General features: G+C 53.3%; 4 protein-coding genes across 7 annotated transcripts; 2 read left to right on the forward strand and 2 right to left on the reverse strand.

The window, feature by feature from the left end:
* Nucleotides 1-3,427: 3,427 nt before the first annotated feature.
* Nucleotides 3,428-13,948, reverse strand: PRPF19 (pre-mRNA processing factor 19). Its single transcript, XM_032879138.1, has 16 exons — nucleotides 13,719-13,948; nucleotides 11,900-12,049; nucleotides 11,642-11,718; nucleotides 10,501-10,642; nucleotides 10,344-10,417; nucleotides 10,163-10,225; nucleotides 9,045-9,086; nucleotides 8,846-8,920; nucleotides 8,466-8,541; nucleotides 8,199-8,308; nucleotides 6,461-6,616; nucleotides 6,168-6,237; nucleotides 5,855-5,940; nucleotides 5,343-5,513; nucleotides 5,115-5,220; nucleotides 3,428-3,955 (listed from the first exon to the last, which is right to left on the reverse strand). The coding sequence occupies exons 1-16, from the start codon at nucleotides 13,735-13,737 to the stop codon at nucleotides 3,858-3,860; spliced, it is 1,515 nt and encodes a 504-aa protein (XP_032735029.1). The 5' UTR covers nucleotides 13,738-13,948; the 3' UTR covers nucleotides 3,428-3,857.
* A 4,140-nt stretch (nucleotides 13,949-18,088) lies between these two features.
* On the forward strand, nucleotides 18,089-25,301 carry TMEM109 (transmembrane protein 109). Its single transcript, XM_032879139.1, has 4 exons — nucleotides 18,089-18,205; nucleotides 22,716-22,960; nucleotides 23,844-23,946; nucleotides 24,384-25,301. The coding sequence occupies exons 2-4, from the start codon at nucleotides 22,724-22,726 to the stop codon at nucleotides 24,773-24,775; spliced, it is 732 nt and encodes a 243-aa protein (XP_032735030.1). The 5' UTR covers nucleotides 18,089-18,205; nucleotides 22,716-22,723; the 3' UTR covers nucleotides 24,776-25,301.
* Nucleotides 25,302-26,812: 1,511 nt separating this feature from the next.
* TMEM132A (transmembrane protein 132A) lies at nucleotides 26,813-39,482 on the forward strand. Of its 3 annotated transcripts, none has more exons than XM_032879143.1 (11): nucleotides 26,813-26,854; nucleotides 29,786-30,000; nucleotides 30,242-30,460; nucleotides 31,209-31,540; nucleotides 32,820-32,969; nucleotides 34,047-34,245; nucleotides 34,343-34,486; nucleotides 36,272-36,474; nucleotides 37,172-37,451; nucleotides 37,821-38,012; nucleotides 38,425-39,482. In XM_032879143.1, exons 1-11 carry the CDS (start codon nucleotides 26,836-26,838, stop codon nucleotides 39,457-39,459), a joined length of 2,988 nt encoding a protein of 995 aa, XP_032735034.1. In that variant the 5' UTR covers nucleotides 26,813-26,835; the 3' UTR covers nucleotides 39,460-39,482. The 3 variants fall into 3 exon arrangements, with proteins under 3 accessions (XP_032735034.1, XP_032735031.1, XP_032735033.1); XM_032879140.1 differs by lacking the exon at nucleotides 26,813-26,854 and adding an exon at nucleotides 27,155-27,364; XM_032879142.1 differs by lacking the exon at nucleotides 26,813-26,854 and adding an exon at nucleotides 27,155-27,364 and having other exon boundaries at nucleotides 34,050-34,245.
* Nucleotides 39,483-39,619: 137 nt separating this feature from the next.
* Nucleotides 39,620-52,636, reverse strand: SLC15A3 (solute carrier family 15 member 3). 2 transcript variants are annotated; one of them, XM_032879145.1, is made up of 8 exons: nucleotides 51,642-52,636; nucleotides 48,411-48,700; nucleotides 46,021-46,168; nucleotides 44,532-44,618; nucleotides 43,658-43,826; nucleotides 41,850-42,008; nucleotides 40,340-40,495; nucleotides 39,620-39,904 (listed from the first exon to the last, which is right to left on the reverse strand). In XM_032879145.1, exons 1-8 carry the CDS (start codon nucleotides 52,179-52,181, stop codon nucleotides 39,750-39,752), a joined length of 1,704 nt encoding a protein of 567 aa, XP_032735036.1. In that variant the 5' UTR covers nucleotides 52,182-52,636; the 3' UTR covers nucleotides 39,620-39,749. The 2 variants fall into 2 exon arrangements, with proteins under 2 accessions (XP_032735036.1, XP_032735035.1); XM_032879144.1 differs by having other exon boundaries at nucleotides 44,532-44,642; nucleotides 51,642-52,635.
* Between the last annotated feature and the right edge of the window lie 11,066 nt (nucleotides 52,637-63,702).

Raw genomic sequence — 63,702 nt, forward strand, 5'->3', positions numbered from 1 at the left:
AGAGTGGAAGGGAAAAGAAGTTTGGACCGTTGGCCCCAGACACAAGCCCATGTGTAGACAATCAAAGAGCTCAAGTTCATGCAGCATGCAAGAAGCCCTGGTGACACCGCCGAATGATCTCCCTTCAGATAGTACCTAGAACTATCTGCTTCTGGACCCTAACTACGAGCTCACAAGCCTGACAACACAGGTCCCGAAAAGGTGAGACCCCGGGGAATCCACCAGCTGAGACCGACTGCCCAGAGGGTCCCCTGCAGGGGGGGTCTGAGAGATGTGGCAGGGGTGGCGGCTCTCCATTCCATTTTGGCCAAAACAACCAGGTCTGTCATCCCCCGGCTTTTGTGTTCCGAAGAGAGTCAGAGACCAGGCTCCGTTCTGAGGCCCAGGGTTGACTCTCTTGGTCTGCCACTTAGCAGCCACGTGACATAAGGTAAAAGGGGGAGCGACAGCACTGCGTACAGGGCCCCGCCCTCGAAATGAAAATCTAGCTGAGACACGAATGCCTAAACCCCTCCAAGATCACAGAGCTGTGCCAGAGCTGGGAAGTAGCTCACCTGCGGGGCCAAGGGTGGGCAGCAGAGGCTTCCTGGAGGGAGCCTGACCATGGGGAGGGGGACTGTGGGGGACAGCAGATGGTGGATAGAAGTAGCCGTCAGGGAAAAGGCAACAGCAGAGCAGAAGCAGACATGCTGGCAGACACAGTCACAGTGCTGACGGCGGTGCTGGCAGGAGGTGTGGACGCTAGCCTCAGACAACGCAGAGGAGAGGGTACCAACCCCCAGCAAATCTGCAAATCTGTACTTCTGACATCCCCCCAACTTAACTACTATGAGCCCGGAAGCCTCACCAATAACATCAACAGGTGCCCGAGATCTACACGCAGATGTCCTGTCTCCAACACTCTGACAACCAAGCCAGCTCTGGAAAAGAAAGCGTTGTTCGGAAAATCAGAGCAGAAAATACACTCCCAGTACGTACCATGTTTACTGAAAAAAGCCTGTGTAAGTGGATGTGCACAATTCCCACTTGAGTTGTTCAAGGGTCAGTGGCAGTGGTAATAAAAGTCACAGTAGCAGCAGTGGGAGGAGGAGGAGTAGCAGGAGAGAGGAGTGCTAGCAGACATGGTAGCAGCATCAGTGGTGGTAGTAGGAGGCCGTCAGAGTAAGAGTGCTAGGACTAGTAAAAGTGGTAGCAATAGGGGGAAGGGTGGCAGTAGGGGGGAGGAGGCTGTAGGGGGAGAAGCAGCGGTAGTGGGGGTAGCAGCTGGAGCAGCAGCAGCAGGCACAATACATACAGCATGTACCACGTGCACCCACCATTCTACAAACTTCTCTATGCTCTAATTCACTTTAGTTTTACAATATCCCCAACTTCTGAAGAAACTGGAACAGAAAGAAGTCAACACAGACCTGTACCCCTGAAGCAAGTAATACACTATATGTTAATAACAGAAAGAAAGAAAGAAAGAAAGAAAGAAAGAAAGAAAGAAAGAGAGAAAGAGAAGAAAAGAAAGGAAGGAAAGAAAAGGAAGGAAGGAAGGAAGGAAAGAAAGTCAAATAATCTGGCCAAGGGCCCCAGCCTCCTAAGTGCCACAGCTGGGATTCTGCGCTCCTGTCTCTATCCTGGACTGCAAAGGAGCAGCCGGAGGTTCCCAGGTGGTGCAGGGAAGCTGCTTGCCTGCACAGCCAAAAGCCAGGCTGTTTCAAGAATAAAATGAGAGAATGTACGCATCGTGTCCAGCACACAGCTGGTATGAGGGCACGGATGGCAGGACGGCGTGGAAAGCGTTTCAGGGGTTCTAACCAAACATGCGGCTCCCAAGGCCAGAAGAGCAGGGCCAGGCTCCAGTTCCAGGACGGTGGTTTGGAGCAGGGTGAGGGTGGGACTACAGTCCCTTTGAAATCCTCTGAGATGATTTCCAAGCCCCTCCGCCGCCAAAAAATGCACCTAAGTGAGGACACGACATATGCTCCACACCACAGCGCCCTCCTAACCCCGCAGTCCCCAAGAACCTCCCTTTATCTCTTCAGTGGTTTTCCAGGCAACAAAGCTGACCTAACAGCGCCCGTTCACGTCTAGCCAGGAACCAACCAGGGGCTCAGTGCCGGGCTAGGGGAGGTCCAGCTCCGCCCTTCCCCACCTTGACCGCGAGGCCCTACCACCTGCAAACCGCGGCTCCAACCCATCCTCCTTTTGTAGGGTGTCCGGCCTCAGAACTGCATGACCGCTCTTTTCTCAAAAAGGGACAACCCCTCATTTTTCAAACCAGAATACCCAAAATTGACCTTTGGTTGGCAAATACTGGAAAAGCTCTAGGTGTTCAAACGCCGCCTCGTCACTGCCTGTTGGGCATCTCCTGTGAGAACTGACCCGAACTACCAGGAGGCCAGCGCTCAGAGCTGCCCACAGCCGCGCCGTCTGCCAACAGCTACAACTCTGCCGTGGGTCCCAAAGGCGAGTTCCAGGGACAACCACAGATACACACACACAAAGGCTGTGCTAGTCAAATACCTGTGAAAACTGGGTCAATAAGTTCAAAGATTTCTTTCTTGTAGTTTTCAAAGGCCTTACTAGCCTAGCAAGCACTGTGGGCCTCCAAGGCAGAGAACAGCATGCCTGAACTTTCTGGACCATGGAACGCTGACCCAGCAGAACACATGCGGAGCTCTTCTGTGTCACTAACAGGATCCCCTGTGCTTTACGCCACTGCCCCCGGCCCCAGCGCAGTACCTCACCAAATCGTGCCCCCACGCACACTCCCACACAAGCCCCCATCAAGCTTCCAGTCCAAGAGGCTCCTGGACTGTTGTTGTCCAGGGTCCTGAAGACCTCCCTGGCCCACCACCCCTGCCCCTCCACAAACACTGGGCCTCTCCTTCCTTCCCCTCTGCACACCTCCATCATTCCCCCTTAGACACCTCCCCTGCCAACAACACCCCTCCTCCCTTTTGCCAATAAGCACTAAGGTTTCAGCTTCGTTATCGCGTGAAAGAGGCCACCCCGCCTTCAGCAGCCAAGGAGCTCTGCTTTCTCTCCCAGGAGAGGCATCAGCGACCTGATCTGTGTTTACTTACTGTTCTGGCCATCTTCCCTGGAACTGGCTCTACTTCCAATGTTCAAAAGCCAGAGTTTGGAAAATCCTTCAGATTTAAGCCGGCCTGGGACGGGCTGTGCAGCACCCACAGTAATGACACCTTTGTGATTTGTTCACACTTGCTCACTAGTAAGAAAAGACTGTTTTGCCCTCACGTCCCCTTCCCCTCTTGGCTGCTGTGGATGGAAACCCCACAAGGAAGTGGCTGCATGAGAGTGACAGGAGACCCTGTGAAACACAAGGTCAAGGCCTGCAGGGCCGTGAAAGTGTCCTTCTGGCAGATGTGCTCCCTCCCCGCCCTTCCCAGCGTGGTTTTCCTCTTACAGACACACACAGGGCGGTGCTATGTTTATTGTTTTCTTTTTTTAATGAAACTAAATCACTGCTTACAAAAACCTGCAAGAGCCCTCACGCCCATCCCCTTCACACTTCCCTTGGCTCAGCCTCTCCCCATCTCCCAGGAACTGAAGCTCATGAACGCCACGAGGGGAGAGGCCCTGAGCTCCGACCCAAGCCTTCCCAGGGTGACAGTTCTACCGCCCATGATCCTTCCTGTCAGGCTGAAGGTGGCATGGAAGAGGGTGGTCCCCGCTGCCGTGGCTCTCAGGCCACCACCCGGACCAGAGTGAAATGATGTGACTGCCCCGCCCCAGAGACCCCCCCCTTCCCTCAGTAGTCTCTCCCCTCCCTCCCCCCACCCCCCTCCCTAATTCTACCCCTCTACTGAGATGAGGCCCGGCTCCCAGATCCGAAGGGCCAGGGCCTACAGACTGTAGAACTTGAGGCTCCTGTCCATGCCTGTTGAAGCGATGAACTTGGCGTGGTGCCCAAAGGCCACCCCTGTGGTCAGGCCGCTATGCTCTGAGGAGAGACAAGAGGCAGTGGTGAGGCTTCTCCCGCTTGCTTGGGGCCGAGCACTGACCCTGAGGACACGCTCCTAAATCCATCCAGCGCTCCCGGGTCAGTGCTCATGTACTCTTTCCCCAGTCAGCTCTACACCCCTGAGGGCAGGGTGCTAGTCTGACCTGCACACCACAGGTCCTTACTCCACCTCTGGCACACAGCAGGCACCTGGGTGCTGAGTGCAGAGAGGAACGTCAGCGCCCCCACCTGAGCTCTCAGAGCAACTGCAATTCTGCTCAGTTCAAGGGCTAGAAGTCACCGAGAGCTGGCAGAGGGCAGTCTCGTTCTCTGCCTTCTCACAACCTGTTTTACAGATTTAGCTAAGTTTTCACTTCGGTTTAAAACCTCACTGCTCATCCAGCTGGTGTATGTTTATACTTTGTAGTTAGTTCTAACTTCTTGCTTATCACTGGGACAGTCCGTTAGCCTGTTCTAGCTCGGGGTTCCCACTTAGGGAACCTGAGCCCCCAACATAGCGCAGCGCTGGGCCGAGGGCAGAAGAGGCTGGGTGACACGCAGCCCTGGATTCAGGTAGTTCGTGAGCAACAAAGCAAATTCCTTCTAGATTTAGGGGTAACACCCGGAGCCCCGACTACAGAGCCCAGGCTGTGCTTCCGGCCTCCGTCCCGCCTCCCTCCCAAAGCAGAGATGCAGTGCTAAGCAACGGCAAATCCTTACTCCAACCCAGACACTGTTCTATGTTCTACATCCATACGTGTGTTTACACGTGGATGCATGTCATATACACAGCTACTTCCTGTCATATATGGATAGGTGCACGCCTAAACAGATAACTTCGTATGTGTACGAACTCACCTAAGCCTCATGGCCACCCGGTGGAGTACACACTGTGAGCATTCCCCAGAGAGGCTAGGCAACTTGTTCAATACCACACAGCCTGAAGTGCACTTGAAGTGGTAGAGCCGGCACTTAAGGCCCAGCAGCCTGACACTGGAGCTCACTTTCTTAGCCACTCAACTCTACTGTCTCGGGTGATGGAAAGCCGCCTAGGCAACCTCACGCCCGCCCCTAGAAATTCCTAGCCCGGTGGGATTTGCCCTCTTCGTCCTGGGCCAGGGCACCCGGGGGCCTTGGGGGCCCAGAGGTCAGACCCTACCTGTGAAATGAAGAATCTCTGTCCACTGTTTGCAGATGTAGATCTGGACATCCGTGCCCCCGAGTGCCAGGTAGGTGCCACTCTGGTCAAAGATCAACGACTTCACCTGCCAGAAACAGGACAGAGGTCACACAGGAACAGTCAGGGAAACACAGAAGCTGGATCACCTCGGCAAATAACCAACAACCGAGGAGCCGCAGCGACAGAGCAGGGGCGGGAGGGGCCCACCTCGAAGTTGTTATCCAGCTGCAGCGTCTTGAAGTTTTTAAGCTTGCGCAGATCCCAGAGCTTGACAGAGGAATCATCGGCCGCTGTGGCTAGGTAGTAGCCATTCTCCGAGAAGGCAATGCTGGTGATGGGGCCCGAGTGGCCGGGGAAGTTGGCCACGTTGGTGCGCTCCTACGGTTGGAGGATGGGTAGCACAACGTCACCCACTGGTCACGAGAGGGAGAAGATGGAGTTCGCCAAATGCCCGCCTCCGAGCCATCCTCCTCCATGCTTCAGGGAAGGACCACGAGCAGGAGTGGCGGAAGCAGACGGCCCAGCCCAGGAACCCCAGACAACACCTATCACATCATATCACATCTCTCTCTCTCTGTCACACACACACACACTCCACCCTTGGGAGCCCCAACCACCCCCCCCACCGCCGGCCAGGGCCAGGTGCCATCAGCACCTAATCACACTGTGTAGTCAAGGGCTCAGAACCTGGGCCTTAGATGGAGGCTGCCATGTCCTACCTTCAAGTCCCAGATCTTGATCTGCGAGTCCATGGTGCCTGTCCCAAAAATGAGTCCATCGGGGTGGAACTGTGCACAGGTGAGAGCTGTGGGAGAGGGAGACGGAGCTGTGGTCAGAGCCCACAGGACAGGCAAGCACAGAGAAAAGTCCCTCGCTCTTCACGCTGCACACTGTGCCCAGCACAATGCCTGGCACCTGGCACGTGCTGGCGCTTAATGTATTTTAAGAGAAAATGAACAAATGACAAAATAAAACATAAAACTAAATGAGAAGCAGCAAAAGACAGAGGCCAGCGCCTCTGAAGCAACTTACAGCAGCCAGAGGTCTCATCTGTCACCTTGGTGAGCACACGCCCTGTCTGGATGTCAGAGAAAGCCCAGTACTGAAAAAACAGAGACAATGGAGCCAGTAAGAAAGTGGGTGCCCTTCAGGAAGGCAGGGACCCTTGTTCGGCAAACCCTGGCCAAGCTAGACCCTCCGAGCAGAGGAATGTCCTCCTCTGGGGTTCTGGGGAACCAGCTGGTGTTGGCAAGATGCTCCCTCCTCCCAGGATGTTCAAGCTCGGAGACCAGCAGGCCTCTGCAGTGTCCAGGCTGACGCCACACCTGGTCATCAGAGGAGCTCAGGAGATAGTCCCCAGTGGCATGAAGGCTGAGGCCTGTCACAGCGCTCTCATGCGCCCGAACAACCTGAACACAAGAGGCATTTGGGACCGACCAAATCCTGATAGTGGCATCTGGAGAGGCAGAAAACACCAGCTCCTGAAAGGAAAGCAGAAGAGATGGACCATACAATTTCACAAAACCGGGAACAGCCACAACCCCAACAACTGCTACTCTTTCAGTCCTGTCCTGCCTAGCATCATCCATCCACCCAGTGATGCCTAACAGAGCCAACAGTAAATGCTATTTAAAATGGTAACTCAAACAGCAGCAGCCTTGATGGGGAAGCCTATCTAGTGCTAAGAAGGACAGTTGCACAAGAGAGCAGTTTCCCACACCCTGTTTCTAAGACCAGAGCGAGCAATGTTTCTAATGCAATTAAGGAACTAAGTTTTTAAATTTTAGTTTACTTGGGGCACCTGGGTAGCTCAGTGGGTTGAGCCTCTGCCTTCGGCACAGGTCATGATTCCCAGGGTCCTGGGATCGAGCCCCGTGTCGGGCTTTCTGCTCAGCAGGGAGCCTGCTCCCCCTTCTCTGCCTGCCTCTCTGCCTACATGTGATCTGTCAAACAAATAAATTTTTTAAAAAATCTTTAATTTTTAGTTTATTTTACTTTGCTTAAAAAGACACATTAGCTAATGGCTACTGGCACGGATGGCATGGGTCTGAGCACTGGGTCTGGGAGGGGCTGCAGGACCAGGACCACTCACACTTCAGCTCTGCAGGGGCAAGTTAATCCTCAGAAAAATATGGGGCAGAGAGAACCTCCACAGTGTCAGCTACCGATTATTTGGGTTAGGACATTAAAAACTGTAAGGTACAACCAACTACCCTATTTCGTCAGTATGATTTCATAAGAGAAATAACAGCACCCAGTCAGCAAGGAAGGAATGCTTTCCCCCTGAAACGCATTTAGTTTTGGGGTGCCCAGCTGACTCAGGGGAGCATGTGACCCTTGATCTCAGGGTCAGGAGCTTGAGCCCCACGTTGAGATTAAATTTAAAAAACCTGAAGAGAATAAATGAAAAACAAAAAATACATTTAATTTCACAAAAAATTCATGTTCATCATCTATTTCTAATTTCCTTAAGGAATAGGGAAAAGGCTAATTGGGAAGCACAGACTCAGCAGCTCTCCTACAGTCTCAGACCCAAACTGTCCCAGACCTCAAGACTCAAATCCTGTAAGGTCAGTAATCTGGTCTACTGAGCGGTCTTTGCCCTCTACGCCAGCACCTCTCCATCTACTTTAGCCCACGCCACTTTCAACAGTCAACATCAAGCCCCCACAACCCCACAGGACCGTGGGAATGTGGACACACCTGTCCTTCCCACATATGCTAAGTCAAGACTTCGCTGAGCTTGGTTTTCCAGTTCGTATTACAGAGAGCGTAAGGTTTTTCCTTTCCCTAACATAACGTAGGTCTATAAATAAGCTTATTCAAGCTCTCCGTTTCCTCTCTTCCCCTGGTCTGAAGGCCACTGCTCTAGGAGGTTCTACAGAGTACAGGGCAACCCCATGACTGCAAACAAAGGCCTAGTGCTCAGCATTCTTCCTCGGGCCTGATTGACTTCCAAGAGCACAGAGCAGGGCACTGGGTAACTGGGCCGCGACCCAGACCATTGCAACAGCAACCGCTGCTCAGGAAGGAGGAGCCTGGGTGACTGGCAGAACCCTTTACCTGGGAAGGATGAAACACCACACTGGTGACTTTCTTGGTATGGCCTTTGAGGGTGGCCAAGATTTGCTCAGAACTCTTGTCGAAGACGACAACATTTTTATCCGCCCCACCTAAAAAGGACCCAGATGAGATCCAAAAATGAGTCACGCCCACCTGGGTCCTCTGCTGAAGAAGGTACTTTTGTCCCCAGGCCACGCAGAGGACAGGAGCATGCACCTTCCCCACCACCCTCCCCGCCTTGGCCTGCTGGGCCCAGACAGCTCTCACCAGTAAGGATCTTGTTGGTGTCGGCAGGGCAGAGGTCCAGGGCCAGGATCCCAGGAATGCTGGCACTGTGCAAGCCCTGAGCAGAGTGTACAACATCAAACCCAGTTGTCGTCAAATCCAAACCAGCCATAAAGCCACACAACTCCCCCATTCCATCCCCAGCCCCAGGGAACAAGAGTGACTTCTGTTCCTCATCCACTGCACTTGGCCTTCTGCTTGGACACAGCGCCGCCCTCGCAGCATTACTGGGAAGGCCAGGACTGGGGCAAGAAGCTGGGGCCCTTGTGCAGTTCTATGGCCACCGCCCTCCACGCTGGCTGCCCGCCCCAGATACCACAGGGACCCCCTGCCCAACAGCCAGCAGGAACCCGGCTACTCACCACGTGGGAGGCCACTTGCCGGTATTTGCTCAGCTCCTCCGGCTTCACCAGCTCCTCTGGCACCGTCTTCCCTCTCTGAGCAGAAGCGAAAGGCCCCCAACGAGAGCAGCAGTGAATGCAGGATGCAGCGACTCCCCCTTCCCCAAGGGCAGCCGCTGCCTCCACCAACCAGCTCTCCCCTGGCTCTAGGAAGACTCACCTTCTTACGCTCCGTGGTGAGCACAGTGGCCTTGTCTTGAAGCTGGGCGAGAGAGAGAACAGGTGCAACGTTGAGACAAGTGATTTTGCCAGCTGGACGTTGGTCCCATCTCCAAGCGTCACCTGCACTCATGATCTGCCAGTTCTGAGCTAAGGGCTTACGTGCATTCCTTCTTCTTACTCTCACCCCAATTTGATGGGGGGGTGGGTGCTGCTAACCTTACTTCGTAGAGGGGACACTGAGCCTCCGAGGAGGGAGGTCACTTCCCCAAGGCCTCAGCAGTGACAAATGGCAGAGCGAGCACCTGAACCAGCTCTGCAGAGCTCCCAGACCAGGTCTACACCATCGAGAGAGTAGAGATGCAAGGTGAGCCCAGAAAAGACACAAACCACCAACTCCTACAAAAAGCGAGTTCTGTGAGTACAGCAGGGCACTGGCCCTGGAATCCCGCCCGCTCTGCCTCTTGTAAGCTCTGCCTTTCAATCTTTTTTTCTTTTTTGAAGATTTTATTTATTTGACAGAGAGAGACATAGTGAGAGGGAACACAAACAGGATGAGTGGGAGAGGGAGAGGCAGGCTTCCCACAGATCCAGGGCTCGATCCCAGGACCCTGGGATCTTGACCTGAGCCAAAGACAGACACTTAACAACTGACCCACCCACGTGCCCCTCTGCCCTTGAATCTTAGTCTCTGGTTCTTTATCTGTAAACCTAAAAATGGTCATTCCTATTCTGTCTCCCTCAGAGAAAACACATGAGAATGTGTAACAAAGTGTTTCACAATCTGAGAAGAACCCCCATAACAGTAAGAGCTACAAGTTGCACTTACCAGGAATTACAATCTTTTAAATTCTCACAAGTCTATAAAGTAGACACTGTTACTCTCAGTTTAGAAACAAGGAAAATGAAATACAGAGTTGGTTAAGTCAGCCCAAGGTCGGCCAGCTCCTAAGAGGTGACAACACAGCATGAACACAGGCAGTGTGGCCTGAGTCTGTGCTCTGCCCTGCTCTGCCTGAGTCCCACGTGGCTGGGATTTCTAATCAGACAGGACTCAAGGCAGAGGGTGAGAAGTGAGGGCCCACAAACAGTCCAACCAAGTGACTTCCCACAACTTACCTTCTGGATAATCTCGGGGGTCATTCCCACCAGCTCACCCAAATCCATCGGCTCGCCTGCACCCTGAAGACAAGAAAGTTAAAGGTGAGGGAAGCACAGAAAGCCAAAGACCCTTGCAAGAGAGCCACATGTGACACTGCACACAGGGGCTGCTCATGGTGGGGGGCGAGGGTCCACTCACCGCAACACTCGGCTGTGAGCTTGGCACGGCCTGAGGCACGATGAGACCGGCCTGAGGCTTCAGGGTGGCCAGAGCTGAGAGAGAAGAATACATTAGAAATGGGGTGTCACAGAGCAGGACCGGCCCAGAGTGGGGGATGGTAGGGCAGGGGCAGCACCTTCTCGGGCCGCTGTAACTTCCTTGGTGAGACGGGCTATGACACGGCAGGCAGCATCGTGCTGGTACAGAGCGTGGGACAGCTCCTGGCGGGTTGTCTGCAGCTGCTGGCGCAGAGTGAAGCTGTGCAGCATGACTGCATCCTGGGGAAGGGAAACGCCACTGTGAGGGGGTGGGGAGGAGCAGGGAGCACCGGGTGGAAGAGTCAGCCCTTGACCAAGAGGATACTGCCCCGTATTCCCCCAGCCTGGACCAGCATCAGTAACCCAAGAGACCCAGGAGGGGCTGGGAGTGTGCTGGTAGCCGCTCTGGAGCTGCCACCGCACACCAAACACGGGGCACAGGGAGCACTGAGACCCCACTCTTTCCCATCCCATCTTCTCCAATTCCCTGGCCAATCTCAACATCATGCCGTCACCTCCCCAGCAAGGGAAGAGGAATGCCGCTGTTGCCTTTTACCGACTGCCCTCATTGTGTCGGGTACCATACATGACAGTCGCTCAAGATGTGTTCACTCATTCGTCTCTCAGAGAGCCTACTACATACAGTGCGGCTCTCGGCGCTGGGTTTACACTGATGAACAAAACAAATCCCTGGGGCACCTGAGTGGCTCAGTCAGTTAAGCGTCTGCCTTCGGCTCAGGTCACGATCCCAGAGTCCTGGGCTCGAGCCCCACACTGGGCTCCCTGCTCAGCAGGAGCCTGCTTCTCTCTCTGCCTGCTGCTCCCTTTGCTTGTGCGCTCTCGCTCTCTCTCGCTGTCTCACTCTCATCCTATCTCAAATAAATAAATAAAATCTTAAAGAAAAAAAAAATCCCTGATGTCACATTCTACTCTAACCTTATTCTAATTCTCCCTCAAACCCTGACAGATTGGTATAAATCCTTGTCCTTTAGTCAGGAAAACTGGGAGTCACATATGAGCAATTTGCCCAAGGTCACATGGCAAGTAAGGAAGGGAGAGAAGTGTGGAACCCAGATCTGTGTGAGTGCAACAACCAGGCTCCCCCTCCACTATCATCCAACCCTCAAAAAACAAAATAAAGCGAAACAAAACAGGACTCCATCCTTCCCACCCCAAGTCCTAGAGCAGTGATCCCCTCTCTTCAAGTACAGAGACACACGTTCTCTTCCGGGGACTCACCCACTCATCCTGCAAGGCTTTCAGAATGGCTGGGATGCTGGTAGCGGAGGGAGGTTTGGGCCGGATTGGGTGAGCAACTGCCAAGAGAGGGAGAGCGCGTATGAAGAACCGTAACTCAGGGACTCTTCCTCTCCCTCTCCCCCACCTCTTTCCCCTACGTTAACAGAACACCATCTCCTCCTCCAGTGCGCTGGCCCCACCTCCCGGCCTCTCAAGCTCTGAGCTCAAAGCTCTGGACAGAGGCCAGCCACCAGGCACCTTTGATGTCGATGAGCTGCTCCTCAGACAGAGGCTGGTTGTTGATGGGGTCTGTGCCGTTCTCTGCAATGTACTTCTCAATGAGCCGCCGCTCGTAAACATGATTAGAGACGGGGGACACGCACGGGTGCTCTGGCACTTCATTGGAGACTGTGGAGAAAAGGCAGGCAATCAGCTTGGGGTGGTGAAAGGGACTTTGGACAAAGGGATGCCTCACAGGCAACTGGCCCCGACAAAACCACACATCCCCACATTCGACTGACAGAAAGCAGGACATGACACTAGTTTTGTAGTGTCCTCAGCATCTTTTCAGCTACATAACTAGCTTCTTTCTCCATCATTCCCCTGACAGACAGTCAACCAACAATTACTGTGTCACTACTATGTGCCACATACCTACAGAGCAGTCAATAATCCCCGCCCGTCTCCGTTTGGAACAAAGACACCCAAGCACCCATTATACTCTGGGACACAGAAATACACATGGCCACTCAAATCTCAGTCTAGAACCAAGATGGATAATCAGACAACGAAATTACAAAGCACCGTGAATATGTTACATTAAGAAGAAACACTTAAACTGCATTCTCAAGTGCCAAGCCTGATCGTAAACATTTTCTGTAGGTTCACTCATCCTCACAACAACCCCCAACAGAGGTAGGCTCTGCACCCCTGAGGACAGGGATTACAGCTGGTCTGACTTCCACCACAATGCAGGTGCCCAGCAGGCATCCAGTACACATCTAACAAAAACATCTAAGCACAATCAAATGAAAGGAAGGATGGTGCTGGGATTATGGGAAAAAAACCTTCCTCGACACTGAAAGAAAACAATCGATGTGAAAATATTTTGCAAACTTTAATTTCTTCACTATGAAAAATTCCTTTTTCTGGCCCTCATTTCCCTTTCTTCCTTCCTCCCTCGTTCTGGATTCATGGAGAGGTTCTGAGAAGAGGACAGGGCTTACGAGTTGGAAGCAAATCCAGAAAGGGACGTTCTAGTAACCTGATGACACAGAATGGGAAACATCTGCGTGCGGCATGAAAATACCAAAAGGAAAGCCCCTACAAGGCAAGGGAAAAAAGCACGGATCTGGGGTGGGAGAAACTACCTCCACCACCCAGCTCCGCCACAGTCTCCCCCAGCCTTACATCCTCATCTGTAAAACCCCCATCTTCCTTTCTGCTTTGGAGAATTCTTGTGGGGATAAAATGAGATCACGGACTGGGAAGCGCTGCGTCGACCAAAGGCTTTACAAATGTGCGCTGTGTTTGGTAGTCGTACAGAGGGAGACTGGGAGGCTGGGAGCCAGGGACCTGGATTCCAGCCCTGTCACTGCCTCTAACTCGCCGTGTGACCTTCGCAAACTGCAGAATCTCGGACTACCCGAGCGGGACCTCAGACGTCATGCAGTGCAATACCCTCTTTTTGCAGGTGTGGAAACTGAGGCCCAGAGCCTGCGCCAGATCACAAAGCCAATCGGAAGGGAGATCCTGCACAAGCCCGATTCCTACACCACAGCTGCTTCCCTGCACCAGCTCCCTCCATCCCGGGCTCAGTTCACTGCGTAAACGAGGTGCTTGGCCTCAGTGACGTCTGCGACAATAAACTTGAGGCGTTATGTAAACTGTGAAGCGCTGCGCAAATGCACCCCACGACAGGGAGGAGGAGGACCCCCGCGCTGACAGGCCGCCGCCCTGCCCCCAGGGAGCCCTGTTTTCGCCTCCGCCCCGACCCCCGCGCCGCAGAGGCCCGCAGCATCTCCCGCTCCGCGCTCCGGCCCCCTGCGACCCGCGATCGGCCGCAGCCGACACTCACTCGAGCAGATCAGGGACATGGCGCCGTCGCTGCGCTCCCAGGCGCCTCACACCGGGCTCCGGGATTCGCTTCTGCGCCCCCGCGGGCCGCTTCCGGTCCCCCGCTGCTTCCGGGACGCTCCGAGACTAGCGGGGAGCGACCCCGCCGAGCGATGTTCACGTAGCGCTTCACGTGGGGCTGCGGCCGCTCGCGCGCCTCAGCCTCCACCACCTAACGGAAACTGCCCTTTCCCAGAATGCAACCGGGCAGGAAAGGGCCCGCCACGGAACCTTCGGCCATTTCCGGACCTACTCGGCGCCTTCCGTAAAGCGCTCCCGAGGGCTGGGGCAGAGGAGGTTCCAAACTACATTTCCCACAATGCAGTGGGAATTTAAAGCCAATGCGTTGAGCAACACTTTGGGGAGACCTGTGCTGCGCTGGTCCATGGGGACGGTATTTCGCACAAACTTTGGAGTGTAAGTGAATTTCCTAACACTTTAAAAAAAATGCATCTTCCTGGGGTCTGCCTTAGAGAGTCTGCATTTTTAGTGCGTGCCCCCACGTGATTCCGAGGCAGGTGTATTTCCCGCCACCCTTTGAGAGATGCGGCTAGGTGCCCGGAGAAGAAAGCGCAGGTGCAGAGGGGTAGAGAAACCAGCCCTGAGGGAAAAACTGTTCTGGCCCTGCCTCTACTACCAATTTGCGGTGTGATCGTGGGCAAGTCATCACCTTCTCTGCCCCTTTCCCGCATGACTGCCAGACCCCTTCCCGCTCAGATCTGTCGGGTTCTAAGTGGCTGTCTGTAAGAGGTTCTAAGGAATCATGGGCGGAACACGTGGTGTGGACTAGAAGGGATCCAAGTGTAATCAGTGACGTCGTCTTGGCTGACGAGGGATGAATGAGCTGGATTTTTACGGGTAGGCAATACTCAGATAAAGGGAAGAACAAGGATCCCAAGAAAAGGAAGAGCTTGAGGAAAAGCTTGGAGAGAAGAGTACAAGTTGCAGGTATGAAGGGCAGCATGGCATAGGAGCCAAGAGCAGTCTGAGGTCTGAAGCCAGATTGCCTGTACTCTAATCCCAGCCCACTCAGCTAGTAAACTGTGTGAACTTCCCTGCCTTAATTTCTTCATCTGTAAAATACGGGGAATAATACCAAAGGTTAAATTAGCTCATAGGGTTGTTGTGAGGAGTTAATATTTAAAAAATGCTTTGGGGGGCGCTGGGGTGGCTCAGTCAGTTAAGCGTCCTTCTGTTGATCTCAGCTCAGGTCTTTATCTCAGGGTTGTGAGTTCAAGCCCCGCTTCTAGCCTACTTAAAAATAAATAAAATAAATAAAAAGAGCTTTGGACATTGCCTGGCACATAGTAAGTACGATATACATATTCATGTTTATCACTATCCCTGAATCCAAGCGAGACTGTCCAAACTACTATTATGTCTCCCTGCAGCAGTAAATTAACATCCTAATTGGTCTTGCTTCCAGCCTAGGCTTCCAATCCACTTTTTACAGAACAGCCAGTGATCCACTTCCCATGAAAAATCTATTCCTGCTACTCCCCAGGCTTTCCAAATTCATCCAACAAATATTAATTGGGTGCCTCCTAAGTGCCAGACTCTGCTCTGATAACTGGAGACACAAATGGTGAACAAGGTTTCTGCTCTCTTGGAGCTTACATTTTGCGGGGGGGGGGTGGTGAGGTAGCAAAGACAGTCAACACATCAGAAAAAAATTCCAGAGAGAGGTAAGTGCTAAGAATGAAACAAATCAGAGAAAGTTGGATAGGAGGTGGTGTGGATGGGAGAGATGGGCTGCTTTAAACAAGGTATTCGGGGAGGTCATCTCTGAGGAGGTGACATTTTTGCCAAGACCTGAATGAGGGAGAGTGTTTCTGGCAGAGAAAACTTGCCCCCAAGTCCTGCATCATCTAGCTCCTACTGACCTCCACCACCACACTTCATATTGCCTCCAGCCACACTGGCTTTTCAAGTCCTCAAATTAGCCCCTCTGGCTGGTTCCACTACTTGTGCCTGGCACACCTTCCTCCTCTCTCCTCCCCACCTATTCCCTCCAAAGTGAACCGTCCATCTCATCTTAAATGGCACTTCCCCTGGGGCCTTTTCCTTGACCCCCGACTGAAGTTGACACCCCCACCCTGTAATTCTCCTTCAAGCCGTTCTGGAAGCTATAATCATTTGATGATTTAATTGCTTACAGGTGTCTGATCTCTGTGTTCTCCACCAGACTGTAAACTCTGTGATACCAGGAACCATTCTGGTCACTGTTTCCCTCAGAGTCTAACACAGCACCTGACACACAGCGGGAACTTCATAGCTGCTCTTGGTTGAATGACAGGCTGTCCGACACCAAGTGTCTTGAATATTTGGAAGTGATAGGAAATAAAATGGATCCATTTAGTCAGGGCCTTGAACCAGAGTCTAGTTAGACTTGATCTGGCTGGTAGCAGAACAGGAGCTGAACTGTGGAGTGATAGCTACACTTCCCAAAGATTCCTCCAGAAGACCCTGGATGGCTTGGAGGAGGACAGACTGGAGGAAGAGAGTCAGGAATTCATTTGTTGGACAAATCCTTGTTGAGTACCCACTGTGTGCCAGTCAGACACTATCGTGGGCGTTAGGGATACCACTGTGAGTGAAAGCAGAGGTGTCCCTATACTGGGGAGCTTAGGGCTGTGACTGAAGAAGGGAGAAAACAGGGAGTCCTTTCAAGCCTTGTGAATTTCAAAAACCAGCCCCTCAGGGATAGAAAGGATATAGGGAAATAAATTTTGGAGTAAATATTACAGATAAGAACTTGATCTCAGAGTCCTCCCCACTCTTCCAGTCTCAAACTCCCACAAGGGAGCTAAAGATCCCCTAGGCAGGGAAGGAAGACATAGTAAAAAAAGGGATATATGGATAGCCATAGGTAACACCCCAAGGGAGGAGCTCTATGCCTTGTTCCCTCGGCCAAGTCTGCTACTACTCAGAACTAAGGGAACTTAGGGGACATGTTGGCCAGTAACCCAGAAGAAGCTCCATTTCTCTAGTAGATTTAGTGGCAACCTGTGTGGACAAGTAACCGAAGAGTAGGCAAGACAATGCAGTTTAACTGACAGGATTCGTGGCACTTCGGCCCCATTTTTTCCAAACACGGTGTACACTCTGAAAACCAAGGTGGGAAGAACCCCAAACTGTTTGAGAATTGTTTCTACTACTCAGATGAAAAAGAGCTGAAAATAAAGTGATTTGAAATAGTGGGGATGGGGGTGAGGGTAAGGAGTTACATTTCTTGCACAAGAGTCTGACCCCAGTTTGGTAGTCCTACAAATCAAAAACATTTCACAAACAAATGTAAATTTGTAACTGTTAGGAAAGCTGGAAGGTGAGGCCCAGGATGCTACCAGAGCCTTTTCTGGAAGAAAGAGAACCTTAGCTCAGGCAGGAAGATGGGTGAAGCTGAGAAACATCTGAAGAAACAACTGGAGGAGGTGATGGGCTGGTTGCCAATGAGTTGTGTAGTCTGAAAGGAAGGCACAGTTAGAAGGCTGATCCAGGGAGGATGGGGAAAAGAGTTCTGTTTTAGGGTGTTGAGCTTCGAGAATTGTTTTAGCATCTAAGGGGGAGCTTCCCTAAAGCAGCCAATGTGAGAGAGGTATTCAGATAGTGACTTGGATTTTTTTTTTTTTTAATATTCACTCTCATTACTGATTGACTCTCCACACCCTACTGTGAAATGAAGTGGTATTTTTAGGACTGTGTAGGAAAGCTGAAAAGCTGAGGTCAAGAGGGATGAAGCAAAGTGCCTAGAATGACAAAGTAGGCAAAGGATCATCTCATTCCAAACTCCTGTTTGTTCGCCCTCACGATCTTGCCTTTTTTCGTAGAAATGGGGTCTGGGTGTTGCTTCTTTTCCTTCTCTAAAATTGAATGAACATTTGGGAGCCATCTGCAGAGTTTGGGTGTGTAACTGCTCTCAGAGGGGCGGATTCAACTTCCTAGCTCCAGTACCTCTTACTGCTCCTCTAACACCTTTTTCCTTTGTGCCTTTTTAGCGGGAAAGTTCCTCAAGAGATCAGGTGCCTCTAGATTAGAACTACATTTCCCACAATGCCCCACGAGGCACTGATGAGTCCGAAACTACATTGCCCGGAATGCTGAGGTATTGAAGAGATGGATAGGCTTCGACTCCGAATTTCGAAGATCCACTTTATTTACTTCACACCCCAGTTATAGTCACTTCTTCCCCCGTTCCTGCCAGAAACTAACGATCCCACGCTTTTTTGGTGGGAATGCTTGGGGGTGGGGTGGGGTGGGAATCGTGAGCTAGAGGGTAGGGCGCATGCGCCCAAGGCACAGGGTTTGGGCTGGGAGGGGGACCGGTCGGTCCCGGGCTCATCCCGCCTTGCGCGTGCGCAGACGATAAACCAACGCCCGGGAGTAGAGGCGCGGGTTTGGTGGCGCGTTTTAGCGAAGTCGCACGTGAAGGATAGTAGTGGCCGGAGCCGGGTGAGTGCCAGTGGAGACCGGGGCTTAGGGGCAGAACGTGGGACGGGCAGGCGGCAGCCGCTGCAGGTGGAAGCAAGGCGCGGCCTCGAGGCCTGGCGAACACACGTGGGGAGGGGTCCGATGGCGCCCGGCCGGGGAAACAAACTGGGGACCCGGATCCTGGTTGCTATGCAACAGGGGGCGTCGTTACTAAGTAACAGGGAGGCACGCGTTTCCGGGGTGAAGAGGGTTAGGCGCTCTCCGCTCAGAGGTCCGGCTGAGGCGGGGCTGCTGCCAGGCATGGGTAGGAGGCTAGCGCTGAGTCCCTCGATCCCACCCCATGGCCCAGCTTCCCCCGGCCCAACTTCCCACCGCCATGCTTTGAGCCCCTCGGGGTACCCCTAGCCCCTTGGGGGTACCCCCAAGCCCATGGGCCGCGCCGCGTCCCTTGCCAGCGACACCACCCAGCAGGGCTTGGCAGGGGACTTGCTGTTCGAAATAGCACATGCTACTGACACCCTGTCTGGGGAAGGCTGGGCCCTGGGGAGGAAGCTGCCCCTTTGCCCGTCGCCCTGCCCCCAAACAGTTGCTGGGCAGCAGCTGTCAGGGGCTTAGCGGGGGCTGCCCCCACCTGCTGGGATGCTGACTTCATTTTCCTCAGTGGCAGCTTCACCCCATCAAGGAGCTTCCTTTCAACGCAGCTGTGCTTCTGCGGTGGCTGCTGCCTATTTGGATCAACTTTAAAATAAGCCTTCTCTTCCCACCTCTCCCTTGCCACTCTCGCAGCTTCTTGGCGGGCTTCTAATATTCATTTCACAAGCATCTATTAGTCATTGTTCTGTGCTAGGCACTGAGGATTCCAAAAAAAAAAAGAAACTTGTCAAGTCTAACGGAGGCGCTCAAAGTCTCCTGGGGGAGGCTGGCCTGTAAACTGCTCGATGATGCTACAATGTAATGAGTGGTGTATTGACAGTCTGTGTGCTGCAACATTTCTGTTGACCCTTAAGGTCTACAAAGCTTTGCAGAAATCCGCAGTTGTTCTTAACCCTGCTTAACCCCATTTTGCATTGAGGAGATTGAGACTCAGATTAAGTAATAGGCATAAGGTAGTGGCTTCTAGTTTGTGGCAGAACTGAGTCTAGGATGCAAGTCTCAGTTCCTTTGTCTGCTGCCACACTTTGGAGGCTTCGCCTAGAACAGACTTCCTGCTATGCTGGTCGCTTGCGGCAGCTGTCCAGTTATACATCAGAAATCTTCCAGGGGCTCTACAAACAAAATCCTTAGCCCTTCTTTGTGAGAGTCTAAGGTGGACCCTCGTGGGGCAGACATCCGTGTTTGAACAGGCTCCACGAGCGACCAGAGCCCAGAAGCCCTGCTCCACCTGGGCAGCTCTGGGCAATGATGGGGAAAATCAGGGCCACCAGAGGGCACTGAATCAGCTGCCCCTCCTGCCATGTAGTGATTTATGGTGTGAAAGGAAGCTAACCAGAGGAAGGAGCCTTGGCAGGGGGTGTGTGGGCTGCCTCACCCTGCCCTCTCGGCAAACCACAGCTGAACATATATGCCTCCTCACTACGGTAGTTAAGTGAAGCAGTTTTCCAGCGGAGCCAGGTTCTCCTGGCCCTGCCTGAGCCATCTTACAGATACCTGGACAGAAGGGGCAGGTCTCCCTCAATCTTTTGCCGTCCTCATACATCTTGGTACCAAACCAGGACCTCTAAGTCCAGCAGGTGGGTCAACTCCCATTAGGAATCTGGATGTCCTCTCACTCTGAGCTTGTTGGTATTTGGTGGAACTTTCAGTGACTTGAGGGCAGGGACCGTGTCTTTCTGAGGCAGCAGAGGGATGTGGAACAAGCAAAGAGGCAAGATTTAGATCCTGGGTTCTGCAGGCAAGGCCCAGTTCTGTTGTGTGAGCTTGAACAAGTCACTTGACCTCTGTAAGCCATGGTTTTCTGAGTAAAATGTGGAATCACAGAAACTTATCAGGCTGTCGTAAGAGTTCAATGACAAGAAGAGACAGTCCTTTTTAAATTATAAAGCACTACACTCATACACAAACATATGCTTAACAAGATACAGACACACTCAACTGGGGCAGATGGCCGCTTGCATATATAAATATGAATACACACAATCACACATGTACAATTTGTTGTTGTTGAATGCCTACCATTTGAGGCCAGGCATTGCAGGAGATGATGTTTAAGACCTACCTACTTCGCCTCAGAGCTCGAGACGGAGTAAGCTCTTGACTGCCATGGCTTCTCTTTATTGAAAGTATTTGATTGGGCTGCAGTGAGGAGGTATAATGACAGTGAGTCTGATTCTTGCTGCCTAGAAATGACCTAGAAGAAATAAGAAGGAAGCCTGTTAAATAAAACAGCTGGAAGAAATGGACCAGCCAGTGATCTGCACCCTTATCTGTAAAGGGCATGCTCTAGAATCCTGCTAGATTTGGTTTCTGGTGCACTTCAAAAGATCAGCTGGCAGGGCAATGATGGCCTCATGGGGGTTTATTCCAAGGTCCCCTAGCTCCTGTTGACTGGGGCAGACGGCTGCCTGAAAGTTGAGGCTAGCACAGAATGCCGGAGGCTGCTTTGGGGGGGAGCAGCTCACATCACCCTGACCTTCTAGAACAGAGGAGACGACATCTGATCCGTCCTGGTGGAGGTCCTTGGATATAGGACCCAACCCAAGATAGCAACCCTGCTCTTTGAGTTCCCAGTGTGGTTATGACCCAGATAGCTCAGGAACTGACCTGTGCTTTCCTCCTGTCTGACCACTGGCAGGCAGGAACCATCTGGTTCTTGATTTATGCCAAAGAGTAGAATAAAAGGCTTCCTGGCCTGAGGTTGCTCCCCATGAATGCGTGTTTTGCAGACTTGCTTGATTCCACAGACCCCAAGAGGAACTTAGGGCAGCTGTTTCTGGGCCAGAAAGTGCTCGGATGTGATATTTTTATAACTCTTTCTCGGACTCTCCTTCCCACTAAGTAAGAATGGGCACATCTTCCCTCTCCTCCGTCCCAGTGCCTCTCATTTCTGGCTATTTCTGGTAACTGCAAACATTCCAGATACCTAGCTGCCCTGTGTCAGGGGCATGGCTTAGCCTCTGATCGTCGGGTTTGAATCATGGAGACTCCCTGGAGCTACAGGTTTATTGCCCAGCCTGAAAGAACAGGGGATTTGCTGGTGCCGTTTGACATTTCTCGAGCACAGTGGCAAATGGAAGATAGACTTGGCGAACACTCTTTTTGGCTAATCCATACCTGCTTCAATGAATCGGTGCTTGCTGGGGCCTTAACTTGCCTGTAGCATCACGTTGGGCGAGTACAGAGCACAAAGCAGTTAAGTGAATTGTCACCAGTAGTTCACGGAGATGACTGGCAGATGCCAAGTTGATTGTGGCTCATGAATAATCTATTGTGTGACTTTCTAAATCACTTTAGAGACTGACTTTGGAGATGACACAGCTGGGTGGCATGTGCAAGGGCGCTGCTGTCAGGTGCACCTGGGTTCGAATCCTGACTTCCCCACTTACTGCTTCTCCCACCTCGGTTTCTTCAGTAAAATGGAGGAAAGTGACAATACCTCCCTGATGCGGCGGTGCTTGTGGTTCGCTTTTTATTAATATCTCTCCCTAAAGGTTGCGTTTTAACCCTTTGCCTGCCTTGGAGGCTGGGGAGTTGAGACCATTCCCTGTCAGAGCATCTCTGCTTGGTGCTGTGGAATCCCCTGGGGGGCTTTTGCAGGTCTAAGCCCAAGTCCTACCCGGTGACACCAGGACCTCTGGGCTCGGGACAGAAGCATCAGTAGTTTGGAAGCTCCCAGGTGACTCCGCGGAACAGTCCCAGTTGAGATCCCCTGTGTTCCCTTCACTCCCAGTGGGTGCGCAGTTTGGAAGTAGAGGCCGGGGTTCAAATCCTGTCCTCTCTGCTTAGCCCAGTGACCTTGGGCAGATGCCTAACTCTTAAGTCTCAGTTTCTTCTCATTGTCACCCGGAGGGTGAGGAGGCTAATACCCACCTCGTACGATGGTCCGTCCTACAGAGCAGATGGCATATATGCCATTTTTTCTTGCTTGAGCACATCCCTGAGTGCTGCCCTTTACATCATTGCAGTAATCATATTTGTGTGCTATTTTTTAAGCTTTTTTTTTTAATATCAGCTTTATCTTAAGTAGATTATAACCTCTCTGGGGACAAAGCTTTATAGTCTTATGCTTTCTTTTATACTCACAGCACCTAAGACCCAGAGATGGGCTGTTGGATTTTTAGAACTGGAATAATCCTAGATCTTCTCACCCACCCGAAGGCATTGAAGAGTACTTGCTGGTTAATTAATATGCAGGTGGTAAAGAATGTGAAGGAGGAACCCGTGAATCAGATGGTTGTGCCCAGCTGAAGTTGAAAGGCCCACTTCTGCCTTTCTCAGCTAACAGGATGGGGTCGAGGAGGGTGTTGGGGCAGGTGATGGCCGCTGTCTGTGCGGGTTTTGGCTCCCTGCTCACCCTGTGCTTCTTTCCTGGCAGACCCAGCCATGGCAGGCCCAGGCAGTAGCTCACCGTGGGGCAAGCATGTGTTCAAAGTCATCCTGATGTTCCTAGTGGCCCTCGTCCTCCTCCACTCAGCATCATCCCAGTCCCATGCAGACTTTGTGCCCCCAGGCCAGCAGAAGAAGGAGGCCCCAGTCGATCTCTTGAGCCAGATGGGCCGCTCTATGCGGGGAACACTGGATGCCTGGCTTGGGCCAGAGACCATGCACCTGGTTTCCGAGGTAAGGATGGTGGTCCCTGCTGTGAGCACACACATCGAAGAGAGAGAAAGGAGGAGACGTTCGTGGTCACCCCGTCTTGGCTCCACATCCTCTGTGTGTCACAATCCCTGGTGCAGAGAGCCCCTTCATTCCACAAAATGAAGCCAGACAGTACCTGCTTTTTGCAGTCCCATTGTTTGATTCCTGCCCTGGAGCCTTTAGCCCTTTCCCATCTTCCTGCCCTTTCTTGTCAGAAAGCCTGGGAAATGAGCCAGTCTTTATAAATCCATGTTGCTGGATGACGATAGAGTCTGACTTTGGTCTAAATTTGACCTGAAGTCTTAAATTGGCAAAATATCAAGACCTGAATCCGTGCCTTCCCCTGTAGAGGTAGAAGTAGGTCTGACTGGGGCTTAAGGCAGGGCTGTCTCTTCTCACTTAGGGCATCCCAGGTATGGCAGCACATATTTTCCATAGGACGTTCTAAACAGTTGAAATGATCATTTATAAAACCCAGCATCTGATAGAGCTGGTACCTGAGCTTTTTTCATTGAAAAGTCTTAGCCCTTCGCATATGTTGCTTCACACCACTTCATGACTCCCCGGGAGGACCCCAGCTTCACAGGGCGACCACTGGAGAGATTTGATGATTTCCCCACACACATTAACCCACTGCCATCACCAAAGTATTCTGGTAGATCAGTTGAGTGAGGGCCCAGATGTCCTGAGGTCCCGAGTTCCAGTTCAGGAAGGACACATGGCCTGCTGTGCAGGCTTGGTGGGCAAACCCCTGGCTGAGAGGGAGACGTGTTCTTCCAGGCCTTGACCCAGTGGGGGTGAGAGGCCTGAAGGAGAAGGAGCGTGATTGATTGCAGACTCATCTCCTGCCCTGCTCTTTCCACAGACCTTGTCTCAGGTGATGTGGGCTATCTCCTCGGCCATCTCAGTGGCCTTCTTCGCACTGTCCGGGATCACTGCGCAGCTGCTGAATGCCTTGGGACTGGATGGTGAGCGCCAGAGAACTGTTCAGGGCTCCTGGAGCTTAGCCTGTCACTTCCTGCTGGTGGGACTTTATCTTTCCAGGGCCCAGACTTTTCCCTAGCTGCTTGACCCCTGCCAGGTTTCCCCAGAGGCAAGCCTAAGAACGGGCTAATGACTGCCAGCACCCACCAGGCATTTGCTTCATGTGAGGCAGAGCGTGGTGCTAAGCCACAGTGTCTCATTTAACTGTTACCTGCAACCCTGAGAATCACTCCCGCTTTTGCAGAGGAACTGGTTCAACCAAGAGAAGTAATCTACCCCCAGCCAGCAGGCGCTGAGATTCATGCTCCTATCTTGGTGGCCCTGTGGGAAAGGGGGTTTAGCTCCTCCCCCGTTTTTGGTTCTGGCCTCCTGTGCCCTGACCACCCCAGGTTGACTGATTCTGTGACTCTCCCTTTTCTAGGAGACCACCTCACGCAGGCACTGAAGCTCAGCCCCAGCCAGGTCCAGACGTTCCTGCTGTGGGGAGCAGGGGCCCTAGTCGTCTATTGGCTTCTGTCCCTGCTCCTTGGCTTGGTGTTGGCCTTGCTGGGGCGGATCCTGTGGGGCCTGAAGCTTGTCCTCTTCCTAGCTGGCTTTGTGGCCCTGGTGAGGTCTGTGCCCGACCCCTCCACCCGGGCCTTGCTCCTCCTGGCCCTGCTGACCCTCTATGCCTTGCTGAGCCGGCTCACTGGCACCCGGGCCTCTGGGGCCCAGCTGGAGGCCAAGGTTCGGGGGCTGGAGCGGCAGGTGGAAGAGCTGCGCTGGCGGCAGAGGCGGGCGGCCAAGGGGCCCCGGAGTGTGGAGGAGGAGTGAGGAGGCTGCCGGACAAGGACACCTTCGTCGTACCAAAGAGCTGCACTGCTTCGGGATCGCCTAGCACTCCTTCCAGCCCCCCGCCCCTTTCTTGCCCTGTCTCTGAACTGTCAGAGCCCCAACCCTGCACCAGACCCTTTAGCTGAGAAAGAGGGAGACCATGCCCCATGCTGGTCGGCAGGGGCCCTGTCTTGTGAGGTTGTCTGGGATTGGTTGTCTTAACCCTTTCTCTGCTCCCTGCCTGCCTCAGTCAGGCCGGGTTGGAAGGGCCCCCCTGTGGCTTTGTGCATCTGCTCTCAGTGGACATCACTGCCATGGGTCCTCCCGTGACTCAGCCGGCTCCCCTCTGCTGCTGCCTTGCCTTCCCCCTGATGCTCTTGCTCTCCAGTCCTTTTGGAGCTCTCCCTCTGCCAAGTCCCCAGCTTCCTTCCTGTTTGTCTCCTTCTAGCGCAGCACTCCGCCCAAACCACTGCCCCTCAAGGCATGTTCCTGTCCTCTTCATTGCCTAGCCCTGGGGAAGAGGCAGGGCATACAGGGGCGCGGGTGGAGTTCCCACGGGGGCTGGGAATGAGGATATACATTGAGTTTCATTAAGTGCCTTAATCCGAGCCAGCAGGGCCCTCTGCTTGCCCGCTGCTGTACTGTATGTAGGAAAGTGCACTGTGGCTGCTTTGTGTCAAGAAGAGAGTTGTCCCTCTCGGAACCTTGATTCCCCTTCAGCCAGAGCAAAAGGTGACTGCTTCATAAGCTTGTGGCTGCAAGTAGGACCCTGCAGTGGCCATCAGATCCCCTGTGGGGATTTCAGAGACACTGAAGGTGGAAGGAGGAGGACTCTGGTCTACACAGCTCTAGACAGTTCTCCACCCTTCTCCCTCCACTCACTGCCACTAAGGAACCGCTCACCCCAGTGGCCCAGGGGGAGTGCAGGGCAGACAAACCAGAGCTGCACACATGGCCCCTTCCCCTCCCAAGCTCCAAGAGGGGCAGGGTGCCTGTCACCTGAGCCCTCTCCACCAGGGGTCTCGTTCTTCCTCTGGGGCTCTGGTGGAGGTGGGCATCCTCTGCCAGGCCCAGCACATCATGTGAAGAATGAATTCAGTGCCCAGTTCTTACTGTCAAGGTTTGATGTGGAATCACAGCTGCAGTGATACATATTTTTATCAGCGCTTGGTTGGTTTTAAATAAAATGCACGCTATTTTATTATCTCGTTCCATATAAAATGTATTTACTCAAAGTCTGGATGGCTTTCATTTCTCCCTACAGCTAAATCCATTTCTGCAGAGCTGCTCAGTTTTCTTGACTTTCCCTGCAGGGGCTGTGTGAAGCTGGTGGAAAGGGCGGGAGAAGCGGGGCAGGGCAAGAAGAAGGCTGGTGCCAGGTACCCTTCCCTCCGGGAGTGTGAGGAATGAGGAAGTCACGCCCCCTTTCCCAAACTTCCAGGAACTGACCCGCACTGCTGGAGTAGTGTGTATGTGGGAGAGAGGAAGGAAGGGTACGTCTTCCTGCCGCTGTGTGCAAGAGTAGGAAAGGCTGGCCCCAAGACAGCCAGGAGATTTGCCTGCCCTCTCTCTTTCCCTCACCAGACGGGAGTTTCCTGCCCTGTGGTTCTCAAACTGGCCCATAGGTTAAATCGGTTGTTTTCTAGGGTCCCAGGTGTGGTTGTTTTGGTGTTTTTTGTGTTGTTGTTGTTTTGGGGTTTTTTTTGTTTGTTTTTTGTTTTTTGTTTTTGCTTTTTTTCTTTTTAAACCGCCACGAAGATGCTAACGTGCCGCCAGGTGCCCCCGTCCGGACCTCTCCGAACTGCCTGGTAGGCAAGGCTGGGCCCGGAGGCCAGACCTGGAGGGCGGGACTTCCTCAGGAGCTGAGGGGCCTCTCCCAGGGGTGGGGCTGGGCACGAACTCCGGCCGTCTGCGCCCGAGACCTTCCTCCCCCAGCATGGCCTAGGGCTCTGTCAGGGCAGGCCCAGGAGGTTGTCACCCAGCCCTTTTGGGCCGCTTTCTCCGCCTTTCCGCCCCCGCAATTTGGTTCCCCATCTTCCCCAATATCAGTTCAGAGTTAGATGTGCGATGCCTTTACAGGTGGGTTACTTGTGGGGCGGGCGTGAGGCAGAGGAAGTGGCTGTTTCCTCCAGGGCCAAGAGGGAGCCAGCCGAACGCCTCGAGGCCCTCTTAGTAAGGCGGGTCAGTCTCCAGGGGAGCGGCCTTCTTCCCGACCTCAAGAGCGGGGGCGCTCGGGGCTTGGGGATCCGTAGGGCACTAGGACCCGGCGGGGCGGAGGGGCAGCCCCCGTGCCGCGCTCCCTCCCTCCCACCCTCCTGCTCCGGCTCCCGCTCCATTGTCTGGGAGCTGCGGCCGCCGGCAGGCGACTGGGACGGCGGCGGCGGGGATCCAGCCGACCGGGTCGGGGCGGCGCGGAGCGGGCGCGGGAGATGCCGGGCGGGCGGGGGCCACCTGAGCCACCCGCCTAGTCCCCGACCTCCGCGGGAAGGATGTGCGCCGGGATGGCGGGGCGCGCGGAAGCGGTTCCCCGGGGGCCCTGCGGCCCCTGGCTCTGCCTCCTGGTGGCCCTGGCCCTGGACGTCGTGAGAGGTCAGCGGGAGGGGAGGGGATGGGCGGGACCCGGGGTGGCTAGGGCCCGGCCGGGGCCGGTCTGGAGGGATGCGGCCAGCGGGGACCTGCGGATTCCCGGACTAAGCCCGGAGAGGGTCGCCCCGCAGCTTGCCCTGAGGACCGGAGGTCTCACCACTCCTTCCCCTCTCGCCCCCCAAACGGATCTTCCCTCCAGTCGCGCTCCTCTGTTGCTTCCCTCACTTCCAGAACCTGGCAACTCTTCCTAATCCGGGACCAGCCAGTCCCGGGCTCTCACCTCCAGCCCCCGCACCTTCCGCGAGCTCCCCCTTCCGCCTGGGTATTTAACCCGGCTGCCGATGGCTCAGGCGCACCAGCTCCGTAATCTGCGGTCCACAGGGCTCCTAGCCTCCTCCCCGCACCCACTCACCCACTCACCCACCATCGACCCGCCCCCACGGGCATGGGAAGCAACCCGTTTGCCTTGGACCTGCGAGGTGCGTAGCCGCCCTCCCCTTACCCCCAGGAGCGATCTGACCTTGGAATCTCCCGGGATTGCTCCATCCGTGCCTTCCTGAATTCTGTGGGGATCCCTATCGCTGGAGGAAGGGGGAGCGATTCCTGTGTGCCCAGGATGGGGGTCAGACCAGGCGGATGACACCACAGAACTGGGTGGGTGGGTGGGGGGTGGCAGATAGTGAGGCTTTCTCTAGCCCCCCCTCACTCTCACGAGAGCTGAGCACTGAGTGCTGGGAGTCCGTGGGAGTCAGGCCACAGAGCATCTTGTAATTACCCAGGCAGTCTAACAGGAGGAAGAACGGAGGTCAAGGGCTGCCCCCAGGAAGCCATAGTCACTCACCTGTTAACACTTGGGGGCAGGATGTGTGGACTGTCTCAGATACAAGCTCCTTGGTGGGGAGGGTCTTGAAAGAGGTTGAAACCGTGAAGTGCCCCAGCCCAGGATGGGGCAGAGGGGGAGCTGGCTCTAGAGCTGCTTTCAGCCACCTGCTCCCCTCCCCAGGGGACCCAGCAGGAGTCCTAATAACCTCTTACACAGAGAGTTGAGGGAAGCCTTGTCACATCCATTATTCAATAGTGATAACCCCTCCTCCAGACTGCACGCCACACTTTACAAAGCCCTCCCCTACTCACAGTTGTCACTAAATGCTCATTCTACAGGTGAGGACTCAGGCTCTGAGATGTTAAATGACCCAGGCTTTATTGCGGCAGAATTAAGATGGAAATGCAGTCCTCCAGGCTCCCAGAACATCCTGTCCAGGGAGAGCTGCCCAGCTTGGGGGATTCAAGAACCAGTAGAACAAGTCCCCCTGTCAATAGACAGGAAGACAACCAATTCAGATGAGGCAATTAGGGGACTGGTGGGAGGGCAAGCAATCAAGAAGGGCTTCCTTAAGGAGACTACATGACCTTAAGGGTGAGGGGAGAGACCCACAGTCTGGGGAGTGAGGCTGGAAGTGCTCACCCTTGAAAACAGCCACTTGGAGGAGAAGCAGGGTATCCCTCTGTTTGTAATTGCTGAGTTCTGACTCCCAGCTTCCCCACTTTCCAGCTGGGGGACCCCAGGCAAGTCCCTTAACCTCAGTCTCATCTTTCACATCCATAAAATGGAATTCATAGCAATAGAACCTAGTTCTGAGTTATTACACAAATTGAAGAATTAATATATGTAAATGTCTTAAATAGTCATCTGCATATAGTTAGTGTCCGAAAGTGTTTATTATTACTAGGGCTAAGTAATAGTTGGTACAAACCAAATACGGTCTTAAGAGTCCTTTGTCCTTCTACTCATTGAATATTTTGGCTCTCCCCAGGGTCATGGTCCCCCCCTCCCCCAAAGTCCCAATCCCAATCCCATTTTTGCACTCCGGTACCCAGTTGGAACAGAGAAGAAGGGAGTAAGCTTAGAAAAGCAGTGTGCGGTTTCCATGGTGATGATGGAAGAGGAGGGAGAGTGGGTGCCCAGATAAGTCTGGCCAAGGACCCAGGGACAGAGAATGGGTCTCTGCTTCTACAAAGCTCCCCTCATCACCATCTCACTGCACAGACCCTGTCTGGGGAGAACTGTGCCCCACAGATGGCTTGGTACCAGAGGCAAGTACGTAGAGGGCAGGAATGGGGAGGGGATGCTGAGAAGGTTCTCCTCAGGGAAGGAAGGCCTGAGCCTATGGAAGGTAGACGAAGGAAAGGTTTGGAAGCTGGCATCCGGTCCAGGATATACATTCAAATCCTGGTCCTATCTTGTGCTACTATCCATTTCCCCTTCTGTGAAATGGGACAACTTCCCCTACATCCTGGGGGCATGGGACATTTTTAACATTTTCTTCCTCCACTGCCCACCACTCCTGTGCCCCAGGCTGGAGCTTAGTTCAGCCCTGGCCAGCTCTGGAGCGGTCATCATCTCTACGCCTTCTCCTTCTGCAGTGGGCTGTGACCAAGACCCCCTGGGCCCCGTCTACCTGCCCGCAGCCCTGGAGCTCCTTGATGCCCCTGAGCACTTCCGTGTGCAGCAAGTGGGTCGCTATCCACCCGCCAACTCCTCTCTGGGCTCCCGATCCGAGACCTTTCTGCTCCTGCAGCCATGGCCCAGGGCCCAGCCGCTTCTCCGGGCCTCCTATCCACCCTTCGCCACTCAGCAGGTAAGGAGAGGACACCAGAAACTGACTCCCAGGCTAACAGGACTCAGAGCTGAGGTCTGCTTGTGCGTGGCTCAAGGATCTTCCCCAGCCCCAGCTGTGCTCCACATTTTCCAGAGGCGTAAACTGAGGCCTGTAAATGCTCTCTTCTGCCGCACCAGGCCTGGAAGCCTGGGATCCCCTTTTTCCAGGTCTTGCTTCCCTGCACTCCCTGTTTTCTTGAGCAACCCCATTCTCCCTCCAGGTGGTCCCACCACGGGTTACTGAGCCCCACCAACGGCCAGTACCCTGGGATGTACGGGCTGTGTCAGTGGAAGCAGCCGTGACTCCGGCGGAGCCCCATGCCCGCGTCCTCTTCCACCTCAAAGGACAGGATTGGCCACCAGGGCCTGGCAGCTTGCCCTGCGCCCGGCTCCACGCCACACACCCCGCAGGCACTGCTCACCGCGCCTGCCACTTCCAGGTGAGTGGGCAGGCCCTACCTAGGCCGGCCCTACCTGCTGTGCCAGCCAGGGGGTAGTCCTGGCGGAGGGAAGAAAGAGCTTACCACTTCCAGGTGGTTTCAGAGTCCCAGACAAGCTGACTCCATTCCCGCTCTGCTAGCTTTCATAAGGACCCTTTGAAAGGGTTATTGAGGGCCCCTTAAGGAAGTCGGGCTATTGTATATGACTTTGGACAAGTAACTTAATTTCTGTGGGACTCAGCTTCCCCATCTGTAAAATGGGGTGATAATAGATCATACTTCATATGGAGCTGGAATAAAGAACAAATGAAATGAGTGCAATAGCTTAGTACAATGCCAGTGCCTGGCCCAGAGTACTCCCTCAGCAAGTGTTTGCGTTATTGTTAGAATTACTCTTATAATTGCATCTTGCACTGTTTTGGCGCCGAGCTCAGGAATCCACCAGGGAGAAGTATTTTGCGGGCTTCGGGATTCTTCGAAACCTGAGATGTAGTCCAGGTGATCCTGGGGCATTGTTAGGGGGAGGCATTGGGATTGGCTCACTTTAGAATGAGACTGTCCCCCAAAGTCGAAGTGTGGCTTTTGGATGGGTTTGGAGACCCAGCCCCAGTCACTGTCACCTGGGACATGTCTCTGGCCCGTGTTGGTCCTGCCTTTCATGAACCCCCTCTAGCTCTGCATTTCCTGCTGTGGGTGCTGGAACCCGCTCCCCTACCCCGGGTCAACCATGGCCGTTGTGTGTTTGCAGTCCTCCCTAGGTGCCTGCGTGGTGGAGCTGGAGTTTCCCTCCCACTGGTTCTCCCAGGGCTCCACCACGAGGGCCGAACTGGCCTACACGCTGGAGCCCGCCGCTGAGGGCCCTGGGGGCTGCGGCCCCGGTGGGGAGGACGACCTCAGGGAACAGGCCCTCCCAGTGGGTGGTGTGGAGCTGCGCCCAGCAGACCCCCCGCAGTACCAGGAGGTGCCCCTGGACGAGGCAGTGACTTTGCGGGTGCCTGATGTGCCCGTGCGGCCCGGCCAGCTCTTCAGTGCCACTGTCCTGCTTCGGCACAATTTCACAGCCAGTGCCCTGACTCTGCGGTGAGTTCTGGGCTCCTGGAAGGGTTGGGGGCGGGGGCGGCGGTTTGAAGGCAGGAACCTCTGCAGGAAGACTAGACAGTTGCTTTCCCCTTTAGGGGTCCTTACTGGAATCCTTGATCTCTGCAAACATGGGCCCACCCCAGTCTCTCCAGGCCCAGCAAGACCTGGCCATGGGCACAGCCCTGAACTCGGAGTCAGAAATAGGAAGCTCCCCTTCTACTGGCTAACACGGCCTGCTTCATAGGGCCGCTGTGAGGCTCCGGGGGGGGGGGGGGAACAGGATAGGACTTGGAAACTGGAAAGTGCAGTGCCTGGGAGTGGCTAATGCTCTAATGCCCCAGGAACAGTGTTTGCTCCAGTCAAGTTCATCTGCATGTTCTCCCGCCTGTCCCCTGACTGCACATCCCTTCTCACTCCTCCCCACAGGAAGGCCCTCCTTTTTGTGTCCCTCCCTGCAGGAAGTTCTCCCAAAGTGGCCCCCCAACCCAGTTCCACTGACAAGGATTTGCAGAGTATGAATCTCCTCTCCCATGTTTGGGTTTGTGTGTATCCTGTGTCAGGTGCCTCTCCCACCCTCCTGTGCCCACTTGCACACTCATTAGATCTTTCCCAGACACTTAAAACATGCCCAGCCCTGTGCTTCCCTCTACTCTGGAGCTATAGAGAGGAGCAAGGCCGAGTCCCCACCTGGTGCTACGGGGCCCCAGCGGTAGGGAAAGGAGCTATATGGCACACGCTGGATTATGTGCTCCGGTGGAGGTCCCAGGTGTGGTGGGGCCTGGGTGAGGGCTGGAGGGAAGGGGAAATTCATCCTGCACAGGAAAAGCTTTCTAAGGGAAACAGTATTTGAGTTGCTGGAGGCTTGAAGAATGAGCAGTCGAAAAAAGGAAGGGCAGGGTGGGCCGAAGTCCCGGCCTGAGCAAGGACTCAGAGGCGTAAATGAGCTGTGTGTGGGGGCAAGAACTTTCAGTGTAGCTGAAGCAGAGTGACAGAGGGATGTCACAGCTAAAGACAAAACTTCACCAGATCCTGGAAGGCTTCGATGCCCGGATTAGAGTTGACCTTGTGGGCAGTGGGTCTTTGAGGCGGGGAGAGCTCTGTGTCCTGACCTGCACTGAGATGGGGTCCTTCTGGACCAGAGGACGGTGAGCAGAAGATTCAGAGCGGAGTTGGGGAGCCCAGATGGAAGGCCGATGTCTTTCGACCCTTTGTGTCCCTCCTCATTCAGTCCATGGTTCGGCACCCAGCTTGACACACTGGGCCTCTGTCCCCTTCCCAGGATCAAGGTGAAGAAGGGGCTGCATGTGACAGCTGCCCGCCCAGCCCAGCCCGGCCTCTGGACTGCCAAGCTAGACCGCTTTAAGGGCTCCAAGCACCATACAACCCTCATCACCTGCCACCGCGCCGGGCCCACAGGGCCAGACTCCAGGTGGGCAACTCTTTCCCTGGGCGCCAGAGAAAGGAGAGCAGATTTTTTTCTGGGGCCCCATGGAAGGGGGCTCCCAGGCTGCCTCCCTCCCTACTCCCATCTGAGCATGCAGAGAGCACTCCTTCAAGGAAGCAGCACAGAGCAGATACTAATTCATTTAGCTACTATGTATCCATGTCTGGGTGCAGTGAAGTCATTCAGCTACTGTGTATCCATGCCCCAGTACAGCAAGTGTCTATGATCTAGTTCCAGGGGATGCCAGCCCATCCTGACGGCTCAGTGACAGCCCTCACAGCTGCCACCCTGTCTCCCACAGCCACATCAAATGGGTCCCCTTTTCGAGGCCATTACTATTTCAGAAACAGTTCAGCTGTGGTTAAACTTTATGAACTCTTACTGGTGCTCTGAGCCTAGGCCAAGGCCATGACTGTGGTAGCTCAGGTTTGAATCCTGCTTCTGACATTTTGGATGAATAACCACGGACAAGCTGATTAACCTCCCCCCATAACTCCCGCTCCCGACCAGAGCCTCAGTTTCCTCACCTGTAAAGTGGGGATAATAGTATACTCCCTAGGGTCTGTGAAAATAAAATATATATCAAGCAGCCAGCCAGTGTTTGATCAAAGGAACCTGCAAGGGTTATGATTCAGGGGGTCGAGTGCCAGTCCTGGGGCTTAGAAGTGACTCTTCCTCCTGGGTAGAAATTGACCACAGCTGCCTTCCCCCACCACCCAATGGCTGTGGAAGGTGGATGTTTGAGTGGAGGGGGAGAAGGGAGGCAGGAGGGCAAGCAGGCTTTCCAGGGAGGGTGGCAGAGTGGCTACGTGAATCTTCTAGAGGCAGAGGGTGTATGAGAGCTGGGGGTCTGGAGCTGGGCTGCTTAAGTTTAATCCCAGCCCTGCCACTTTTCACTCTGTGACTCTGGGTAGGTTATGTGACTTCTGTCCCTCTGTTTTCTCCCCAGCAAACTGGGGGTTATCCTAGGACCTAGCTCGTAATCTAGAAGTGCTGACAACAGCACCTGGCCACTAGCAAGTGCTCAGTCTCATTCTCTCTCTCTCTCTCTCTCCTGGCCAGCAACCCCCTCGAACTATCAGAGTTCCTGTGGGTGGACTTTTTGGTGGAGAATGGCACGAGTGGGGGTGTGGCAGTCACTCGCCCTGTCACGTGGCAGCTGGAGTATGCAGGCCAGGCCCCCGAAGCAGAGAAGGACAAAATGGTGTGGGAGATCCTGGTGTCAGAGCGGGATATAAGAGCCCTTGTCCCACTGGCCAAGGTAAGGAGTCCCCTCCTGTGCCTGGCCAGGCCTGGGGCCAAGTGAGGGGAAGAGCTAGGGGCTGAGCTCCTCCTGCACCCCTCCCACCCACCCCCAGGCCGAGGAGCTGGTGAACACAGCTCTGTTGACTGGAGAGCCGCGCCGTGTGCCTGTGCGCCTGGTCACTGTGGACAGCGGGGGGGCGCTGGTGGAGGTGACAGAGCAGATCGGCTGCGAGTCAGCCAACACCCAGGTCCTGCAGGTGAGTAGCGTGTGCCAGCCCCATGTGAGTATACCCTCGTGTGCACGGGGATGCACAGACCCCTTCCCCACTCGGGTCCCCAAGAGAACAGCTGTTTCTTCACACCAGAAACCTTGTGGAGGTAACCACAGATTCAACTTCATTCGTTCCCACCACCTTTCTCCACAGTCAGGTGGGAGCTGTGTCGCCCCAGCAGCCCCAGGTTAGGCACCTCCACGTTCATTGACAAATGATCCGATGTGGGAGAGTTAAGAGTGCATACTTTGGAGGCACGTGACTGGCTCAGTCAGTAGGCCATGTGACTGTTGATCATGGGGTCCTGAGTTCAAGACGCATGTTGGACACAGAGCTAGAGCCTACTTTAAAAAAAAGAGGGAGAGTATATATGTTGGGACCAACAAATTTTAGTTTGAAACCCATCTTTGGGAGTGCCTGGGTGGTTCAGTTGGTTAGGCATCTGCCTTCAGCTTAGGTTATGATCTGGGGTCCTGGGATTGAGCCCCACATTGGGGTCCCTCCTCAATGGGGAGTCTGCTTCTCCCTCTCCCTCTGACTGCTGCTCCCCCTGTGCTTGTGCGCTAGCTCTCGCTTTCTCTCTCTGTCAAATAAATAAATCTAAGAAAGAAAGAAAGAAAGAAAGAAGAGAGAGAGAGAAAGAGGAGAAAACCCATCTTTGTTATCAGTTAGCTGTGTGATGATGGGCAAGTCTCTTCACCTCTCTGAGCCTCAGTTTTCTAAGCTTTAAAATGGGAATATATTAGACTGTTGTAAGAATAAGAAGCTCCCAGAAGTGCCTGGGTGGCTCAGTTGGTTAAGTATGCACTTCTTGATTTCAGCTCATGTCAAAATCTCAGGGTCGTGAGATTGAGTCCCACATCTGGCTCTGCTCTGGGCATGGAGCCTGATTAAGATTCTCCCTCTCCTTCTGCCCCTCCCTGACTCTCTCCCTCTCTTAAAAAAAGGAAAAAGATGAATTAAAATCACCCTAAGACACTATACCAGCAGAGAACAGCAGCTTAAGCCACGGCAGCTTTTAATGCAACGTAATACTTATAGGATGCTAAAAATGGTAATTATTAGAGCCTTGTAATGATCCATGAGATAAAAAAAAGGGTAGGCAACTTTCTCCGTTTTGAAGTTCTAAGAGGGGAAACCCAGAGCCTGCATTTCCTAACTCCTGGCTGCCTGACTGGAAAAGATGTCTTGCCACTTACGATGGCACTTTGCCCCTATGTGAGTGACTCCCTCCTGAGGGCCCTCGGGTGGGTAGGCCTGTCTTGCCTCTGCCCACCTTCCTGCAGTTGGTTGCCAGGCGGCTCCCACACAAAAGTCAGAGGTCAGCACTAACGAGGAGCCAAATGTGTGGGTTTGAACTCTCCACTACCAAGAGAAAGATTTTGTTGTAGGCAAATAGCTGGTTTCCCCAGCTGAGCCCCGGGTGAACTTGAGGAATGGCTGGTTCCTCCAGATTGAATCTTGGAGGCATGGTGAACACCCCCCCCCCCCCCCTTTTTTTCAAGATTTTATTTGAGAGAGAGCATGAGCAGGGGCGAGGGGCAAAGGCAGAGGGAGAAGCAGGCTCCCACATGGGGCTCAATCCCAGGACCCTGAGACCATGACCTGAGCTGAAGGCAGACCCTTAACCGACTGAGGCATCTATGTGCCCCTTGGTGAAATCTTCCTACTCTTAAGACATGCCAGTAAAATGCAGGATGAATTTCAGCCCTGCCCCTGATGGCAAAGCCCTGTCTTCCAAGGCTTAGCCCAGCTCCCACCCTCCCGTAGGTGTCGGAGACCTGTGATGCTGTGTTTGTGTCTGGCAAAGAGAGCCGGGGCGCCCGCGGGGTGCGGGTGGACTTCTGGTGGCGCCGGCTGAGGGCCTCGCTGCGGCTGACAGTGTGGGCCCCGCTGCTGCCCCTGCGCGTGGAGCTGAGCGACACCACCCTGGAGCAGGTCCGAGGCTGGAGGGTCCCCAGCGCAGCTGAAGGGTGAGTGGAGGCCTTGGTGAAGTCGCTCTGGGACCTGAGCGATGGTGCAGGAACACAGCCAGGGGCTCAACCTGGGGTCTAAAAAATCACCCCCGTTGTTTCTGGTTCCTCCTACCCACCTGCCTGTCACCAACTGGCCTCTGGCCACTTTGTGATCACGGACCTCCACGCCCCCTCTCCCCCTTCTCCGAAGTCCAGATCATTTCCTAATTACTGGGTTGCCTGATTAACCCCACCCACCTTCACTCTCTTCCCTGAGAATGTAAGGCCTTAAAGGCGGGGGGTTTTGTCTATTCTGTTCGCTGCTGGGTCCTCAAAGCCTAAGACGGCACCTAGCTCAGTAAATATCGAGAGGGTCCCACCGGAGCCCAAGGGTGAGGCGGTCTCAGGAATCTGAGCCAGGCTTTCTGGACCGTGAGTACCCCAAGGGCTCCCCGCTCAGAGATGGTCTCTCCACCTCCCTGGGAGACAGGAATTCAGATTAGGAGCAAGAGGAGGGCAGCCTGATGGACAGGCAAAGGCACCAATTAGGAACAGGGCTGCGGCGGGGCACCTGCACGTAGAGGGACAGTAGAGGGGCAGCTGTGCATGTCCCTTAGGAGCTGCGAGTCTCCAGAGGCCGGGACCCTCCGCGGCTGGGGCGGAGCCTGAGCCCATGGCCTGCCCCCGGGTTTGTCCGTTCCCCACCCACCCTCAGGGTACCGGCACCCGAGGCTGCTGGGATAGCAGAGGAGGCGGAACGGCGAGCCCGTGGCTGCCGCCTGCAGTACCAGCGGGCCAGCGTGCGCTTCCTTGTCCCCTTCGCGGCCCACCCGCTGGACGGTGGGCGCCGCCTCGTCCACCTGCTCGGCCCCGACTGGCTGCTGGACGTGTCCCACCTCGTGGCGCCGCACGCACGTGTGCAGGACCCACGCGTAGCCTCGCTGGAGGGCGGCAGCATCCTGGTGGGCCGGGAGCCTGGTGTCACCTCCATTGAGGTAGGTAGAGCGCTCCCCCCAAGGCCCCCAAAATGTTCACGGGCAGGTGTGAAGAGTGTCAGAATGGGCCCAGGGTATACCTGAGCAGGTATGCACCCAGTGAGATTGGGGATTGGGTGAGAATAAGATGGCCCATGTAATGGGGGACACCCTCAAAGCATGAAGGGCTAGGGTTGGAGATGTGGGGGCCAGAACTTGAGAGAGGAGGGAACTGTTCCCGAGGCGTGGGATCGGGGTCCTTGTATGTATTGGTCGTATGGAGGGCAAAGGGTGGGGAAAGGCAGTGTGCAGAGGGTGGGGCTCAGAGAGGAGGGGCTGTCTGTGTACTTTCTTGGCCCCCCACAACTTGCAGCTCTCTCTCACCCTCAGGTGCGTTCCCCACTGTCTGACTCCATTCTGGGAGAGCAGGCATTGGCTGTGACGGATGACAAGGTCTCGGTGTTGGAGCTGCGGGTGCAGCCGGTGATGGGCATCTCACTGGCCCTGAGCCGAGGCACTGCCCACCCCGGGGAGGTCACGGCCACATGCTGGGCACAGTCAGCCTTTCCCGCCCCAAAGCAGGTGACAGCCAGGGGTCAGGGGGATGAGGTCAACATCTCCAGGTGGGGGCTAATGACAGGGGGATGGGAGGCACCTGGACCCCTCACCTTAAGGTTTTCAGAATGAGGACTGACTGCCCTGTGAGGTAGTGAGCTCTCTGTGGATAGAGGTGATCAAGCAGTGGCTGGCTGGAGTGTGGCAGTGGGAGGTTGGTTAGATGGCTCTGAGGACCCTCCCGATGACTCAGACCCCAGGGCTGAGTGGCAGACAGGTGATTGACACACGTCCCCTCTCTCCCTGTGTTCTGTCCATCTGCCCGTGTCTGTTTTCTCTCTGATCTCCTCCTCCGTGTGGCCTGTCTCTGTGGGAGTGGCCTCTCTGTGCATGCGTGCGTGCCCTCGCGTGTCTCTGCCTGTGTCCGTGTGCCCCACAGGAGGTGGCCCTCTCCCTCTGGCTTTCCTTCTCCGATCACACCCTGGCCCCCGCTGAGCTCTACGACCACCATGACCTGGGACTGTCTGTCTCAGCCGAGGAGCCCGGTGCCGTCCTGCCAGCCGAGGAGCGGGGTGCCCAGCTCGGGGTGGCGGTGAGTGGGGCAGGGGCTGAGGGGCTGCCTCTGCACGTGGCTCTGCACCCGCCCGAGCCCTGCCGCCGGGGCCGCCACCGAGTCCCCCTGGCCTCTGGCACTGCCTGGCTGGGGCTGCCCCCTGCTCCTACTCCGGCCCCTGCCCTCCCATCCAGCCCTGCCCGGAGCTCACCAGACACAGAGGCCAGCGTGGGAGGGAAACGATGGGAGGCGGGTGGTATTGGGGGCAACGGGGGTGTGAGGGGCAAGTTTGAGCGGGCGGAGGAGGAGGCTGGGAAGGAGGCAGAGGCTGGAGAGGAGGAGGAAGAGGAGGAGATGGTCCCCGCCCCTCAGCGGGTCACGGACCTAGAACTGGGCATGTACGCTCTGCTGGGCATCTTCTGTCTGGCCATCCTCATCTTCCTGGTCAACGGTGTGGTCTTCGTGCTGCGCTACCAGCGCAAGGAGCCTCCTGACGGTGCCACCAACCCTGCCTCCCCCCAGCCCCACAATTGGGTCTGGCTGGGCACTGACCAGGAGGAACTGAGCCGCCAGCTGGACCGCCAGTCCCCCGGCCTGCCCAAGGGGGAGGGGGGCTGCCCCTGCGAGACTGGGGCAGGAGGAGAAGCCTTGACCGTGGCCCAGGCCCCTTCTGGGGGCACCACCAGCTCCTCAAGCACCCTGGCCCGGAAGGAAGCCGGGGGGCGGCGGAAGCGTGTAGAGTTCGTGACGTTTGCGACAGCACCCCCAGCCCAGCCGTCTGAGGAGCCCGTAGGGCCCCCTGCCGTGCAGTCCATCCTGGTGGCGGGCGAGGAGGACATCCGCTGGGTGTGTGAGGACATGGGACTGAAGGACCCCGAGGAGCTGCGCAGCTACATGGAGAGGATCCGGGGCAGCTCTTGACCCCTCCCTAGCCTGCCTGGCCCGGCCCCATTGGCCACCAGCCCGGGCAGCCTCCCGAGCACCCTCTGGTGCTTGCGGATCCAAGTCCCCCACCTGGTCTCTCCAAAGGACGCCCACCCAAGTCCCCTCTGCCCTGCCCCACCCCCGTCATGGACCATGCTCGTGAGGAAGGGCTTATGCCCCTTATTTATGAACCATTTCATCCTAACGTTGGGTACAGAATAAACTCAAGGAACCTCCACTGGTCCTGAACTGTCTGTGTCCTGGGGAGAGAAGGGCGGGGAGGGTGTTCAGCCCCTGTCCCTGCTGGGACAGCTTTGGGAAGTTGGGGCCTGAGCTACCCTCTCATAGCGGCCGGCTATCCACATAAACAGGAGGGCCGTGGCAGCCTGGATGCCAGCCAGCAGGAAGAAGTACAGGTCCATCCGGCAATTGTTGATGTTCCCTGGAGAAAGGAGGGGTTGGCATTTGGGTCAAGCAGGGCTCCCCCAGGACTGGCGGCTGAAGCCATGTGGGGAGTGGGTGGACAGACAGCCCTCTCGTCCTGTGCTGCCTGCGAGTCCCCATCAGATGTTCTTTCAGGGGCTTAAAACACAAAGACCCCAGAGAAAGTTGACCCTTCAGCCAGAACGACAGACTTCCAGAAGCAGGAAGGAGCCTTGGAGGTCTGTCGAGTACACAGATTCCCTTTTGACAGTTAGGGAAACTGAGGCCCAAGGCGGGGAGGCCACATGGGCGACTGGCCAAGTTGGGGCTAGAACCCGGTTCTTCCGAGTCCAGGCTGCTATTTCACTGGGCCTGGGGTCAAAGCACTTAGTTGCCACCTCTCCAAGCCTCCCACCACCCAGGTCCCAGTCCCCGGGGAGGGCCCCACACTCACCAAAGTCCTTAGGGCAATAGAGCCAGCCCCCGGGCAGGGACAGCAGGGCCACAAGGCTGGAGCCCAACAGCGAGCCCACTCCCGACAGGCAGAAGAAGATACCCATGATGGCTCCCTGCATGGAGCGCGGAGCCTCCGAGTACGCAAACTCCAGGCCTGCAGAGGGACGGGGGGAGACCCAAGCAGCCGCTGGAGGAGCAGAGATGGGGTCTGCCCAGCCTCCATCCTGGCCTCCCCAGCATGACTGCCCACCACGAGGCTAGGATGACCCCCGTGCCCCCTTGCCTCTGCCCTGCTCATCTAGTCCCCTGGCTGAACACCTCCGCCTGGATGCCCCCCCCATTGCTCTGTCACCCCTCCTCCTCGGTCTCCCATATCAGGGACAGCACCCCTCTCTCCCCTACCCTCCTCCACCCTCCTTCAACATCATCGCCAAATCCTTTTGATTTAACCTGAGAAACTTCATGTCGGCCCCCTTCTCTGTTCCCTCTGCCCCAGGCCAAAGCGCTGCCCTGGTCATTTACTGTCCAGCCCCTGCAAATGCCTCTTAAACCACCCCCCTGCTTCCTGCCTCCCTCCTCACACAGCCAGATGGGTCCGTCTAAAAAAAACTCTAATGGGATCGGGATCCTCTCCCTGCCAAAGTCCCCTTGGGGGCGGGGGGGGCGGTGGAGCTGTTGTTGCCCTCGGCAGAGACTTCAACATCCATCCAGGTTTGGCCCCATCCGTCCCCGGCCCCCGCACACTCCCCACAAGGCTTAGCTCTTCGCATCTGCTGTTCCCCCTGCCTGCCAACATCCTTCCTGCTACCAGCTGAGTTCTGCCCTCCCCGCCCACCTGCCTGCTCCCCACCTTGTCCCAGGGACTCTCCCTACACCCTGAAGTCACCGCTACAGCCCTCCCCTGGGTTTACTGTCTTCGTGACCGTCCCCCCAGCCAGTTCTGAGTGAGTCCCACAAGAGCCTAGCCCTGGGCCTCCAGCTGAGTAGCTCCTGCTACTTGGCTGAGCAAAGAGCCCACCTCCACTCCACAGCTCCGGCTCACAGCCCGGCCAGGGCCGCAAACGTCCTGAGTTATTAGTGACCCTCAATAGAGATGAGGGAAGGAGGATGGAAGAACTCCCTCTGCCCAGGGGCCTCAGAAAGGGCTTTATGGAGGAGTTGGCATTTAGGCTCAGCGGTGATGGGGAAAGCGGGGTTCACTTTGAACCTGAGGCACAGGGAACAGCACCCGCACAGACACAGGGGATGAAGAACACAGCACCAGGGACGATGTAGGAAGTCGGTAGGGAATGTCTTAACCACCTGCAAACCTCCAGTGCCTAGACTACTGCCTGGCACAAAGCAGGAGCTAGTGAATCTCCCCTGGGTGAACTCGGCCCCACCCAGAAAACCTGGCCTTCCTCCACCCCCATGAACTCCAGAAGCTGGACCCGTGAGACCTCCGACTTCGAGGCAGCACCAGGCAGAGCCCGTCATTGGCGTGAGAGCAGGGGAGGGGGCCGGGGTACCTGGGATACTGGCAAAAATCTCACTGATCCCGATGAGCAGGTACTGAGGGATCTGCCACCAGATGGACAGCGGAGCTGCGTAGTACACATCCTTCCCGATCTGCTGGGACACCGTCTGGTTGTGATGGACGTACTGTAAGCGCTCCATCTCCAGGCCTCCTTGGGTGGAAGGGGGTGGGGGTAGGGGATATAAATAGCCAGGCCCAGCATCGGAAGCTTAGCCCAGGGCAGAGCTTGTCTCGTGGTTGGTATTCACTAGGTCACCAGGGACCGAGTGGCAGGAAAGGAAAAGCACACACGGGCCTGGGGGCAGGCTGGAGGTCCGAGATTTGAGCTTCAACTCTTCGACTTTTGCCTTGACTGCTAAGAAGCTCAGAATGCAGTTTTGCACTCATAAACAGGAACAGCTTGTGTTAATTGAGAGCCTGTTAAGTGCTGGGCATTTAATATGCATTCTTGCAAATGAAGACAGACAATTTTAGGCTAAGCAACCAGCCCAGGGTCACCCAAGCTGATGAGGAGTTGGCACTGGATTTGATGTCACAACCAGCTTCTGGTTTCACAGCTAGCCCCATTTCCCTGATACCACGGGAAATCCAGAAGGGTTTTTAACCTGGTTCTCAAGCTTATTTTTACTTCCTTCCCCCTCGTTGCTTAGGAGACGGCTGTGCTGTCATGGCATGAACACTGGATGTGGTGAGAGGTGATGTAGGTTCCAGTCCTGAGCCCTGGCACTGGTTAGCTGTGTGACCGTGGGCAAATCACTTAAACTCCCTGAGACCCAGCGCTCTCATGCAAAAAGTAGGAATAAAATTCCCAGGATATGGGGCGCTGGGTGGCTCAGTCATTAAGCTTTTGCCTTCAGCTCAGGTCATGATCCCGGGGTCCCAGGTCGAGACTCGGATCTGGCTACCTGCTCAGCAGGAGGCCTGCTTCTTCCTTTCCCACTCCCCCGCTTGTGTTCTCTCTTTCATTGTCTCTCTCTGCCAAATAAATAAACAAAATCTTAAAAAAAAAAAAAAAAATCCCAGGATTGCTACGGGGATGAACTAGGACAAACTGCATTAAAGCACAGGTTGAAAAAGAACCTAGTTTGGTTTTTGTCCTTGCAACACAATCCTGGTTTCTGAGCTTTGATTCCCCTGGCTCCTCATAATCCAGGCACAGTGCTGGGTGTCTCAGAGACGTCGCCTTTTTTTAATCTGCACAACACTCCTGCTAGACTACATTCCATGAGGCAGAACTTGGGTCCTGCTATGGGGCTGAACGAATTACTATCCCCATTGCAAAGACGGGGCTCAAAGTCGTTTAGTAACCTCGGGATCACTGAGTTGCTGAGTGAAAGGGACAAAGGTTTGTGCAGTAGCATGAAAGGCTTCGTTACTAGGACCCCTTTGTCATAAATGGCTTCAAATCATTTTGAACCAGAAGAAGGAAGAGAATAAATAATAAATTCTTTTTTTTTTTTTAAGTGTCTGAGTGTCTGAAAAATTCTCCAACACATTGATTGGGTGCCATGTGCATTATTCATAGCAATGAATGAAAAAGGAAAAAAAAAAACCTGTCTTCAGGGAGCTTCCATGCCACTGGTGAAAATTTTTTTGCATCTCTTGGCCTGAGTTCCCTCATCTGATGAGCGGAGATGGGACTAGAGGAGGAAGGTCCCCCTCAGCTCACACCCCCTGGGAAGCCAAGACTGACTGACACCCACGGTGGGAGGGTGTACATGGCCTAGGCCCACGGTTCCAGCATCAGCCCAAAGCAGAGCCAGCCTCCCTCCCCATGTCCCTCCACTAAGGCCCACACACCTGCCACAAGGACAGAGGCAAAGCCGAAGAACATCCCCACGGCCATCTTCTGCAGGGCCGAGGGAAGCAGCTTGCACCGCAGCAGTAAAGGGTCCAGCAAGTGGTCCTTCACGGGCACCAGGATGAGCACCACCACGACGTTGGCCAGGAGGAGCCAGGCTTCTGGGATCTGGGCAAGAGGGGGGCCAAACAAGATGGGCTAGCAGTGCAGAAGGAGCTCTGGACAGGAGCGGGGAGCGCTGGCCTCCTGGGTGATCCAAGGTCAGCCCTTTCCCCTCTCTGGAATGCACCTTGCTCCGATGGGTAAGTCGGGGATGGGATTAAATCAGAGGATGGCAAATCGGTTTCTCTGGCTTCTATCGGTGGGAAAATGGCTGCCTGGAACATTCTTGGGCTCTGCATGAAAACATGTCAGGATGGACTAGTGATGTCTGCCCTGGGCAAGGAATGAAGGTATAGTGGCAAATGTCACACCCTCAGCTCTGAGGGTCTTTGATGTTATGAGTCTTTGACATGCCAAGGAACTGGTTTGGCAAGTTCTGGTGAAAGACAGACATCTGGGCATCCAGGCGTCCCAGAGAGTGAGGGAAGTCAAGGAGAAATTGAGGGACCCAAGCACACCTTGAAGGCGCTGAGGGCTGCCTCAGAGCGGCAGTGGGTGGGAGCAAAGCTGGCCCCGAATTCTCTGGAACAGCTGAGCATCTTGGCAGGATGCCCGGGCTGGGGCACACGTTGACCCGTCCTCCAGGTGCTTTTCCTGTTCCCTGAGGACCCCCTGCCCCTGGGCGTGGGAACAGCTTCATGGCCTTCTGTTTACGGAGGAGACACCCAGCACCGCCTGCCGTGGGGGCTGAACCCCCGCCTGGCCTCTTACCTTGTAGCCGCTGGACTGAGCTCGCAGAGCCGCGGAGCTGTTGGCGGGGTTGTCTGGGAAAATGTTCGGGATGCGGAGGTGAAGGCCCTGCAGGGCGAACGTGGACTGCATCTGCCAAGAGGGGCAGAGCCGTGGCTGGCGCAGAGCTGGCCGCCTCCCCCTCAGCCCGGGAGCCGGCCAGCGCCTCGATGGGCGTTCTTCAGAAGGAGCACCGGGCTGCCGGACAGGGTCCTCTCCCCCAGCCTCAGGGGATGTGACCAACCACCCCCCCATTCTCCTTCCTCCTCAGGAGCCAGGCCGGGTCAGGGAGCCTCCTTCGCTCTGCTTCCAGGCCCATGAGCCCTATGTGCAGCCTTATCCCAGAGCCTGGGCACAGCTGGTCTGACTCACATTTGGTGTCTCCAGGGCCTGGCACAGAGGAGATGTGGAGAAATGTCTGTTGACATGGGGAAGATAATGACATGGCTGTCCCCACGGGGAGCTCTCCCTTGACACTGAGGCCAAGCTGCATCCCACGGGCTGACACAGCACAGGCCCCGGGTAGGTCCTGGCCCACCAGAATGGCTCTGGGCAGGCTCTAGGGAGCCCACTGCCACACTGGGCATCACCCTGTTAGCTGCTCTATAAAACTGGGAGACTGGGAGAATCCCCCCAGGAGGGCCTGGGGCAGGAGAGGGCACTCAGGGTGCTCAGGACAGAAGCTATCCACCAACTGGTGTGTAAGGATGTCAGTATTCTGAGAATCAGCAGCGGACGCATACACACACCCTCCTCATGTCCCTGTCCCCTCGCCTCTGTGTCACCCCAAATAGCAGGCTGGTCCTACACAACCCTCATATTCGGTAAATGCAAAACAAGCTTCCTAGGAAGGGGGTATGGAAGGCAAAGGCCTTGTCCTCTGGGGGCTAAAAGTTGGGGCTATAAGCTGCTGCCCACTGCCCACCCCCACCCTCCCCCTGCAGCCTTCCCCTGAGGAGATGGCTGGAAGCAGAGACTCTCAGACAGGCTGGGTACCAGTCTCACCTGAGAAGTTTACCCTTCTAGAGACTTCCCCCCACAGTCTGGGGTGGGACATGGAATCGGTTTCAAAAGCTCTGCAGGTGGTTCTGAGACACAGCCCGGGTGGGGGACTCAACCCACAGAGCTCACCCCTGATTGGCTACGTGGCGTTGGGCAAACCTGGGCTTCCGTTGCCACGTCAGAGGATCTGACTGCTCTTGAGCTGAGGGAAGCCTCCACATCCCCCGTTTGGCACATGAGGCCCAGACAGACAGGGTGACATTCGGGGCACTGGGCCTCAAACCCGTCTCCAGGGTTCCTCATGCTATTCATTACCGGGATGGCTTTGTGCCAGGCCCTTCATAGCCACAGGTCATGCTGCAACCCCCTGCCTTCTCTTCCACAAGCTCTGGGCTTCTATGGTGAGAGCAGAGGCCTGTCAGGTGACCGGGGAGCCTGTGCCCCCAGAGCGAAAGACCCGGATGCTCACCTGGAAATACACCATCCAGTAAGGCACCAGGGTCACCATGACTGGCAAGAGCTTCACCAGCACCTGAAAGTTGGCTATGTCCTCTTGGGAGGAAGGGCCAGTCTGGGGAGACCTCTGGTTAGGCAGCGGCTGGGTGCCTTGAGGGTCTCTGTGGGGTGATGGGAAGCAGCAGATAAAATAGCAGCCATCACCACCCCCACGGCCACCATTATCTTGCTCCTCCATCACCAGTGGTCACCTCTGAGATCACCCATCTCCTCCCTCCACCAGGAGCATCACCTTCTCAATCATCACCATCACCACCATCCTCGCCATCATCATCGTGAATGAGGTGATCTCCCCACAAAGCCAACCTCCCACCAACTGTTCATTACACTCCCTGTCACTGTGCTTACTGTACCCTTTCTCGCATAGGTGGCTGATCAAGACCCCTCCCTCCTGGAGCTCGAGCCCAGCGGTCTGGGGGAAGGAAGACCAGGGACTGTGGTGAGCAGAGTGTTGGGGAACTTTTAGCCTCAGTATCAGCGTCCCGTGGGAAGCAAGGAAGTCCCAATCCAAGCCTGACTCAGAGAGAGAGGGTGGCCCAGATCTGACATACCCCAAAGCACCCCTATTTGCCATCATCAAGTCCATCCTCCTCAACAGGCAACATTACAGCCCTCTCCCTACGGACAGAGACAGTGGAGAGGTAGGGGTGCAGGGGAAATGGTCAGGAAACAGGATAGATTAACCACTGCTGTGACCTTCCCCCTTTGCCCTTTGTCTGGACAGGTTTCTAATCCCTTCTTGATCTAGAGCCTTGCCTCATCCTTTGAGATGCCAAAAAGGGCAACACCAGTGCAGTCATTTCTAAAGATGGCCACTCTTAGCCTCTCCCCTCCCATGGTGGGATGCCACTCCTCCACCAACGGCCGATTCGCTCCCCTGCCAGGAATCCAAGCTGGCCTTGTGGCTGACCCACGGAATGAGCAGAAGTGGTGGCTCGGGAACTCCAAGCCCGATATCAGACTCTAAGACCAATAGTTTCTGTCTCTTTCCCTTTGGAACGTTCACTCTTTGAAAGCTCCCTCTCCTACAACCCACCTTGCCGTGAGGAGCTCCAGCCACAGGCATGAGGCCCCATGACGGGGGACGAGATGTGGACTACTAGCGACGTAAGTGAGCCATCTTGGGTGTTTTAACCCCTTTGGCCAGATGACTGCAGCCCCCCCCCATGACATCACAAGAAGAAGAAGAACTGCCCGGCTGAGCCCAGTCGCCGTGAAATTGTGACAGGTAAGAAAACGCAGTTGCTTGAGCCACTGAATTCCAGGACGGTCTGCTGGGCTATGCTGGATCGTTAAAAGGAAACCCCACAGCAAAGCAATGCACCAGCTCGGACAAACATGTGCTGCCCCTTTTCCATCTAGATCCTACTGACAGGCTCCGTAACCGGTTCCAGGGTCTAGACACAGGTTTGCTTAGCATAAGTTAGGAAGGACAGGGGCTGAAGCAAGCTGGTGTGCCTGTGAGAAGCTGTTCAGAACCTTCCTCCCTGGGTTGCCGGCTAACTCAAGGGGAGCAAGTTTGGCAGATTTCTTTTTTTTTCCCAAAGAATTTATTTGTTTATTTGACAGACAGAGATCACACACAGGCAGAGAGAGAGCGAGGAGGAAGCAGGCTCCCCACTGAGCAGAAAGCCTGATGCGGGGCTCGATCCCAGGACCCTGAGATCATGACCCGAGCTGAAGGCAGAGGCTTAACCCACTGAGCCACCCAGGCACCCCTTTTCTTTTGTTTTTAATATTTTTATTTATTTGAGAGAGAGAAGAGAGAAAGAGCATGGGCAGGTGGAGGGAGGGAGGGAGAGGGAGAAGCAGACTCCCCGCTGAGCAGAGAGCCCGATGCAGGACTCCATCCCAGGACCCTGGGATCATGATCTGAGCCGAAGGCAGACGCTTAACCTACTGAACCACACACGTGCCCTCTTAGACTTTCTTACACTTAATACCAGTGTGGCATTGGATTACTTATCTTATATCCCAACAGCCTGCACTGGTACCATCGTCTCCATCACCAGCCAGCCCTACCGCCTTCGTCAGTCACCGCTGACTTAGCTTCATCGAGGCTGCTAGCAAACACCTCCATCTCGATCATCACTGTCAAGACCATGAACAGCATCCCACTTTCTACAGTGAGCCCATCAGCCGCACCACCGCTGCCGCCACCTTGACCTCGGTCACCATCCTCTGTCATCCTCGCCACTCCAGCCCCCAGCACAGCAGGCTGTCATAGAGGACTACCACGGGAGTTGACCCTGAACATCCTTCCAACTGGTCCATGCCTCCCCCAGAGGAGCACAGCACATGTCCATGCTCCGTGGCCCTCTTCCCCAAGAGCCCCCTTCTTACCTGACAGAGTGTTGGTGCCACAGCCGGGGACAGCAGCTTTGGAGAGCGAGTTTAACCATAGAGGACACTTGGCTGCCTGTGGGAGGCTTGGTGACGAAGATGGGGGTGGCAAAGAGGAAGATGAAGAAGGCCAGGCCCACGCAGCCCACGGGGATGCCGTAGCCCAGCAGGAAGTCGATGTTCTGTTGGATAAAAGCCACCACCAGCAGCGAGAGCACGGCACCCACGTTGATACTCCAATAAAGCCAGTTGAAGAAGCGACGGCTGGCATGACGACCAAGATCCATCACCTGCGGGGCAGGGGTGAGAGTAAGGGAGGACCGGGGGCACCCTGCCACGAGGTACTGCACCCCCTCTCCCACAGAGACACTTTCCTGGTCCCTGATCACTAAATAGGCACTAAATAAATATTGGTTGATAGAATGAATAAGCCTTTCCCTTGGGAGTCACTTGTTAATGATCAAGATAGTTTGGAACAGCTGTTTTTTCATGTCCATGGCACACCGTGCTTTTTAAATTTTCACCAAGAAGTGCACACAACAGATGTCTTTGATGTCACTTTGTTCATTTCTGGTTGGTTTATTCCTTTGTCTTCGACTGAATGGCCTACAGTATGCCTCACCTTTATAATCAGAAGAAAGCCAATAAAGATCAGGTCTATTTCACATTATTAAATGTGGTGAACAGTTAAAAGTCTAATTGAGAATTTCCTCTGCAATTTGGAAATGCTGAGTTTTCTCCTGTGACCCATCAGCCCGTCCCTTCCCCTCCTCTTGCTCCTTCTGATCTAGGCCCAGTCAAGCAAGGTTGGCCTATCAGGGAAAGCAGAGGTAGTCTTGGACACAGCCCCAAGAGCAGGTTCTGGCCTGACAAAAAAAGAAATCAGTCCCCCCCCCAGCAAGGGCAGAAAGACTGAAAATCTTTGCCCAGGATTTGGATCAATCTGCAACAGTCAAGCCCCAGGCCCCCTTCCGGTCTGCTGGTTTGGGTCAGTGGTGCTGGCTGATCCTACTTCTCCCAGACCCTGGTCCCAGTTTCTGCCCCAGCAGGTCTGGGGCTGGGCCCAGGCATCTGCATTTCTAAAAAGCAGCGAAGACTAGAGGTCAATTTTCAAAGTGATTCTGTACTCTTACATCTGTCACCTTTTCAACAAACCACATCTCGAAATCCACTGGTTTTCCTATCTGTTAAGCTTGGCATTCTGTGATTGTGTTGGGGAAAAGGTAAGTTTTTTTTTTTTTTTTTTTTTTGCCTTTCTAAAAGTAAAATTATAGTCTATACAGACGCGTACTCTTAGAGATTCTGGGGGCTCCTCTAGGCATTAGAGGGGGAAGACCATGTCCACATGAGATTTTTGCTGTTGACTTTCAAACAGAAAATTGAATAAGCCCTATTATGTGCAGGCACTTCCATTTATTAATTGGATGTAAATTAATATGACAATTGCAGCTCTAAGAGGGAAGACCAGGCAGCCCATTCAGGATATAAATGAGCTCTCCCAAAATGAGCACTTTGTCAAGAATGATGGATGGCCCTTTCTGAAATCAGCAAGTGTGTTAAAAACACGGCTCCTAGGTATGGCTGTCTGCCAGATGGTGCGAACCCTTCCCACCCACACAGCCTCCATCTAACTGCCCTCCTGAATTCTGCAGCAGTCCCTCACTGCTTTGGGGTACCCGCTCCTGCTGTCCCCACCCACTCTCCATTGCAGCCAGAGACAGTTTTAAAGAACTCAAATCTAGTGATGTCCACCCCTGCCTGGAATCATTTCAGTGTTTCCACCTTGTCCTATGGGTCAGGTTCAGACTCCCGAGGGCAGCCTAGGGCACGCGGGGGTGTAGTGCACATCAGTGAAAGAGTAGAATGAAGGGAAGAAGAGAGATTCCTATTGACAGATGTTGGGCGTCTCCTAGTCCGAAGGAAGGTCAACAGTAGCCAAGGAATGGAGAGGGTGCCCTGGGGGCACCAAGTCCCCCGTCATCAAAGGAACCCCAATAGCCTGGATGAGTAAGTCCTTGGCAAGGACAATGGAAACTGGGTAGGATGCAATGATTCTTTTAAAATATCCCCTTTATGATGCTGGATAAATACAATTAAAGAACATTTGAACAACAGAGGCAATAAGGGAGAAGTACAGTAAGTCCTGTGGCCTGATCACACTATTGTGACAGCCTTTTCCTGTTTCTCGTTTTAGCTGACTCCTAGTCTTTTCAAAGGGCTGTAATCATATTCTGTACTCAGTACTGCCTTGCTTTTGCTAACACCCTATGTGGTTGTTTTAAACATATTACATATTACTTAAACTTATCGTCTAATATCCCACTGAGTGAAGTTATCAAAATATAACCCTATCAGGGGTGCCTGGGTGGCTCAGTGGGTTGAGCCTCTGCCTCGGGCTCAGGTCATGATCTCAGGGTCCTGGGGCTGAGCCCAGCATCGGCCTCTCTGCACATCAGGGAGCCTGCTCCCTCCCCTCCCCACCCCCACCCCCACACAAGCCTGCCTCTCTGCCTACTTGTGATCTGTCAAATAAATAAATAAAATCTTAAAAAAATTTTTTTTCTAAAAAAGGAAAATATATACTGCCATTTCGCTGGGCCTTTATTCATTTGGTAGATATTTATTGAATTTCTCCTATGTGCGGCACTCTGTCCAAAAGCAGAGAGAAAGGCCTCAGAGGCTGAGATATTTGCCCAAGTGCTCATGGCTAGTGAGAGACAGAGCTGGGATCTGAACCAGTCTATGGGACCCCACCTCTGGCTCTGCTGGTTAGGAAGGAGCTTACTCCTTCCCTATCCCCCAGATTCCCTAGGACACATAAAGATGGGGCTCCTGGAGGGGCCTGAAGTCCAGCTACCCTTCCCACCCCTTGACCTGCTCCCTATATGACCTTGGACGGGTTGATTCATATACTGAAACCTCAGCGTCCTCATCTGTAAAGTGGGCATAACACCACCACCTTCCTCCTGGGTAGTTAAGAGGATTAAAGGAGTTAAAACATTGAAAGCAGCACATGGTCCAAGAAAGCCAACAACGACGGTTATTACCATCGCAGCCATCGTTATTGTTGTTAGACCTAGCACCCCCTCTTCTTTCCAGTAAGGAAACCGGGAGCAGAGAAGGGGGGACGTGGTTTGCCTGAGGTCGCTGCTGGCTCTCGGTCTCGGCTCCAGGAACCGCGCAGATCCTGCGCCCTCCCTGGACCTCGCCAGGCGCGCGCCCGCCACTCACCTGGTCCGCCCCGAAGGAGGTGAGGTTGCTCCTGATGGAGCTGGCGGCGAGGGCGAGCAGCAGCAGCCCGGAGTAGAGGGTGGGCGCGCAGTACGGGGTGGGCGAGATGCGCGTGCAGTCGGGCGACCGGCAGGCGGGCGCCAGCGGCAGCACGGGCATCTCCCCGCAGAAGGAGCGGCGGCCGTCGGCGAAGGCGGTGGCGGGCAGCAGGCTGGAGGCGACCAGGTAGAGCAGCAGGCTGAGCGTGATGGCGCGCGAGCGGCCCAGGTACGCGTCGGCCAGCCAGCCGCCCACGGGCGCCAGCAGGTAGGACGCGCCCAGGAAGACGAGCGCGGCGCGGGACGCCTGCTGGCCGTCCCAGTTGAAGCTGGCGCTGTTGAGGTAGAGCACCAGGTTGGCCGAGACGCCGAAGAAGGCGGCGCGCTCCAGCGTCTCCACCAGAAGCACCGCGGCCGCCGCGGTCCGCCGCCACCGTCGGGGCGCCCGCGGCCTGCGCGCCACCAGCGGCCGGCGCTCCTCCCGGGCTCCCCGCGCGGCCATCCTCCGCCTGTGGCCCTGCCCTGCGGCCCCGCACCCTCAGTCGGGCTGCCCTCCTTTCTCAGCCCCTGTGGCTCCCCCTCTCTGCCTTCCCGTCCCCTCTGCCTGTCTTTCTCTCCCCCTCCGGCCTCAGTGGCCACCCAGCCTCTACCTCCCCGGCCCTAACCCTCGACTCTGTCCTCTTTCCTCCACCCACCTTGACTCTTCCGACCCCCCACCCTTTCTCCCCCTCCTCTCAACACCGCTGCCCTCGCGGCCGACCCTTCTTCGCCCCGCCTCTCTGCCCCTCCCCCTCCTTTCCTGTTGCTCTCCCCGGTCGCCCCGGCTTAAGTGTCGTCCCTTACCCCTGTGACACCTGGCCTACCCTCTGGGGAGGGGACCCTCCCACAGGGCTCACTCTGCCCCCACCGCCTCCTCCTGGCCCCTCCCCTGCCTCCCCTGCCTCCCCTGCCTCCCCTGCTTCCGCTGCCTCCCCTCCTCCCTGGCCCCCTCTGGCTCTCTGTCCCGCTCAGCCTCTGTCCAGCTTTCTGCTTCTTGGGAAATTCTGGCCTCTTCTCGGTTCCCCTTTCTTGTGGCTGGGCTGTGTCACATGGTGCCGTGGGGTGCACAGGAGAAATGAAAGCCTGGGTCACAGGGTCCCTGTCTGCCCAGCTTTCTAAAAACCTCCCTTCTTCCCCAACCTACTCTTCCTACCCCCGCCTCTGGAGCCTGAGGAATTGTTTCCATCTTTCACTTTCATTTCGTCCCTCCATCCCACTTTGGCTGCATCTTCTTCCAATCACAGTCCAAAGCAACAGCAACAGAACTGGAAATGCCATTTGCACTTTTTTGTTTTTTTGGTTCCCCCCTCCCCGTCCCTGCCCACTTTACAGATGCAGCAACCATAGGAAGGGAGGGTGGGGATGACTGTTTATGATAACTGAGCTGGGGGTAAACCCCTGCTAGGGCTCTTGAGTGATGGGGAAGCTCTCCAAACACAATTCAGATTGTGTAACTGCTACTGGGAGGAAGGAAGTGGGGTCACCTTCAGGAAGCATGTGGCATCATAGAGGGCCCACAAGTGAGTTGAGATTGGGAAGGGTCCGCCCTCAGACTTCATCTAGACTGGGCTCAGCACTCCCTCCGCGGAGCCCTGCAGTGCGTGCCTCTGCCGTCTGCCCTCCTCCAACCTCAGGACAGCCCCATAGCCACTCAAGTCCAGCCCCAGGCCCCTTCCTTCCCTACCCCTGACTGCTGAGCTCTGCCCTCTCCCAGAACTGCTCTTCCTCCGGATCTCCGCATGGCTGGTCTCTTCTCTTCACTCAGATTTCAGCTGAAATGTCTCCTCTTCATAGAGACCTTCCTGGTGGTCCTAAGTAGTTGTCTGCTGAATGCCCAGCACTCTCCATCTGTCACTCTGTCTTGTGTTCGTGTCTTCAGGGCGTACAATACTCATCCAGTTACGGGTTTATTGTCTTCCCTGATAGAATGTGTATTCCACTGAGTCAAGGACTTTGTCTTTTTTTGTTCTTTTTTAAAGAATTAATCTTTTTTAGGGGCGCCTGGGTGGCTCGGTGGGTTAAGCATCTGCCTTTGGTTCAGGTCATGATCCTGATGTCCTGGGATGGAGTCCCGCATCAGGCTCTCTGCTCAGTGGTGAGTCCGCTTCTCCTTCTCCCTCTGTGATCTCTCTTGCTCTTGCTTGCCCTCAAATAAATAAGTAAAATCTTTAAAAAAATTTAATGTTTTTAGGGCAATTTTAGGTTTATAACCAAATTGAGAGGGAGGTACAGAGATCGTCATACACCCCCTATCCCACTGTTCCCCATTGCTAACATCACTCACCAGAATGGTACGTTGTTTACCGAGGATGAGCTGACACTGACACATGATAATCACCCTAAGTCTATCGTTTACCTTAGGGCTCCCTCTTGGTGTTGTACATTCTGTGGACAACTGTATGACGACACGTACCCGTCATTTTAACATCAATAGAGTATATTTTACACTGCCTTAAACATCCTCTGTGCTCCTCTTCCTTATGTGCCTGCTCCCTACCCCCACCACTTCCAAACCCTGGCAACCACTGAATTTACTATCTTTGCTCCTTTTCTGGAATGTCATGACATAGCTGGAATCGTGCAGTGGGTGGCCTTTACAGTTCGGCTTCTTTCATTTAGTAACACACACTTAAGAATCCTCCATGTCTTTCCGTGGCTTCAGACCTCATTTCTTTTGAATAATTGTCTGGATGGACCACAGTGGATCCATTCAGCTACTGAAGAACATCTTGGACACTTCCAAGTTTTGGCAATTACAAATAAAGCTGCTACCCGCTTCCTCATGCAGATTTTTGTGGGGATGTAATCTTCCAACTCCTTAGGGTAAATACTAAAGAGCATGATTGCTGGGTTATATGGTAAGAGTATATTTCATTGTATAAGAAACTGCCAAACTGTCATCCAAAGTGACTGTACCATTTTGCATTCTCCCCAGCAATGAATGAGAGTTCCTGTTGCTCCATATTCTTGCTGGCCTTTGCTGTGGTAGGTGCTCTAGATTTTGGCCGTTTTAAGAGGTGTGGAGTGGTCTCTTACTGATGACAGGCTTTTTTGTATTAAAATGAGATAGGGGCGCCTGGATGGCTCAGTGGGTTAAGCTTCTGCCTTCGGCTCAGGTCATGATCTCAGGGTCCTGGGATCGAGCCCCATGTCAGGCTCCCCAATCAGCAGGGAGCCTGCTTCCCCCCCACTCTCTCTATCTGCCTGCCTCTCTGCCTATTTGTGATCTCTGTCTGTCAAATAAATAAATAAACAATCTTAAAGAAAAAATTAAAATGAGATAATCGAGGCCCGTGGCTGGCATATCATAAGAGCTCAGGAAATGTCTGCACCTTAATTAGCTGACAAAGAAAACAAGTGTTTAGAGATTGCCTACTATGTGCTGGGTGCTGTTCAAGGGGCTGGGGATACAACAGGGACCAAAAAGGACTCAAACCTCTGCCCTTGTGGCAGTGATGTCCCAGTGCTTAGGGAGATAGACAAGAAACAAAGGAAAAGAGGGGAATGAAACAGAACAGAAGGTGCATTTAGTGTCACATATAATAAAGGCTATAATGAAAAGTAAAGTTGGAATGAGACGTGGAGACAACAATGGAGGCTTTTTATTTTTATTTATTTATTTATTTTAAAGATTTTATTTGTTTTTTAAGATTTTATTTATTTGTCAGAGAGAGAGAGTGAGAATGAGTGCAGGGGTGGGGAAGGGGCAGAGGGAGAAGGACAAGCAGACTCCCTGCTGAGCAACGAGTCCAAGGCAGGACTCGATCCCAAGACCCTGGGATCATGACCTGAGCTGAAGGCAATGCTTAACCAACTGAGCCACCCAGGCGCGCCTAAATTAAGGATCTTGAGAAGAAGCACTTAACCTGGATTATCCCAGTGGGCTTTAAATGCCATCTACAACCGTCCTCATAAGAGCAAAGCAGAGGGAGGGAGCACAGAGCCGCCCAGAGGAGAAGGTGCTGGGAAGACAGAGGCTGACAGCAGATGTTACAGCCGCAAATCCAGGAATGCCAAGGCACTCGGGCCACCATAAGACATGTGGGGACAAGGGGCAGACTTTGGGAAGGCATCTGCAGTGAGTTTGTCCCTACTGATATCTTGATGTCAGGCTTCTGGCCTCCTGAATTGTGAGAGGATCCAATTCTGTCATCTGTCACCAGATTTGTGGTATTTTGTTAATAACAGCCCTGGGAAACTAATGGGAAGGTATACATCATCAGTGAGTGTGTTTCAGCATTGAATGTTCTGATGCCAGATTCAAATGGCCATAGGAGAATTTATGAACGAGGTTGCTGATATTGGATGAGAGTGAACTCATTTGCAGATCACACGAAGCTGAAAAAGTTCACCCAAACAAAAACAAAACAAACAAACAGACAAAAACTTTGGCCATTAGACTCCAGACACCAGAAGATGTGCACAGGGCAGGGGACAGATGTGAATGTCAGGTCTATTTATGGTTCACCCGGCCCCACATGGAAAGGGTCAAGATGACGTGGCTTAGTGGTAGCAGGACGGAAAAAATAGAACTTTGGGGATTTCATCAACGGATTCAGGATGAGTCGACATTGTTTGGGCCACCTGAGGTCACAACAGAACAGCAGTTGTCAATAGGATGAGAGTAAAATGATTTGTTTTCATTTCCTAAATTTCCAGAGTTGCTCCAATGTAGTTCTAAGGGTTTGTTATGCAAAGATCAAATTTGGTTTGGGGGCTATCCTTCTGCTCAACTCCAGGTTGGGTTCAACAGAGTGTTGTATCCAGCAGGTACCACACTTGAAAGTCCAATAGGGAGCGATCAGAGGAAGGAAAGATCTTGAAATCCTGCCCATGGGGGAGAGGAGACAATTGGCAGCATGTCCCTTTTGCCAAATGTCCACAAGGCTGCCCCTCTAAGGGAGCTTTTTATTTTTTGTTTTTAAAGATTTATTTATTTGAGAGAGAGTGAGAGAGAGGGCAAGGGGAAGGGCAAAGGAAGAAGGAGAGACTCTCAAGCAGACTCTGCACTGAGCACAGAGCCTGACTCAGGGCTCGATCCCACAACCCTGAGATCCGGACCTGAGCTGACACCAAGAGTCAGATGTTCAACTGACTATGCCACCCAGGTGCCCCAGAAGAAGGACTCTGTGTCTCAGGCAGCACTTCAGAGAAGAGCTAGGGTTTCAGGGTGCATGAGGTTTTGGTTCTGAGCCCCACGGCCCTTTCTGCGCAACCAGGAGTTTTCAAAATCGAGTCCATGGGCACCCTATGGGTCCCCGAGACCTTTTCTGGGTTCTAGGAGGTCAGAACTATTTTCGTACTAATCTGAAGACACCGTTTGCCTTTTCCATGACCTCATTTGCCTGGTACAAAAGCCATAATGGGTAAAGCTGCAGTGGCCTAGAAGCCCCTGAATTCTTCAACCCTCTGCTCAGAGTACAAGCAGGGGGAAAAATGTCTAGTTTTACTTAACAATGGCCTCCACGGAGCAGTTAAAATCATTAACATTATTAGAGCACAACCCTGTGCGCCCAGTTTCTTGGGATTCAGTGTGACAGGATGAGACCAGCCAGAGTGCTCTTCCGCGGAGTCCCCTGGCCGCGGTCACCTCCGAGCAGAATTCTGCTGCTGCTCTCTGGTTTGCCAGCAAGCTAGCTGGGCGGATTTGTGGCTTTTTCATCCCCCCATGGAACACCATCTTTACTCAAAAACTATGGTTATTCAGACTGGAGAATTTGGCAGATAATTTTTTGAAACCGAGCAAAGGAAGCCTGTTATTTCCAAGGAAGCACAAGACAGTATTTGCTGCCAGTGATGAAATTGGAGCTTTTAAGTGAAAATTTGAATTTTAGAGAAACTCTTATCTGCCACCGTGCTCTTGACAGCTTCCCAGGACTTAAAAGTTTTCTGATGAGCTCACCGATGATATTAATGAATGTGATTGTTTTGATACCATATAATGAAATATGTCAACCTTCGGAAGATCCGCGTAACTTTTTGGAGCCAGGATGTTCCAGAATGACCAATGCATGTTATTACAGAAACACACGTGGATAAAAGACCCATTCAAAGTGTAAGATAAGGTAATGGATTTTAATTTAACAGTGGATTAAAGTTCACTGATACAGTTTCAGATCTCATACTGCAACTAACCTTTAGAAAACATCACTTGTCAAATTTTGTTGCAGTATCAGAGAATATCTAAAATTACCTAAAAAGGGTATGAAAATATTCCTCCTTTCCCCAATTGCATATTATGAGGCCAGATTTTTTTTCTGTATACTTTGACCAAAACAACACCTCTCAACAGATTGAAGAAGATGATATGTGAATCCAAGCATCTTCTATAAAGCCAGACATTGAAGAGATTTGAAAATGTGTAAAACCATGCTCCTCTTCCCAATAATTTTTTTGATTCAGAATATATAGTGATTTTTCTTTAAGTGCTATTTACATTGACACGTGATGAGATCACTGTTACTATTTTTATTTTTATTTATTTTTTAAAAATATTTTATTTATTTAGTTCAGAGAAACACAGATAGCAAGAGGTGGGGGTGGTGCTCAGGGAGTCAGGGAGAGGAGAAGCAGGTTCCCGTGGAGCAGGGAGCCTGACTCAGGGCTTGATCGCAGGCTCCTGGGATCACGACCTGAGCTGAAGGCAGATGCTTAACCAACTGAGCCGCCCAGGTGCCCTGATTGTTGCTATTTTCAAATGAATTAAATAAATGTTTAAAGTTTATCAGTTTAACTTCCAATATGATAAGTATCAATAGGTACAAGCCACATAAACTGAAGTTTTTTGAGCCCTTGATAATTTTTAAGAATATAAAGGAGGCTTGAGACTGACAAGGTTGAGAATGACTACTCTCTATGGGCTGGAGGGGGAGACACGCCCCCAGAGATTTAGGTGGTTGCTATATTGGGGAAGATTTTAGGTATCCGAAGGTCTGGGGCATGCTGAGACACTGCCTCTATGGTGAAGACCCAGACTTTGCACCTTGCATCCTCTCCCACCAAGAGCAGGGCACAGTACGCAATGGGCCTGTTTAGAATTTGGAGCATGGACTATCCTTAGCAATTCTGCTCTGACCCATTGATCATGTGACTTGAGGGGCTGCCGTGGAGCTACCATTGACGGAGGAGGAAAACCTCAGGCCTCGTTCACAAATGGGACAGTGGAGTAGGTGGTTCCTAACCAGAAATGGAAGTCCTCCAGGGGTGGGAGAGCAAGGCAGAGATGTGAAAGTACATTGGGTCATCTGCTGCCTGTGGAAGAGGGGCTGAAGACATGGTTGTTCACGACCCCCTGGGTGGGGCCTGGGGACCAGCATGCAATGCTCTGTGTCTTATGTTAATGCCCAGCAGAGAAGGTCTACCCATGGGAGGCACCAGCAAGCGGGGGGGCAGGATGCCAACTTCTCTCTCCCTCAGCTGCGGTGCAGCAGGAGTCAGGAATGGGGGCTGTCCCTGGGGCAGACCATTCTGAGAACCATCTCCTAAGTCTGATATCCAATACTACCCGCTAGAGTGGGGCCAACCCAATGGTGTGCCCTTTTGCTGACTGTCCTTCTCCTCTGTCACCCCTCTGTGTTCCTCTCTGTTCCCTGGGATCGCATTCCCTAGTGACCCACCTGCAAGCAAGGCTCTTCTGAGAGGGGCAAGCCGACTCCCTATTTACACGCCCTCCTAGTACCCGGGACTCAGCTCCACTCCTTTTCTTGTCTAATTTACTTATTTGTTACGTCTATTGTTTATGGTGTGAACAAGGACAGCAACATTTGTCTGTTTTGTTCAGTGCTGTGTCCCCGGCACCTAGAACACATGATATCTGTGTTGAATGAGTGACCAAGTAACGACGGTTAATGTATGTACATTTAGGCGCAGGATGTTTAGACCGTGGAAGAAAATGCTGGACCTCAGGAAAGACAAGGAGCTGGCTGTGCTGCAGTGGGGACAGTTTCAGGACTCCAGAGACAGGAGTTGGGCTTGACTCGAGCTGGGGCAGGGCTGGTCCAAGATTCAGAGCCCCATACAGCCAGAGCCTTCCTGCCAGAGAGGCCATGGTTCAGCCAAAGCATTCATGCTGAAGGCTGAACTGCCTGTGGTTAAGAGTTCAGGGTCTTGGGGTGGACAGACCTGAGTTTGGAGCCTAACTCTACTCCACATCTTAGCTGTGGGATCTTGAGCAAACCGTGTCTCTAACTTCAGTTTCCTGATCTACGTGGGCATGTTAGGAAGAGCCCCTGTTTCCCTGCGCTGCTGTGAGAATCAGGGCAGACTCCACTCGAAGCATGGGTCATTATAGGGTGCACTCACTAGACTCAGTCAGCAGGAGGCTTTCCCCTGTGCCATATGGGGGAGGGGGATGCAGGTCTAGGGCTCCCCTTCCTTCTGGCCAGAGAGACAGACTTACGTCCCTCAATAATGTTGCATGTTCCACTTTGCTGGGCCAAGGTCAGAAGAGAGACACAGTCTGGATGAAACATGCCTGGGCTGTTCACAGCATGGGGGAGCACTAGGTGTCCTTGCAAATTGAATTCAAAAGGGCTTGGCTTCTGGGCTCCTGGCTAGCTCAGTAGTCAGAGTATGTGACTCTTGATCTTGGGGTTGTAAGTTCAAGCCCCATGTTGGGCCCAGAGTTTACTTTAAAAAAAAATCTTAAAAAAAAAAAAAGTCTTGGCTCTAAGAGTTATATATAAAAATGAGCTTATTAAGGGGCACCTGGGTGGCTCAGTCATTAAACATCCAACTCTTGATTTCGCTCAGGCCGTGAACTCAAGTTCGTGAGATTGAGCCCCACATTGGGCTCTATGCAGGGCGTGGAACCTGCTTAAGACTTAGAGTCTTTCCCTCTGCCCCTCCCCAGTCACCCCCTTCTCAGAAAAATAATAAGAGCTCATTGAGTTGGGTACCCAGCCAGGTGTGTCTTACTCTTCCTGCTCAGAGGGTCATATCCATGAAACACGGGTGACTGAGGGGTGTCACATCAGTTCCCAGGGACACTCTCCCCATGCTGTCCCACATCGACTTACTCTGTGCCCTCTGCCAGGAAACCTACCATCATTCTGTTTGTCCTTCATTTCTTTTCCTTTCCTGTCCTGACTTCTTATGGAATTATTTTTTAAGATTTTATTTATTTGCCAGAGAGAGAGAGAGGTAGAGGGAGAAGCAGGCTCCCCACGGAGCAGAGAACCCAATGTGGGACTCGATCTTAGGACCCTGAGATCATGATCTGAGCTGAAGGCAGAGGCTTAACCCACTGAGCCACCCAGGCACCCAACCATTTCTTGATCCATTCATTCACAGATGGACATTCAAGTTGTTTCTGTATCTTGGCTTTGGTAAATAATGCTCAAAGACTATGGAGCTGCATATACCTTTTTGAGCTAGTGTTTTCATTTCCTTCAGAAAAATACCCCAAAGTGGAATTGCTGGGTCGTATGGTACTTCTATTTTTAATTATTTGAGGAAACTCCATATTGTTTTCCATAGCGGCTGCATCAATTTCCATTCCCAGCAAAAGCATACAGAGAGTCCCTTTTCCCTACATCCTCTACATCCTTTGTCCTTTTGATAATGGCCATTTTGACAGGTGGGAGGTAATAACCCATTGTGGCTTTAATTTGAATCTCCCTGATGATTAGTGATGTTGGGCATCTTTTCATGTGTCTGTTGGCCATTCAAACGTCTTCTTCGGAAAATGTCTTTTCAAATCCTCTGCCCATTTTAAAATCAGATTTATTTTATTTTATTTGCTATTGAGTTGTATGAATTCTTAACATATTATGGATATTAACCCCTCATCAGATATATGATTTGCAAATCTGTTTCCCTTTCTGTAGATTGTTCAATCTCGTTCCTGGAGCATAGTTAAAGTCGACTGTTTTCGTAGCACTTTGAGATGGTGTTCCATTGTCTTCCAGCTTCTATCTAACATGAGAAAGTCAGCTGTGAGTCTACTTTGCAGTTCCTCTTTCTGGGGAGTAGCAATCTTGTTTCCACAAGTGACTAGTGTAGATCTATTTACTGATTGATGAGTGTACGAAAACATTTTTATTCCTTTTTTGTATTATTCCACCCCCCAAGTTTTATTGAGAGAGATTTCTTTTTATTTAACAAGGCGGGGTTGGGGAAGCTTCTGGGATCTGAGGGCCATGTATTTCATCAGTTCGAGATTTGACCTACTCACCTTGTTCCGTCCTCTTTGTCTCTTAACTTCTGCTTCATAGTCTTCTCTTAGACACTTCTTTGTCACTCTGTGTGGCATTCTGGGAGAGTTCTTCAGACCTACTGTCCAGCTCACTAGTTTTCTCTTCTACTATGTTAATCTGCTGCTTAATCTGTCCATTGGATTGCTAGTTTTGAAGATTATATTTTTCATTTATAGAAGTTTTTTTTTTTTTCTAAATCTTCCTGGTCACTTAGTTCCTTATCTATAGTCTCTTGTTCCTTATCTGCAGCCTCAATTACCAACTTTATTTTTTTAAGCATATGAAACATCCTTATTTTATATTATGTATACTGTAAGTCCAGTAGCCAAAGTGTTTGATGGCCTGGATCTGTTGCTTACTGCTTTGTGCAATTTTCACTTACAGTGCCTTGTTGTGATGGTTACTTTTATGTGTTAGTTTGACTGATCTGTGGGGTGCCCAGATATCTGGTTAAACATTATTCTGGGTGTGTTTGTGAGGGGCTTTTGAAGTGAGATTAGCTTTGAATCAAAAGGCTGGGTAAAGCAGATTGCTCTCTCCACTGTGGATGAGCTTTGTTCACTGAAGGTCTGAATAGAATAAAAAGAAGTAAGAAAGAATTCTCTCTCTCTGCCCGTCTCCATGTTAACACCAGTCTTCCCCCTGCATTTCAACTTACACTCTCACTGGAAACTACCATTTGTTTTCCTGGTTCTCAGGCCTCTGGACCTATACTGAAATGATACCACCAACTCTCCTGGGTTTCCAGCTTGCTGAATGAGATCTTGGGACTTCATTTCCAAAATCACTTGAGACAATCCCTTATAATATATTTCATATGGGGACTCCATGGGGGTTCAGTTGGTTGAGCATCTGACTCTTGGTTTTGGCTCAGGTCATGATCTCATGGGTCATGGGGTCGAGCCCTGTGTCAGACTCTGTTCAGTGGGGAATCTGCTTGAAGATTCTCTCCCTCCACCCCTCTCCAACACACACACACACACACACACACACTCTCTCTCTCTCTCTCTCTCAAATAAATAAATCTTTTTTTTTAAATTCACATAAATTCCATTAATTCTGTTTCTCTGGAAAACCCTAATTAATACACTTATGTCCTGTATTTTATTCTTTCTTTCTTACTTACTTTCTTTCTTTCTTCCTATACAAGTGAGCTTATTTTCCTGGGAACTTTCCTGTCGGAATTATTTGAGGCATAAGTTTAAGGTGAGTTACTTTACTTCATAGAGGATTTCTGCATTTGTTTATGCAAAGTGCCCTGGGAACTGCTATCTGCTTTATTTTTTTTTTTCTTTAGATTTTATTTATTTGACAGGGAGAGACAGCAAGAGAGGGAATACAAGCAGGGGGGTAGGGGAGAGGGAGAAGCAGGCTTCCTACTGAGCAGGGAGCCTGATGCAGGGCTTGATCCCAAGACCCTGGGATCATGACCCAAGCCAAAGGCAGATAATGAATGAGCCATCCAGGCTCCCCATGCTATCTGCTTTAAATTCTCCTGTTGTTCTTTGTGGTGGTGGTGGTGGTGGTGTTTCTTGCTCACAAGGGCTGTGAATTCCCTCTCAGACCCAGTTGCAGGTGGATTTGTGGTTAAGAGCATTTAGGGTTAACATTTTTTTTTCTTCCACTCAGAGTCAATGCTGAGCCAAGCACATTCTCTGTCTGATCCCTTTGAGAGTTTTTTTCTTTCTTCGTTCATTCACTGTGGGTGTTGTTTTTCACTGTTTTGCTGCAGGAGGTAGGCCTCTGATTTTGCTTTTCATTTGCTTGGGCTCTAGGTTTTGTCTCATT

Source organism: Lontra canadensis, unplaced genomic scaffold, assembly GCF_010015895.1.
Source record: "Lontra canadensis isolate GAN:19392208 unplaced genomic scaffold, GSC_riverotter_1.0 scaffold66, whole genome shotgun sequence".
Taxonomy (NCBI): domain Eukaryota; kingdom Metazoa; phylum Chordata; class Mammalia; order Carnivora; family Mustelidae; genus Lontra; species Lontra canadensis.

Coding starts and splice junctions, on each gene's coding strand:
- TMEM109 (XM_032879139.1), top strand. CDS start 22,724: ATGGCAGGCCCAGGCAGTAGCTCACCGTGGGGCAAGCATGTGTTCAAA. Junction 22,961..23,843: donor CCATGCACCTGGTTTCCGAG/GTAAGGATGGTG, acceptor CTCTTTCCACAG/ACCTTGTCTCAGGTGATGTG. Junction 23,947..24,383: donor GAATGCCTTGGGACTGGATG/GTGAGCGCCAGA, acceptor TCCCTTTTCTAG/GAGACCACCTCACGCAGGCA.
- PRPF19 (XM_032879138.1), bottom strand. Junction 6,238..6,460: donor TGAGCTCCTCTGATGACCAG/GTGTGGCGTCAG, acceptor CTGTTTTTTCAG/TACTGGGCTTTCTCTGACAT. Junction 3,956..5,114: donor AGAGATTCTTCATTTCACAG/GTAGGGTCTGAC, acceptor GTCTCTCCTCAG/AGCATAGCGGCCTGACCACA.
- TMEM132A (XM_032879140.1), top strand. CDS start 27,265: ATGTGCGCCGGGATGGCGGGGCGCGCGGAAGCGGTTCCCCGGGGGCCC. Junction 30,461..31,208: donor ACCGCGCCTGCCACTTCCAG/GTGAGTGGGCAG, acceptor GTGTGTTTGCAG/TCCTCCCTAGGTGCCTGCGT. Junction 36,475..37,171: donor GTCCCCAGCGCAGCTGAAGG/GTGAGTGGAGGC, acceptor ACCCACCCTCAG/GGTACCGGCACCCGAGGCTG.
- SLC15A3 (XM_032879144.1), bottom strand. CDS start 52,181: ATGGCCGCGCGGGGAGCCCGGGAGGAGCGCCGGCCGCTGGTGGCGCGC. Junction 48,701..51,641: donor CCTCCTTCGGGGCGGACCAG/GTGAGTGGCGGG, acceptor CCTGCCCCGCAG/GTGATGGATCTTGGTCGTCA. Junction 43,827..44,531: donor CTCAGTCCAGCGGCTACAAG/GTAAGAGGCCAG, acceptor CCTCTTGCCCAG/ATCCCAGAAGCCTGGCTCCT.